The sequence below is a fragment of the Anolis sagrei genome, chromosome 10, assembly GCF_037176765.1.
Source record: "Anolis sagrei isolate rAnoSag1 chromosome 10, rAnoSag1.mat, whole genome shotgun sequence".
NCBI classification, from domain to species: Eukaryota; Metazoa; Chordata; class Lepidosauria; order Squamata; family Dactyloidae; genus Anolis; species Anolis sagrei.
Window position 1 is genome coordinate 3,224,215 of NC_090030.1, and position 71,741 is coordinate 3,295,955.

A 71,741-nucleotide genomic window follows, 5' to 3' on the forward strand; every position below is an offset into this window, starting at 1 on the left:
CAAGCCGTCTTTTGTGTAAAATGTGGTTGAAATGCCAAAGTATGGAGAATCATGTTTGGATGGCAGTTCTCAGCAGCATAGCGGGGACTATTATTATTATTTGATACATAGCAAGATCACTCTGCTGGCTGTTGTATTGGATCACACGTCGGACCCTTCCCAAGTGTCTAGGACTGTGTGATGTATCAGCAAATAAAGCGTGCAGATCCCAGTAAGGTGGCCTTTTGCAGCTGGCAGGTGGTAATTTTGTCGATGCCGATTGTTTTTAAGTGCAGGCCAAGGTCTTTAGGCACTGCACTTGGTGTGCCGATCACCACTGGGACCCCATCGACTGGTTTGTTGAGTTTTAATTATTATTTGAGTCTCTTTTTTAGAGAGAAAAAGCGGTATATCTATATATATAAATTTGTTAGGGGCATCCAACGAGGAAACAAAACTCAAAAACCCCCCAACGAAACTTAACCAAAATTCCCATGCCCATAACACAACCCACAAGGTACAAACATATCTACTCAAAATGAAAAACAACACAACAACACACTCACAAAACGGCAAAACAACAAAACTCAAAAATCCCCCAACAAAACTTAACCAAAATCCCTGTGCCCATAACACAGCCCACAAGGTACAAACATATCTACTCAAAATGAAAAACAACACAACAACACACTCACAAAACGGCAAAACAACAAAACTCAAAAATCCCCCAACGAAACTTAACTAAAATCCCCGTGCCCATAACACAACCCACAAGGTACAAACATATCTACTCAAAATGAAAAACAACACAACAACACACTCACAAAACGGCAAAACAACAAAACTCAAAAATCCCCCAACGAAACTTAACTAAAATCCCCGTGCCCATAACACAACCCACAAGGTACAAACATATCTACTCAAAATGAAAAACAACACAACAACACACTCACAAAACGGCACAACAACAAAACTCAAAAATCCCCCAACAAAACTTAACTAAAATCCCCGTGCCCATAACATAACCCACAAGAAACAAACATACCTACTCAAAATGAAAAACAACACAGCAACACACTCACAAAATGGCAAAACAACAAAACTCAAAAATCCCCCAACGAAACTTAACCAAAATCCCCGTACCCATAACACAACCCACAAGGTATAAACATATCTACTCAAAATGAAAAACAACACAACAACACACTCACAAAACGGCAAAACAACAAAACTCAAAAATCCCCCAACAAAACTTAACTAAAATCCCCGTGCCCATAACACAACCCACAAGGTACAAACATATCTACTCAAAATGAAAAACAACACAACAACACACTCACAAAACGGCAAAACAACAAAACTCAAAAATCCCCCAACAAAACTTAACCAAAATCCCCGTGCCCATAACACAACCCACAAGGTACAAACATACCTACTCAAAATGAAAAACAACACAACAACACACTCACAAAACGGCAAAACAACAAAACTCAAAAATCCCCCAACGAAACTTAACTAAAATCCCCGTGCCCATAACACAACCCACAAGGTACAAACATATCTACTCAAAATGAAAAACAACACAACAACACACTCACAAAACGGCAAAACAACAAAACTCAAAAATCCCCCAACTGAACTTAACCAAAATCCCCGTGCCCATAACACAACCCACAAGGTACAAACATATCTACTCAAAATGAAAAACAACACAACAACACACTCACAAAACGGCAAAAGAACAAAACTCAAAAATCCCCCAACGAAACTTAACCAAAATTCCCGTGCCCATAACACAACCCACAAGGTACAAACATATCTACTCAAAATGAAAAACAACACAACACACTCACAAAACGGCAAAACAACTGAGCATGCGCATTGGCGCTCAGCCGCAAGTTCCATCACGCACGCACATGGCCTTCCGGCCAACGTTCCCTCTGCGGAAACCATGCCCACTCCAAGCCCCGCCGCGCCGCTTCCCGCACACACACACACCCCTGCCGCACACACACACGCAACTCCACGCTCCATCACTCCCCCCGCCGCCGCACACACACACGCAACCCCAGGCTCCATCACTCCCCTGCCCCAATCTTACCTCCTTTTACTTCAGGCCACCTCCAAACCCCTTCCCGCCCTGTCAAAATCTAGGAAAGACAGGAAGGAAGGAAAGAAGGAAGAAAGAGAAAGGGAGGTAAAGAAACAGGGGGAAGGAAGGAAAGTTAGAGGAAGAAGAAAAGGAAAGATGGAAGGAAAGAAAAGACCGACAGCAGAAGAGAAAGAAAAAGGGGGAAGGAAGGAAAGAGATAGAGAAAGAAGAGGAGAAAGAAAGATGGGAAGGAAGGAAGGAAGGAAGGAAGGAAGGAAGGAAGGAGGGAGGGAGGGAGGGAGGGAAAGAAGGAGAGAAAGAGGGAAGATTGGCCACAGCAACACGTGGCGGGTAAAGGTTGTTATTTCTATTATTATTATGATGATGCTATTGTTCCTCTGAGACCCTTTGAGGGGGAATGGGAGAGGTGTCAGGTCCCAGAGGCAATGCATTGCATTATTGTTATTGTTATGATGGTGGTGAAATAAAAGGAAATAAAAAGAGAAAGAAGGAAGCAAACAAGGAAGGGAAGAAAGGCAAAGGAAGAAAGGGGGAGGGAATGAAGGAAAGAGAGAAGGATGAAACCAAGTAGTGAAAGAAGGAAAGAAAGAAAGAGGGAGAGAAGGAAGAAAGGAGAGAAAGGGGGAGGAAAAGGGGGAAGGAAGGAAAATAAAAAAATAAAAAAGGTAGGTACCTCTCTTTCATAATAGTCCAGATATCTACCTCAACTTTGATAAGTTTTACTATAGGCCACAGCAACGCGTGGCAGGGCACAGCTAGTAAATAATAAGCAGAGTGTCTGCTGTGGACTCATTTTGTGATGTTTCAAATAATAATAATAATACTTATATACCACTTTTTTTCTACAAATGAATAAATAAGAGTGTCTGCTGTGGACTCATCTTGTGATATTTCAAATAATAATAATAATATTTATATACCACTTTTTCTCTCTAAAATAAATAAGCAGAGTGTGCTGTGGACTCATCTTGTGATGTTTCAAATAATAATAATAATATTTATATACCACATTTCCTCTAAAAATAAATAAATAAGAGTGTCTGCTGTGGACTCATCTTGTGATGTTTTAAAAAATAATATTTATATACCACTTTTTCTCTCTAAAAATAAATAAATAAGCAGAGTGTCTGCTGTGGACTCATCTTGTGATATTTCACGTAATAATAATAATATTTACATACTGCTTTTTCTCTCTAAAAAAGAGACTCAATAATTAAAGCTCAATAATAATAATAATAAAATAAATAAAATGATGATGATGCAAATAAATTACAATAACATTAATGACAACAAAATATCCCTTAGACATTTCGTGAGTTATTTAAGCCACGAAGCAGGGGCACAATTAGAAAATGACAAATATAATAAGGTAGAGGGAATGTTATGTTAAGTCCAGGTACAATGCACAGTCATATTATTATTATTGAGTCCTCTTTAATATTGGAGAGGAATGTTGAGAGTCTGCATCCAGGAATTTTGGGAAGGCTGTATGATTTCTATCCCAGGGTGCAAGACTTCATTGTATTTTCCCACTCAGTTTAGCTCAGAGAGAGATCTGAATAATTAAGATGGCAAAAATAATATTTACTGGGTTGCTATATATTATATTTATTATAATAATATAATAATAAATATAACATAATATATTATTATAATATATATATTATATTTATTATAAATATAATAACTCTCCCTCTCTCTCTCTCTCTCTATATATATATATATATATACTGGGTTATTATATGTATTTACTGGGTTGCTATATATTATATTTATTATATTTACTATAAATATAATAACTCTCTCTCTCTCTCTATATATATATATATATATATACTGGGTTATTATATGTATTTACTGGGTTGCTATATATTATATTTATTATATTTGTTATAATATAATAATAAATATAACATAATATAATAATATGTTATTATAATATATATTTATTATATTTATTATAAATATAATAACTCTCTCTCTCTCTCTATATATATATATATACTGGGTTATTATATTTATTTACTGGGTTGCTATATATTATATTTATTATACTATTATAATAATAAATATAACATAATATAATAATATATTATTATAATATATATTTATTATATTTATTATAAATATAATAACTCTCTCTCTCTCTCTATATATATATATACTGGGTTATTATGTTTATTTACTGGGTTGCTATATATTATATTTATTATACTATTATAATAATAAATATAACATAATATAATAATATATTATTATAATATATATTTATTATAAATATAATAACTCTCTCTCTCTATATATATATATATACTGGGTTATTATATTTATTTACTGGGTTGCTATATATTATATTTATTATACTATTATAATAATAAATATAACATAATATAATAATATATTATTATAATATATATTTATTATAAATATAATAACGCTCTCTCTCTATATATATATATACTGGGTTATATTTATTTACTGGGTTGCTATGTATTATATTTATTATATTTATTATAATAATAAATATAACATAATATAATATATTATTATTATATATATTTATTATATTTATTATAAATATAATAACTCTCTATATATATACTGGGTTATTATATTTATTTACTGGGTTGCTATATATTATATTTATTATATTATAATATTATTATAATAAATTAATATAATAATATATTATTATAATATATATTTATTATAAATACAATAACACACACACTCTCTATCTATCTATACATACATACATACATACATACATATACTGGGTTATTATATTTATTTACTGGGTTGCTGTGAGTTTTCCGGGCTGTATGACCATGTTCCGGCTATTTATTTAGCTTTCAAAACATGACTGGGAGGAATAAGGAAAGAGGGAGCAATCCATCATTACAAAACAACGAACCCGTGATGTTGTTTATTCCAACTTTTGAAGGCTGCAGATGCAGTGCGGCAATTGTATATTAGTTTCCCCTCTTGCGGTATATATAGTTCATTATGCATCCTTCTATAGAAATAGATCTGGTTACAGCAGGAAGCATAGCTGAGGATGCATGTTAATTGTAATAACATGGGGCAACAAAGCTTTGAGGGTATGACTTCTGTTTTAATTGACTAATAATTAGTATTCCATAGTATAGATCTGAATGCACTGGTTCCTAATTGTATCCCAGCAAACTCAGAAGCAGAGAGAAGACCACGATTCCATTGACGTTGCTTGCAAAGGACCTTCCTCCACACGTTGCTTCTTTGTCTGTCGTGTTGGAAAAGAAAGGAAACGTTATCCGTCAGAGGTAAACAATACAGAGAATAATACATATATTTTAGTAGTGGCCCAGATCCTCCAGAGTTGCCCAAGTTTCAAGCATCAGACCAAACAAAAGCAAAGTATTTTCCCAAACAGAGCTTGGAAGCAACATGTTGCAAATAAATAAACATAATAATAATAATAATAATAATAATAATAATTGTAACAAAATTTGAAGATTTTTCTGTTCCTGGTTTGAAAAGTATATTTCCTGTTTAATTGCACAGTCCTTGCTTTGAAAGCTGCACATCACAACTGTTGAACCTGACTCAGCACACAGAAGATAGTTTTGAAAGACAGCAGATTCCAGGAGCTGCTTTTATAGACTTGTCAGCAGCTTATGATACTGTAAACCATTGCCTCCGCCTGAGAAAAATGTATAATATCACAAAGGATGACTACCTCATCCGCTTATAGGAAATCTGCCACAAAACAGGAGCTTTTTTGTTGAGTTCCAGGGTCAGAGAAGGAATTGGTGAAGACAGAAGAACGGCCTGTCTCTAGTTGTCTAGTTGTCTCTGTTTTCTAGTTTATTTTAAACACCATAGTTTCAAACCGTAAAATGGGGATTTACTCACTTCTCCAAACCACTTTGGATTTCACGTTGGTCCAGTAGATGTCATAAGACTGGGCCACGGTCGCTCTGGATCAATAGGAAAAAGGAGAGCGTCTTTGCAAAGCATTCTATCCATGCAAATGGTATTCTAAAATAAAACTCTTTCTGTCCTTTAGTTGCTCTGATGCAGAAATATTGCAATTTCCAATAATCACGCCCTTGCAGAATGTAATGACAACAACGAAAATATCTTGAGAAGAGATCCTATACTAATACACACCTGGAATCACACTGTGTCCAGTTCTGGGCACCACAACTGAAGGGAGATGTTGACTCTAAGCTGGAATGTGTCCAGAGGAGGGCGACTCAAAGGATCAAGGGTCTGGAGAACAAGCCCTATGAGGAGTGGCTTAAAGAGCTGGGCATGTTTAGCATAAAGAAGAGAAGGCTGAGAGGAGACAGGATGAGGGCCATGTATAAAGAGCTGGGGATGTTTAAGCCCCAGCTTGTGACTCAAATGATCAAAGGTCTGGAGAACAAGCCCTATGAGGAGCGGCTTAAAGAGCTGGGCATGTTTAAGTCCGAAGAAGCCGCACTCATTCTGCAGCATGAATGAAAGAGTGATATTGACAAGCTGGAAAGTGTCCAGAGAAAGAGGGTGACTCAAATGATCCAGGGTCTGGAGAACAAGCCCTATGAGGAGCAGTTTAAAGAGCTGGGGATGTTTAAGCCTGAAGAAGCCGCACTCATTCTGCAGCGTGGATGAAAGAGTGATATTGACAAGCTGGAATGTGTCCAGAGAAAGAGGGTGACTCAAATGATCCAGGGTCTGGGGAACAAGCCCTATGAGGAGCGGCTTAAAGAGCTGGGCATGTTTAGCCTGCAGAGGAAGGCTGAGAGGACACGTATAAATATGTGAGGGGAAGTCATAGGGAGGAGGGAGCAAGCTTGTTTTCTGCTTCCCTGGAGACTAGGACACAATGGAACAGTGGCTTCAAACTACAAGAGAGGAGATTCCATCTGAACATTAGGAAGAACTTCCTGACTGGGAGAGCTGTTCAGCAGTGGAACTCTCTGCCTTGGAGTGTGGTGAATGGCCATCTTTCGGGGGTGCTTTGAATGCAATTATCCTGCTTCTTGGCAAAATGGGGTTGGACTGGATGGCCCAGGAGGTCTCTTCCAACTCTAGGATTCTATAATTGCTTCCAAGTTGAAGGAGAGTTTCTCTGAATCTTTAGGTGCTCTTACTGCTTATTACAGGGAAAACCAAATGATTCCTAATCCATCTAAAATGCAAACGTGTGCTTTCACCGGGATTGTGGCGCAGCTGGCTGAATGTCAGCTGCATTAAGATCACTCTGACCAAAAGGTCATGAGTTCGAAGCCAGCCCGGGTTGGAGTGGGTTTCCAACCAATTGTGTGTAGCCTGTTGTCGACCTTTGCAACCCGAAAGACAGTTGCATCTGTCAAGTAGGAAAATTAGGCACCACCTTAAAAAGTGTGGGGAAGCTAAATTAACTGGTTTATGAGGCCATAAGTTCAGAGTAGAGCAATTGCTTTGGGAGACGGTGGTCAGGCATCTGGACAACGTGGCCTGTCCAGCGGAGTTGATGTTGGAGGACCATCGCTTCAATGCTGGTGGTCTTTGCTTCTTCCAGCATGGTGACGTTTGTCCGCTTGTCTTCACAGGAGATTTGCAGGATTTTCCGGAGGCAGCACTGATGGAATCATTCCAGGAGCTGCATGTGACATCTGTAGACAGTCACGTTTCACAGGCATATAGCAGGGTTGGGAGGACAATAGCTTTATAGACAAGCACTTAAGAATGGAAAACGGAACGTTGGTGGACAGGAAAAGACATTTAAAGATGGGCTTAAAGCCAACCTTAAAAACTCTGGCATAGGCAATGAGAACTGGGAAGCCCTGGCCCTTGAGCGCTCCAGCTGGAGGTCAGCTGTGACCAGCAGTGCTGCAGAATTCGAGGAGGCACGAGTGGAGGGTGAAAGAGAGAAACGTGCCAGAAACGTGCCCGTGGGGAAGCATGCGGGGAATGCGGAAGTGCTTCATCAGCGTCGCAGATGGACAATGAAAGCGACAGCTCCCAGAAAAAGTTAAATACCCTCTGTGTATGTCTGTATATGTTTGTATGTCAAAAATTGGCATTGAATGTTTGCCATATATGTGTACACTGTAATCCGCCCTGGGTAAAAGCTGTAAATAAATAAATAAATTCATCTTAAGATTCTAAGTAAGTATCACAGACTGATACCAGATGAGGCTGAGCAACTTGGAAGGTGCTGAACAGTCTGAGATCTGGCACCACGAGATGCAAGGAACTCCCAGTGGTGCAATGGGTTCAACCCTTGTGCCGGCAGGACTACTGATTGATAGGTCAGAGGTTCGAATCCAGGGAGAGCAGGTTGAGCTCCCTGTGTCAGCTCCAGCTCACCAAGTGGAGAAATGAGATACCCTCCCACAAGGATGGTAAACATTGGGAAAGGCTCTACTTAATTTTTGGTCAACTTGCCTTTAGGTCAGTGGTTCTCAACCTGGGGTCCCCAGATGTTTTTGACCTACAACTCCCAGAAATCCCTGCCAGTTTACCAGCTGTTAGGATTTCTGGGAGTTGAAGACCAAAAACATCTGGGGACCCCAGGTTGAGAACCACTGCTTTAGGTCATAACTGGGAAGTGAGAGAGAAAAAGACAAGAATGTAATGGACACAGGCTGTGGCGTCTAGGAATCAGCTGCATTAAATCACCACTGACCAAAAGGTCATGCGTTCGAAGTCAGCCCAGGTCAGAGTAAGCTCCCGACCATTTGTCTAGCTTGCTGTTGACCTTTGCAGCCCGAAAGACAGTTGCATCTGCCAAGTAGGAAATTTAGGTACCGCTTATGCGAGGAGGCTAACTTAACTAATTTACGACGCTATAAAAATCTCCAGCAGCGTGCAAAAGAATGAGGAAGTACTCCATCAAGGAGTCGGTGTCGCAAGTGGACTGTGAAGCGACAGCTCTCCCAGTGGCCGGAATTCGAACATACCCTCATATAGCTGGAATATTAAATTGCCTCTGTGTTTGTTTATATATGTTGTGTGTCTATGGCATTGAGTGTTTGCCATGTATGTGTGCATTGTAATCCGCCCTTGGTCCCCTGCGGGGTGAGAAGGGCGGAATATAAATACTGTAAATAAAGAAATAATAAATAAATGAACAAGCCGAATAGCGAGAGCACCTTTTGTAGCATGAACCCACACCTTCCACTAACACAGTGTTTCTCAACCTGGGGGTTGGGACCCCTGAGTGGGTCGCGAGGGGGTGTCAAAGGGGTCTCCAAAGACCATCAGAAAACACAATATTTTCTGTTGGTTATGGGGGTTCTGTGTCTGAATTCTATTGTTGGTGTCCAAATGCTCTTTGATTGTAGGTGAACTATAAATCCCAGCAACTACAACTCCAAATGCCAAGGTCTATTTCCCCCAAACTCCACCAGTGTTCACATTTGGGCATACTGAGTATTCGTGCCAAGTTTGGTTCAGATCCATCATTGTTGCTCTCTGGATGTAGGTGAACTACAACTCCAAATCTGAAGATGAATACCCACCAAACCCTTCCAGTATTTTCAGTGGGTCATAGCAGTTCTGTGTGCCAAATTTGATTCCATTCCATTGCTGATGGAGTTCAGAATGCTCTTTGAGTGTAGGTGAACTATAAATCCCAGCAACTACAACTTCCAAATGACAAAATCAATCCCCCCCTCCCCCAACCCCACCAGTATTCAAATTGGGGCATATTGGGTATTTGTGCCAAATTTGGTTCAATGAAGGAAAATACATCCTGCATATCAGATATTTACATTACGATTCATAACAGTAGCAACATTATATTATAGTTATGAAGTAGTAACACAAACAATGTTGTGGTTGGGGGTCAGCACAACATGAAAAACTGTGTTAAGGGGTCACGGCATTAGGAAGGTTGAGAACCACTGCACTAACACGTAAGCAATTTCCCAGTAAACCCATTACAAAGCCTCAATATGTAACTTACACAAAGAACACTACTTTAGGACAGTCTTTGTTCGGCGGAAACCATGTATACATCGTCTCTTTGGTTTTCAAGTTGGTGTTGGAATGAGTGACGGCACTGTCCGGCCGTCCAAAACACTGCAAAGGGGAAAAACATCCATTAAGTTATTTTATATTTGAAAACAAAGCTCAGATTCGTCACTTTTCTTGTGTTGGGCAGAAATATTGACCAGTGATTATTGCTAATTCACTGCCCATCGATAGAATTGATTCCCCCCCCCCTCCCTTTCGTTGTCCGATTTATTTCTTCTTCATGTAACTTTAAGTGTTTTGGAATCTTTGGAAGTCTAGTTTTACAATTTATTTCTTTATTTATATTTATTTCGGTTGCTTCATAGAATCATAGAATCCTAGAATCAAAGAGTTGGAAGAGACCTCCTGGGCCATCCAGTCCAACCCCATTCTGCCAAGAAGCAGGAATATTGCATTCAAAGCACCCCTGACAGATGGCCATCCAGCCTCTGTTTAAAAGCTTCCAAAGAAGGAGCCTCCACCACACTCCGGGGCAGAGAGTTCCACTGCTGAACAACTCTCCTCACAGTCAGATTCATAGAATCCTAGAGCTGGAAGAGACCTCCTGGGCCATCATCCAGTCCAACCCCATTCTGCCAAGAAGCAGGAATATCGCATTCAAAGCACCCCTGACAGATGGCCATCCAGCCCCTGCTTAGAAGCTTCCAAAGAAGGAGCCTCCACCACACTCCGGGGCAGAGAGTTCCACTGCTGAACAACTCTCACAGTCAGGAAGTTCTTCCTAATGTTCAGATGGAATCTCCTCTCTTGTAGTTTGAAGCCATTGTTCCATTGCGTCCAAGTCTCCAGGGAAGCAGAAAACAAGCTTGCTCCCTTCTCCTCCCTGTGGCTTCCTCTCACATATTTATACATGGCTATCATATCTCCTCTCAGCCTTCTCTTCTTCAGGCTAAACATGCCCAGTTCCCTAAGCCGCTCCTCATAGGGCTTGTTCTCCAGACCCTTGATCATTTTAGTCGCTCTCCTCTGGACACAGTATTCCAGCTTGTCAATATCTCTCTTGAATTGTGGTGCCCAGAATTGGACACAATATTCCAGATGTGGTCTAACCAGAGCAGAATAGAGCATGGGGAGCATGACTTCCCTAGATCTAGACACTAGGCTCCTATTGATGCAGGCCAAAATCCCATTGGCTTTTTTTGCCGCCACATCACATTCCTGGCTCATGTTTACCTTCCTGTCCACGAGGACTCCAAGATCTTTTTCACACGTACTGCTCTCGAGCCAGGCATTGTCCCTCATTCTGTATCTTTGCATTTCGTTTTTCCTGCCAAAGTGGAGTATCTTGCATTTGTCACTGTTGAACTTCATTTTGTGAGTTTTGGCCATTCATCTCTCTGATCTGTCAAGATCGTTTTGAATTCTGCTCCTGTCCTCTGGACTATTGGCTATCCCTCCCAATTTGGTGTCTACCCCGCCCTTCTCACCCCGGAGGGGACTCAGGGTGGCTTACAAAAGCAAGGCACAATTCGATGCCCGCATCACATAACAGCAATAAGATGAATAACATCAGTTAACAGAAAACAGCAATTCTAGCAATAACATCAATTAACAGAAAACAATAATTATTGTAAGGCAAAAACAACCATAAAACCAATAAAAGCAATAAAACTAATACAAACCATTTCTCCTCATGGACGGTCATCGTTACACAATCTCATAGTTCAAATTCCAATTCCACAATTGTCAGTCCTTTCAGTCCTATCCATCTGGTTTCCATATCTAGTTCTCAGATTGCCCAAAGGCCTGGGCCCACAACCACGTCTTTACCTTCCTCCTGAAGGAGAGGAGGGATGTTGATGCCCTAATTTCCCCCGGGAGTGAGTTCCACAGGTGAGGGGCCACCACTGAGAAGGCCCTGCTCCTCGTCCCCACCAGCCTCACTTGTGATAGTGGTGGGGTCAAGAGCAGGGTCTTCCCAGATGATCTCAAATTCCGGGGTGGGACGTAGAGGGAGATACGTTCGGACAGATACGCTGGACTGGAACCATAAAGGGTTTTGTAGGTCAAAACCAGCACCTTGAATTGTGCTCGGAACTGAACCAGCAGCCAGTGGAGCTGACACAACAGGGGGGTGGTGTGCTCCCTGTATGTCGCTCCGGTGAGCAATCTGGCTGCCGCTCGCTGGACCAGTTGAAGTTTCCGAACAGTCTTCAAGGGCAACCCCACATAGAGTGTGTTGCAGTAGTCTATTCGGGATGTAACCAGAGCGTGGACCACTGTGGCCAGATCAGACTTCCCAAGGTACGGGTGCAACTGGTGCACAAGTTTTAGTTGCGCAAAAGCTCTCCCGGCCACCGCCGAGACCTGAGGTTCCAGGCTCAGCGATGAGTCCAGGATCCCTCCCAAGCTGCGAACCTGCGTCTTCAGGGGGAGTGTGACCCCGTCCAGCACAGGCTGTAACCCTGTGCCCTGTTCTTTTGCCTTCTCTGCAAAGAGAGGCAAAGTATCTCTGCAAACTACAAATCCCAGGATTCGATAGCATTGGGCTAAAGTGGTGTAGGACTGCATTCATTCTACAGCATGGATACAGCCCTGTAGAGCATTAATATAGCTTAACACTCGTGAATGCAATCCTTGCACATTTATTTACATTTATTTATTTATTTATTTATTTACAGTTCTTATATTCCGCCCTTCTCACCCCGCAGGGGACTCAGGGCGGATTACAGTCAACACATATATGGCAAACATTCAATGCCAGTTTGACAAACAACGTTTAACACACAAATACACCGAGGCTATTTAACTTTTTTTTTCATCATCCATCAGCGACACCGATGAAGTTCTTCCGCATTCCACATTCCCCGGAGTCTTTTTTCTTTATGGCCTCATAAATTAGTTAAATTTAGCCTCCCACACAAGGTGGTCCCTTATTTTCCTACTTGACAGATGCAACTGTCTTTCGGGTTGCAAAGGTCGACAACGGGCTACACAATGGCTGGACACCCACTCCAGCCCGGGCTGGCTTTGAACTCATGACCTTTTGGTCAGAGTGATCTTAATGCAGCTGACACTCAGCCAGCTGCGCCACAATCCCGGTGTTGTTTACTTCGGTATGATAGATTATAGATTACTTCGGTATGATAGATTATAGAGTGGTTTTTCATCCAAATCACTCACTTCAGCACCTACATAATCCACCATCCACACCTTACTCAAGGATGATAAGAGTTGCAATCCCTCCCACATGGAAAGCATAAAGAAAGAACTAAGATGTTTGGAAACTTGGATTATAATGGCTCTTACCGCTAATAGTTGGGTGTTGTTGGGAGGAGTTTGCCAGAAACCCAATGCAGCCGGAGAAGCAAATGTCCGGGCCTCAAGCAGCACACCCCTGTATTCGGACCCTGTGATCTGAACTGGAAAAATATTATTATTATTATTATTATTATTCAAGTCATTGAATCTGAAACCATATAAGTTGTCCTTCAGAGGACATCTGGCTTCTCTGTGTAGCCTGACATTGAATGACACCGGAACAGCTTTAAAATCACAGGTCACAAAGCAAAACCCTGAATTTTTCCAAAATGGTTTTTATGCCCAGATTAAACAATACCACAAATGTGTACAGACTGACTATGCTGAATAGTAGTTTTGTGTAGATGACAGTTCAGGCAAGGATCTGGAGCAACTTCTGCTGTTATAGGTTCATTTATAACAGTGTTTCTCAACCTGGGGGTCGGGACCCCTGTGGGGGTCACAAAGGGGTGTCAGAGGGGTCGCCAAAGACCATCAGAAAACACAGTATTTTCTGTTGGTCATGGGGGTCTCTGTGTGGGAAGTTTGGCCCAATTCTATTTTCCCCAAACTCCACCAGTGTTCACATTTGGGCATATGGAGTATTCATGTAGAGTTTGGTCCAGATCCATCATTGTTTGAGTCCACAGAGCTCTCTGGATGTAGGTGAACTACAACTCCAAAACCAAAGGACACTGTCCACCAAACCCTTCCAGTACTTTCTGTTAGTCATGGGAGAACTGTGTGCCAAGTTTGGTTCAATTCCATCCTTGGTGGGGTTCAGAATGCTCTTGGATTGTAGGTGAACTATAAATCCCAGCAACTGCAACTCCCAAATGTCAAGGTCTATTTTCCCCAAACTCCACCAGTGTACATATTTGGGCATATTGAGTTTTCGTGCCAATTTTGGACAAGGTTTATTATTGTTTAAGTCCACAGTTCTCTCTATAGGTGAACTACAACTCCAAAACTCGAGGTCAATGCCCACCAAACCCTTCCAGTACGGTATTTTCTGTTGGTCATGGGAGTATTGTGTGCCAAGTTTGGTTCAGTTCCATCATTGATGGCGTTCTGAATGCTCTGTGGTTGTAGGTGAACTGTAAATTCCAGCAACTACAACTTCCAAATGACAAAATCACCCCCAACTCCAACCTCACCAGAATTCAAATGTGGGCATATTGGGTATTTGTGCCAAATTTAGTCCAGTAAATGAAAATACATCCTCCATATCGGATAGTTACATTATGATTCATAACAGGAGCAAAATGACAGTTCTGAAGTAGTAACGAAAATAACGTTATGGTTGGGGGTCACCACAACATGAGGAACTGTATTACAGGAGGCAAAATGTTTTGACCCACCCTCATATGTGTGTGTGTGGTTAGTAAATTTCATGGAAGGTCAGGAGTCACAGGAGTCAGCATTTGATTGAACAGCTGTGGACATAACAAGAACAACTTAATTTTCATCCCTAACTATACATAGGTATAGGTAAAGGTAAAGGTTTTGCCCTGACATTAAGTCTAGTTGTGTCCGACTCTGGGACTCTGGTGCTCATCTCAATTTCTAAGCTGAAGAGCCGGCGTTATCCATAGACGCCTCCAAGATCATGTAGATGGCATGACTGCATGAAGCACTGTTACCTTCCCGCCGGAGCGGTACCTATTGATCTACTCACATTTGCATGTTTTTGAACCACTAGGTTGGCAAAAGCTAGGGCTAACAGCAGGAGCTCACCCCACTCCCCAGATTTGAACTGCTGACCTTTTGGTCAGCAAGTTCAGTAGCTCAGCAGTTTAATCCACTGAACCACCACATTCTTTTACATATCCTTTATCTTATTAACATTTACTGCTAAATTTTCTAAGCATTTGCATGTTTTTGAACTGCTAGGTTGGCAGAAGCTGGGGCTGATAGTGGGAGCTCATGCCGGTCCCCGGATTCGAACCTGCAGGCGTTCAATCAGCAAGTTCAGCAGCTCAGCGCTTTAACCCACTGCACCACTGGGGATGCCTAGATATAGGTGTGGGCATATGTCTACACACACATACAGTATTGGCTGATATGTGTGTGTGTGTGTGTATGTATGTGTGTGTATATATATATATATATATATATATATTACATTACATTACATTACATTACATTACATTACCTGGTCAGTCGCAAGGCCGAACAGGGTATAGGGTTACAGCCTGTGCTAGACGGGGTCGCACTCCCCCTGAAGGCGCAGGTTCGCAGCTTGGGTGTGACCCTGGACTCATCGCTGAGCCTGGAGCCTCAGGTTTCAGCGGTGACCAGGGGAGCATTTGCACAGCTTAGGCTCGTGCGCCAGCTGCGCCCGTATCTTGGGAAGTCTGACTTGGCCACGGTGGTACACGCTTTGGTCACATCCCGCCTCGACTACTGCAACGCTCTCTACGTGGGGCTACCCTTGAAGACGGCCCGGAAGCTGCAGCTAGTCCAACGCGCGGCAGCCATGCTGTTAACCGGAGCAGGACGCAGAGAGCATACAACGCCCCTGCTGTCCCAGCTCCATTGGCTACCGATTCGCTACCGGGCCCAATTTAAGGTGTTGGTGTTATCCTACAAAGCCCTAAACGGTTCCGGCCCAAAATACCTTGCAGACCGCATCTCGGCCTATGAGCCCACGAGGGCCTTGAGATCATCCGGGGAGGCTCTTCTCTCGGTCCCGCCTGCCTCACAGGCACGCTTGGCGGGGACGAGAGAGCGGGCCTTCTCGGTGGTGGCCCCCCGGCTGTGGAACACCCTCCCTGTTGAAGTTAGACAGGCGCCCTCTTTGATGGCCTTTCGGAGGGCCCTGAAAACGTGGCTCTTCGAGCAGGCCTTCAACTGAGTGTATCTTGAACGACTCTGGAATGGACTAGGATTATGAAATTGGCTATGACCCCAGGACTTGACGAAGCGGATTTTTAGCATAAGTATATGTTTGTTTGTATTGTCTGGTCTGTATTGTCTTGACTTATTGTACACTGTTCTTTTTGTTACTGTGCACCGCCCCGAGTCGCCTTCGGGCTGAGAGGGGCGGTCAATAAATGCAAATAATAAATAAATAAATAAATAAATTACATTTCATGGAAGGACAGAGAGTCCACGTTTGATTGAACAGGTGTGGACATTTCAAGAATAACTTCATTTCATTACTAAGTATGTTGTTGTTCATTCGTTCAGTCGTCTCCGACTCTTCGTGACCTCATGGACCAGCCCACGCCAGAGCTCCCTGTCGGTCGTCGCCACCCCCAGCTCCTTCAAGGTCAGTCCAGTCACTTCAAGGATGCCATCCATCCATCTTGCCCTTGGTCGGCCCCTCTTCCTTTTCCCTTCCACTTTCCCCAGCATTACTAAGTATAACAACAACTAAAAGGCAAGGAACACTTACCATCGATCGGCTGACCATTTGAGAAAGATGGTGCGCTGACCAGGAATTCGTAAGGGGCTGGAGATGTCTGTGGTTGCGTCCCCATGTGCAAAGGCAACATGTTTCCACAGGCGGATGAAGGTGCGCCGTCTGGAAATGCATGGTGCAAACTGAGCCTGGTCCAAAGGACCAAGAATCCAAACAGAAGGGAGAGATTCCACAGAGCCATGATCCCAGGATAAGAGCTTGGAAGCGAGAATGAATCCCTTGAGTTTGGAGAAAAATCTTTGAAACGAAAGGGTGGCCTTTGCTGATTGATTGACCCGTAACAGAAGCATTCGGGATCCAACCGCCCCTCCTTGCACACATTCACATCACATGTCCTTTACGCTGGAGATTGGGGTTATTTATCTAGTTCTAACATAAGTGGACGAGATGGATTTTGGAAGGAAACCAAGCTTGCGGGACTTTCTCTGCTTTGAAGGATACCTTTTTCCAAACTGTTATCAAGCCATGGTACTGTTGCACTCCAGAACAGGAATAACCCTCTGACTTTAAACACCACACATTGAATAGGAAAAAAACAATCATTTTATTGAAGACTAGCCGTCCCCTGCCACGCGTTGCTGTGGCCCACATGGGGGTTCTGTGTGGGAGGTTTGGCCCAATTCTATTATTGGTGGAGTTCAGAATGCTCTGTGATTGTAGGTGTACTATGAATCCCAGCAGCTACAACTCCAAAATGTCAAGATTCTATTTTCCCCAAACTCCACCAGTGTTCACATTTGGGCATATTGAGTATCAGTGCCAAGTTTGGTCCAGATCCATCATTGTTTGAGTCCACAGTGATCTCTGGATGTAGGTGAACTACATCTCCAAAACCAAAGCACACTGCCCACCAAACCCTTCCAGTATTTTCTGTTGGTCATGGGAGAACTGAGTGCCAAGTTTGGTTCAATTCCATCCTTGGTGGGGTTCAGAATGCTCTTTGATTGTAGGTGAACTATAAATCCCAGCAACTACAATTCCCAAATGACAAAATCATTTTTTTGTGTGAAGGACATACATTGGGTTGTTAGGTGTCTTGTGTCCAAATTTGGTGTCAATTCGTCCAGCGGTTTTTGAGTTCTGTTAATTCCACAAACAAACATTACATTTTTATTTATATAAGATAAGTAAAAAGCAGTAAAGTAAAAAAGCACTTTAAGGAAATAGGTAAATCCAATTAGGTAAGAAGATAAGCAGGAACAAATTAGTCCAAGGTAGAGTTCCGCAACGTCCATAAAAGCAAAGTCCACACCTCTCCAATACAATCCAAAAATATCAGGAATACATTGATCCAAGGCTTGGGTAAGCAATCATGAAATATAAGAATCCAAAATCATGAACAAGAAATATCTTAGCATGAAACTTCAAAGCAAGGTTTCTATAAAACAAGGACGAGAACTTGGTGTGATTCCAAACAATGCTTCATCTGACTACATATCCCAAACATGAGACTTTTATCCCCTCATTGCTAAGTCACTAGCGGTAAGAAATTGATTACTTGAGGCTTTGTTATTGTTTTCTGTCGAAGCCTGGCATATCTCCTAAGCCTTTGCACAGCTCTCCTGTTTTGACTGAACTCTTCTCGTCTAGCTCTTGGCTCGTCATCTATTTGCTAATTAATTTCTGCAGGTGCATCCCCACACCCCTCAGGGACAGTCTCATGGGAAACAACAGGATCTCCTGGTCATTCTCTGCATCAATATCCCTAACCAAACCATTGCCATCTTGAACCTCATTAACATCATTCCCCACATCCATTTCCCACACCCTGATCCTGAAACACAATCACAGGCTGAACTCCAACAAGTACTCCCCCTGAAAAGATTTATAGTTCACCAAGAGCTCACCTGTCACCAAGGAGGCTGTCCAGACCTTGAATCGGTGTCTAGCTGCTGTGTCGGACTGGATGAGAGCTAACAAATTGAAATTGAATCCAGACAAGACAGAGGTCCTCCTGGTCAGTCGTAAGGCCGAACAGGGTATAGGGTTACAGCCTGTACTGGATGGGGTTCCACTCCCCCTGAAGTCGCAGGTTCGCAGCTTGGGAGTGATCCTGGACTCATCGCTGAGCCTGGAACCCCAGGTCTCAGCGGTGGCCAGGAGAGCTTTTGCACAACTAAAACTTGTGCACCAGTTGCGCCCATACCTCGGGAAGTCTGATCTGGCCACGGTGGTCCATGCTCTTGTCACATCCCGAATAGACTACTGTAACGCACTCTACGTGGGGTTGCCCTTGAAGACTGTTCGGAAACTTCAACTAGTCCAACGAGCGGCAGCCAGATTGCGCACCGGAGCGACATACAGGGAGCCTACCACCCCCCTGTTGTGTCAGCTCCACTGGCTGCCGATTCAGTTCCGAGCACAATTCAAGGTGCTGGTTTTGACCTACAAAACCCTGTACGGTTCCGGTCCAGTGTATCTGTCTGAACGTATCTCCCTTTACGTCCCACCCCGGACTTTGAGATCATCTGGGGAGGCCCTGCTCTCGACCCCACCACTCTCACAAGTGAGGCTGGTGGGGACGAGGAGCAGGGCTTTCTCAGTGGTGGCTCCTCACCTGTGGAACTCACTCCCGGGGGAAATCAGGGCAGCACCATCCCTCCTCGCCTTCAGGAGGAGGGTGAAGACGTGGTTGTGGGACCAGGCCTTTGGGCACCTTGGCAATTAAATCAGACAATCAGGCGAGCAAGGACCAACAGGATTGATGAAATGGAACGAAAATTAGATCTATGAGCGAAATGCTGACCATGTAAAAGGAGAAACTGGGTTTGTATTTGTTTTTATTGATTTTATTGATTTTATGATAATTAATGCATGCACTTTTGTGAATTATATTATGATATGATGTAAGTTTATGTATGATTGTTTTATGATGCAGGCATCGAAGGGTGCCTTTGCTTCTGTAAGGCCGCTCTGAGTCCCCTTCGGGGTAAGAAGGGCGGGGTAAAAGAACCCCAAATAAATAAATAAATAAATAAGAGACTTCAAGCAAAAAAATTGATTTATTTTTTATTAAAATATTTTTGGAGGTCCAGAGTTGTGAAATGGCAAAGCATTCGAGTTGCCAGAATGGACCTAGCAGCAACTGTATCCTACAAACTTGATCAATTCTAAACGTATCAATTGGGTGATTTTGTGTAACTTGTATCTTTTGTACACCGCGTACTGTGTCAGTTCCTTATATGATAGGTATAAACTGTTTCTAATATATGCATCAAAATGTAAATTGAAGGCAACCATCCCTCTATGCCAGTGGTTCTCAACGTTCCTAATGCCACAACTCCTTGATACAGTTCCTTATGTTGTGGTGACCCCCAAACATAAAATTATTTTCGTTACTACTTCATAATTGTAATTTTGCTCCCATTATGAATCGTCATGTAAATATCTGATATGAAGGATGTATTTCCATTCACTGGACCAAATTTGGCACAAATACCCGATACACCCAATTTGAATACTGGTGGGGTAGAGGGGGCTAAAATGATTTTGTCATTTGCTAGTTGTAGTTGCTAGGATTTATAGTTCACCTGCAATCAAAGAGCATTCTGAACTCCACCAACAATGGAATTGAACCAAACTTGGCACACAGAACTCCCATGACCAACAGAAAATACTGGAAGGGTTTGGTGGGCATTGACCTTGAGTTTGGGAGTTGTAGTTCACCTACATCAAGAGCGCACTGTGGACTCAAACAATGATAGTTCTGGACCAAACTTGGCATGAATACTCAATATACCCAGTTAGGAACACTGGTGGAGTTTTGGGGAAATAGACCTTGACATTTGGGAGTTGTAGTTGTTGGGATTTATAGTTCACCTACAATCAAAGAGCATTCTGAACCCCACCAATGATAGCATTGGGCCAAACACCCCCATGACCAACAGACAATTCTGGAGAGATATGGGATGAACTGACAGTGATTTAGGGGAGATGTAGTTCACCTACATCCACAGAGCTCTGTAAACCCAAATGACTATGCCAAAGGGATTCCTAAGACCATCAGAAATGTGTTTTCTGATGGTCTTTGGTGACCCCTATGAAAACCCCTTGCGACCCCCCCCCCCCAGGGATCCTGACCCCCAGGTTGAGAAACACTGCTCTATGCCAAGGGCGAGATGGATGGATGGTATCCTTGAAGTAACTGGCTTGACTCCGAAGGAGCTGGGGGTGGTGATGGCCGACAAGGAGCTCAGGGGTGGGCTGGTCCATGAAGTCACAAAGAGTCTGAAACAACTGAACAAATAAATAACAACAATCCCTCTATGACCCAGTTTGCATAATCCACTGGGAAAGGGGACGGTGGCCAAGATCCCTCCAGCTATTTCCCAGCACATATAACTATCAAAACCATTGTGTATATATGCAAATAGATCAGGCATGGGCAAACTTTGGCCCTCCAGGTGTTTGGACTTCAATTCCCACAATTCCCAACAACCTCTGACTGACAGGTTAGAGGTTCGAATCCAGGGAGAGTGTGTCTGAGCTCCCTCTGTCAGCTCCAGCTCCCTATGAAGGGATATGACAGAACCCACCCACAAGGATGAGTTTTTTTTTGTCGTGTCAGGAGCAACTTGAGAAACTGCAAGTCGCTTCTGGTGTGAGAGAATTGGCCGTCTGCAAGGACGTTGCCCAGGGGACGCCCGGATGATTTGATGTTTTTATCATCCTTGGGAGGCTTCTCTCATGTCCCCGCATGAGGAGCTGGAGCTAATAGAGGGAGCTCATCTGCCTCTCCCCAGATTCGAACCTGTGACCTGTCGGTCTTCAGTCCTGCTGGCACAGGGGTTGAACCCACTGCGACACCCGGGGCTCTTACAAGGATGGTAAAACATCAAAACATCCAGGATCCCCTGGCAAAGTCCTTGCAGACGGCCAGTTCTCTCACACCAGAAGACGTGGGAAAAAAACCCTAGATTTACTTTCATTGAAGCAAAATGAGTAAAAAATGCAAAAGTAATTCAGCAAAGGGAGTGGAGAGAGAAATGCAGAATTTTGCCTTCTTGGGAAGCAAAAACATACTACAGGGTTAGTCAAAATGAATAGGCCAATATTATTGCCTTAAACCATCTTATTGGCCTATTCATTTTGACTAACCCTGTATTTTGATATCCTCTTAACTGTATTTCCCCTTGAGCATACATGAATTTGAGTCTCCAAACCTCAGTGGATACGGAGAGCCCACTGTATACCTTTTGTGAGGAACTGAAGCGGTAATAAAAAAAGGAACCTGCCCTCATTTTGCAAGAAAATCCACCATGAAAGAACGAGATTTAGCATGGAAATTGATTGGAGCAGAAAGCCAGATTTCCTGTCACAAGCAGCAGAAGATAACGTTATGATTTTCCAAATTAAGCAGCAACACGTCATGTTTTGCAACAATTCGACAGAAAAAGCAGTTCAATGCATGGCAACGTTAGGAATTAATTAATGCATTTACTAATTTAGCACCAAAACATATTGGAAGAGCTGTGCATCCAGCTGGGAAGCAGACTGCATTGGATAATACAGAACGTTGGATGAGCAAAGGTTGGATAAGCGAGACTCTACTGTAATGGCCAATATGGTAATTGCTTCCTAGATGTTTTGAGGAATTTACTTCTATATAAATACCTGTCTGACCGCATCTCGGCCTATGAGCCCACGAGGACTTTGAGATCGTCTGGGGAGGCCCTTCTCTCGATCCCGCCTGCCTCACAGGCACGCCTGGCGGGGACGAGGGACAGGGCCTTCTCGGTGGTGGCCCCCCGGTTGTGGAACACCCTCCCTGTAGACATCAGACAGGCGCCCTCCCTTATGACATTCCGCAAGAGACTAAAGACGTGGTTGTTTGAGAAGGCGTTTGACTAAGTGCTACAACAATTGGCAATGACGATTGGAATGGAACATGGATAACGAGATTGGATTGTGATTCTATGATGAGACGTCGCGAATGATTTAGTGTAATTGGATTATTGATAGTGATGTTGTTATTGTTGTTTATGATATTGCCTATATTGTAATTTGTTTTTATATGTTGTACACCACCGTGAGTCGCCCTAGGGCTGAGAACGGCGGTCTACAAGTGCAGTAAATAAATAAATAAATAGATTAATTGACTGAAAGGAAGTTCTAGTCCAGGTGTGGGCCAACTTGGGCCCTCCCTCCAGTTGTTTTGGACTTCAACTCCCATAATTCCTAACAGCCTCAACCCCTTTGCTTTTCTCCCTAAGCCTGGTTGGCTGTGCACAACCGATGTGCCACCAAGTGCCACTGCTTGTCTCCTTTAAGAGCCTTGGGGCCGCTGCTCTGTTGGCAGAACAGCCGTTGCCTTGGTGATGATTGTGACCCAACACTTGAGTCACAGAAGCCGGGCAGTCAATGGCTTAATGTGGGAACCAGGCGGACGTCCTTAGGAAGAGAAAGGACCCGGAGGAGAGGTAATGACGTTGTCAGAGCAGAGGGAAGGGTTGGCACCCATTGAGCACTCCTTGATGAACCAATTGGGCACCCCACTTTGGAGGTTGGCAGCTTGTATCTTGATTGGCATCTATGGCGGAGAGGGTCCTGGGAACGGGACAAAGTAAATGCAAAGGAAACAGCCTTTCATGCATGACATTCTAGACATTACTTCTGCAAATGCACACCTGAAAATGCCTCAAAGCATCCATGGGTGAATTATGCAGAGGTGCATTTGCAAGCACAGATACCAACCAGGCAGTTTGGCGGACAACTGCCACACACTTATATTTATTTCTTTATTTACTTTGCTTCTATACCGCAGTTCTCAGCCCAGAGGCGACTCACCGCAGTTCACAACACACAAAAAACAGCAAAAATTCAGTGCACTAATATAAAAACAGTTAACGACCTAATGTAATACACAGTTAATACACAATTACTATAATAACCATTCACTAGCGTCTCATCACTAAAAACACGATCCACTTAGCATGCAAAAGGCCCTCGTTCAACCTGTGGCATCTTAGAAATGTTTACTTTTTTCCAATTAGTATCCCAACAGCATCAGGAATCGCACTGGAGCATTGCAACACAACCACATAACCTGGGAGTCACTCTGGACCGTGCTCTGACCTACAAGAAGCACTGCCTGAATATCAAGCAAAAAAGTGAGCACTAGAAACGATATCATACGAAAGCTGACTGGCACAGCCTGGGGATCACAACCAGACACAGTGAAGGCATCTGCCCTTGCGCTTTACTACTCTGCTGCTGAGTATGCATGCCCAGTGTGGAACACATCTCACCACGCTAAAACAATAGATGTGGCTCTTAATAAGATGCCACAGGATATCTATGCCCTACACCACTGGAGAAATTACACTGTTTTGCTGCTATTCACACACCCCTAATAACTAGGGTATGATCCTTCATCCCATGATGATGATCATGATGATCCATGCTGAGCTCCCTCTCTCTTCCATTCCCTCTTCGCTGAGTACGCATGCCCAGTGTGGAACACATCTCACCATGCTAAAACAGTGGATGTGGCTCTGAATGAGACATGCCGCATTATCACGGGGTGCCTGCGCCGTACACCACTGGAGAAATTACACTGTCTAGCTGGTATTGCACCACCTGACACCCACTGGGAACTTGCAACCAATAGTGAAAGGACCAAGGCAGTGACATCTCCAGCCCACTCCCTGTTTAGGTATCAGCAACACTCCAATGACCTAAATCATGAAATAGTTTTCTAAGATCTACAGAGACACTCACTGGAACACCCCAGCAAGCAAGAGTCCAAAAGTGGCAGGTTCAAACCCAGAACCTCAATCCGTTTCAGGAAAATAGGCCTTGACATTTGGGAGTTGTAGTTGCTGGGAGTTTTGTTCACCTATAATCAGAGAGTATTCTGAACTCCATTGCATGGAGTGTTGCTACCTTCCTACAGAAGTAGCTCCTATTGATCTACTCACATTTGCATGTTTTTGAACTGCTACATGGGCAGAAACTGGGGCTAACAGCAGGAGATCGTCCTGCTCCCAGGATTCAAACCACCAGCCACCAACCTTTCGGTCAGCAAGTTCAACAGCTCAGTGGTTTAACCCGCTGTGCTAACAGGGACCAATTCCAAATATATTTTTTGGGAGAGTAGATGTTTTTGGGCCACTGAAATAACACTTCTGAAGATCTGCAATATATTTTATGCATTGGTATAATCTTTGTTCCTAACAATTCAAAGAGATAACGAGGTATATCAGTCTAACAACTGAGAAACCCAATTTGCTTCACACGAATACTAGTAAATATATACCATTAAATAGAAGATTAACTATAATGAGTTGTTAGCTCTTCTCAAGAAGATCATCCTTTACAAAAAGGCTATGATCTTCCAAGTGGTAGTGAATACCAATTAATACCAATTAATCTCCAAAAGGTCACGCTTCCAAAAGGCTATGGAGATTCTGGTTTGAACCATACTTGGCACACAGAACTCCCACGACCAACAGAAAAATACTGCAAGAGTTTGGTGGGCATTGACTTTGAGTTTGGGAGTTGTAGTTCACCTCTATCCAGAGAGCACTGTGGACTCAAACAATGATGGATTTGGACCAAACTTGGCAAGAAGACTCAATATGCCCAAATGTGAACATTGGTGGAGTTTGGGGAAAATAGACATTGGCATTTGGGAGTTGTAGTTGCTGGGATTTATAGTTCACCTACAATCAAAGATCATTTTGAACCCCACCAACAGAATTGGTCCAAACTTCCCACACAGAGACCCCCACGACCAACAGATTTGACACGAATTGACAGTGATTTAGGGGAGATGTAGTTCACCTTCCTCCGGAGAGCACTGTGAACCCAAACAACTATGCCAAAGGGATTCCTAAGAGTATCAGAAATATGTGTCACTCCCCTGAAACCCCTTTGCATCCCCCCCCAAGCAAACAGACAAGACACAGAATTTGCAAGCTTGGTATTGTATTAAATGTCCTTTGACCAGTCTCTGTCCCCTTGGAGTGCCTCTGGTGTTGCCGCAAGGAGGTCCTCCATTGTGCATGTGGCAGGGCTCAGGTTGCATTGCAGCACGCGGTCAGTGGTTTGCTCTTCTCTACACTCGCATGTCGTGGATTCCACTTTGTGGCCCCATTTCTTGAGGTTGGTCCTGCATCTCGTGGTGCCAGAGCGCAGTCTGTTCAGCACCTTCCAAGTCGCCCAGTCTTCTGTGTGCCCAGGGGGGAGTCTCTCATTTGGTATCAGCCACTGGTTGAGCTTCTGGGTTTGAGCCTGCCACTTTTGGACTCTCGCTTGCTGGGGTGTTTCAGCAAGTGTCTCTGTAGATCTTAGAAAACTATTTCTAGATTTAAGTCGTTGACTTACTGGCTGATACCCAAACGGGGGATGAGCTGGAGATGTCTCAGCCTTGGTCCTTTCACTATTGGCTGCTACTTCCCGGCGGATGTCAGGTGGTGCAATACCAGCTAAACAGTGTAGTTTCCCCAGTGGTGTAGGGTGCAGACACCCCGTGATAATGCGGCATGTCTCATTCAGAGCCACATCCACTGTTTTAGCGTGGTGAGATGTGTTCCACACTGGGCATGCATACTCAGCAGCAGAGTAGCACAACACAAGGGCAGATGTCTTCACTGTATCTGGTTGTGATCCCCAGGTTGTGCCAGTCAGCTTTCGTATGATATTGTTTCTAGCACCCACTTTTTGCTTGATGTTCAGGCAGTGCTTCTTGTAGGTCAGAGCACGGTCCAGAGTGACTCCCAGGTATTTGGGTGCGCTGCAATGCTCCAGTGGGATTCCTTCCCAGGTAATCCTCAGAGCTCAGGATGCTTGTGTGTTCTTAAGGTGAAAGGCACATGTCTGTGTTTTAGATGGATTAGGGATCAGCTGGGTTTCCCTGTCATAGGCAGTAAGAGCACCTAGAGCTTCGGAGAGCTTCTGTTCTGCCATCTCAAAGCTCCCTACTTGAGCGGTGATGGCATAATCGTCATCATAGATGTAACTCTTTGTCCCTTCTGGCAGTCGCTGTTTGTTGGTGTGAACATTACACATTGATGGAGCAAGCTGGTTTTCCCTGTAATAGGCAGTAAGAGCACCTAGAGCTTTGGAGAGCTTCTGTTCTACCATCTCAAAGCTCCCTGCTTGGATGGTGATGGCACGATCATCAGCATAGATGAAAAGGTGTTCACTTAGTTATACAATGCTTACCTCCTTTGCGAGTTCTCCTTTGTGGAGCGAAAAGGGGGGGGGTATAAATTAATAACAATCATAATCATAATTATCATCATGATCACAATAATTATCATCACAAAAATCATAATTATCATCACAATAATTTGAATAATTATTCTTATTGCCTGATGTGTTTTTATTCCAAGTGTGTGTGTGTATTTTCACGTAATGTATGACATAATGTAAAATAAACCACGTGTAGTTCATGTTTGATCAGCCCACACATTGCCTTGCCAGGGAAAGATAATATGCCACGCAGGTAAACAGTAGTTTACTCTTCTTAATTCAGAGCAACATATGTACAATATGATCAGTTGCACCAACTCACATATAATGCCCTTGTATGAGAGATTTCAAATAGTCTTTCTTTGTCCATGTGGATAAACCCCTCCACCAGCTCACGAAGCAAGAGTGTGCTCCAAGCTCTGTCTCTCTCTTCATAGCTGAAGCCTGAATGTTGGGGTTCAGCCTGAGTTTGAACTTGAACCTGATTCTCTGTTTGTTCCTCCTGATGCTAATGAAAGTATATTTACTGATGCTAGTGGAAATGTACCTTTTGATGCCAATGCTCCTGAAATTAGTGAGGAAGAATCTGCTGTAGGTTTGGAAAATGCCAATGTTCCTGAAATTAGTGAGGAAGGAACTTCTGTAGATTTGGAAAATGAAAGTACCCGTGTTCCTGAGAATGTTTCAGAGGGAGACCTTGAACTTTCCCTCCCTTCTGCACCTGTTAACTGTAATGACAACAGAAGGGGCCAAATTTGGGAAGACAGAAGTAAATCACTCAGTTTGCGTCGATCCTCCCGAATTTAAGAATTAAAAACATTGGCTTCAAAAAAGAAGGGCGGTTCACGGAACCAATTCTTGAGTTTTAATTGCCTTGACGCCAGGCTGACTGTCTCAGTTCAGGCATCGTTTCAGAATTGATGAAGACCTTGGCAGTTCTCCCGGTTCCCTGGCCATAGTTTGGGAAGATTTCTAGGATATCAAGTACGGTTAGTGGATTGCTAACAGGTTCCAGTATTTCCCAGTGAGGCTTTTGGTTTTGCTTTGTCCATTTAAATTCATGTTTGCTGATTTTGCTGTGGCTTTTGACTTGCATTTTTCCTTTATTTTGTAACCATTTTTCTTCAATAAAAAAGGATTGTTTTTCACAGCCAAGTGTGGTGGAGAGTTATCTTAGGGCCTCGTTCCCTGCTCTGGATTGCAACACTGAACAACAATGTAACAGTATCTAAAAGTCCCAGGCTCATCTTAACCAAAGTATATCTGTACATCTAAATTACTCAGCAGTCATACTTCCCCAATTTTTCAGATGCCATGTAATGTATTTTCCCCTCTTTCTAAGAGTGTGAACAATGAACGTGGACAATGAAGACCAAGATGTGGAAGAGACGAACGAAGACCAAGATGTGGAAGAGACGAACGAAGACCAAGATGTGGAAGAGACGGACGAAGATCTGGAGTCCCTCAAGGAGAGAGCGCTCCTCATTGTCGACAATGTGATCAAAGGGGCAACGGACACCATTATAGACCAGAAAAAGAAAGAAGAAGGTGCGGTAAGACAGGCTTTGTTGTGTTTCCGAACCCTTTTTGGTGGCCGTGCCATCTATTTACATGATGGGTCTCTCTTTTCAGCCGCAAGAGCCAAATACAAAATACCCAACATCCAATGGGTGGAGTGCAAAGACTTCACGATAGGAAAAGGGCTGCTGCAGATCGAGGAATATATGAGAGTAAGGTATCTTTCCTTATCAATTGGTATAATCAAAGTCAAAATAGAAGTCGGAATCGAGCAATCTTAGTCTGTCCCACCATGGCTTGAATACACAGGCATGCAAACATAAATAAATAAAGTCTAAGTTGGGTTGCTGTGAGTTTTCCGGGCTGTCTGGCCATGTTCCAGAAGCATTCTCTCCTGACATTTCGCCTGCATCTGTGGCAGGGATCCTCAGAGGTTGAGAGCTATGGCCATGTTCCAGAACCATTCTCTCCTGATGTTTCTTTCGCCTGCGTCTATGGCAGGCATCCTCAGAGGTTGAGAGGTATGGCCGTGCTCCAGAAGCATTCTCTCCTGATGTTTCGCCTGCATCTGTGGCAGGCACCCTCAGAGATTGAGAGTTATGGTCATGTTCCAGAAGCATTCTTTCCTGACATTTCTTTCACCTGCATCTATGGCAGGGATCCTCAGAGGTTGAGAGGTATGGTCATGTTCCAGAAGCATTCTCTCCTGATGTTTCGCCTGCATCTATGGCGGGCATCCTCAGAGATTGAGAGTTATGGCCATGTTCCAGAAGTATTTTCTCCTGATGTTTCACCTGCATCTGTGGCAGGCACCCTCAGAGATTGAGAGCTATGGCCATGTTCCAGAAGCATTCTCTCCTAACGTTTCACCTGCATCTGTGGCAGGCGCCCTCAGAGATTAAGAGCTATGGCCATGTTCCAGAAGCATTCTCTCCTGACGTTTTGCCTGCATCTGTGGCAGGCACCCTCAGAGATTGAGAGCTATGGCCATGTTCCTGAAGCATTCTCTCCTGACATTTCTTTCACCTGCATCTATGGCGGGCATCCTCAGAGGTTGAGAGGTATGGCCGTGTTCTAGAAGCATTCTCTCCTGACGTTTCGCCTGCATCTGTGGCAGGCACCCTCGGAGATTGAGAACTATGGCCATGTTCCTGAAGCATTCTCTCCTGACGTTTCGCCTGCATCTGTGGCAGGCACCCTCAGAGATTGAGAGTTATGGCCATGTACCAGAAGCATTCTCTCCTGACGTTTTGTCTGCATCTGTGGCAGGCACCCTCAGAGATTGAGAGCTATGGCCATGTTCCAGAAGCATTCTCTCCTGACATTTCTTTTGCCTACATCTATGGCAGGCATCCTCAGAGGTTGAGAGGTATGGTCATGTTCCAGAAGCATTCTCTCCTGACATTTCGCCTGCATCTATGGCAGGCATCCTCACAGGTTGTGATGTCTGTTGGAAACTAGAGAAGTTACTCTATTCTATTCTAGACGCATGCACAACGTTCTTCAAAATGTAAAAGTGAGCTTCAGATTCATATTTTTTTGAGAAACTGCAAGTCACTTCTGGTGTGAGAGAATTGGCTGTCTGCAAGGACTTTACCTAGGGGATGCCCAGATATTTTGATGTTTCCCCATCTTTGTGGGAGGCTTCTCTCATGTCCCCGCATGAGGAGATGGAGCTGACAGAGGGAGCTCATCCTCACTCTCCCCGGATTCGAACCTGTGACCTGTCGGTCTTCAGTCCTGCTGGCGCAAGGGTTTAACCCACTGCGCCACTGGGGGCTCAAGATGCACATTAATGCTTAAGATGCACATTAAGCAGAAGCGAACGTTATGATTGAACTTGGGTCCCATTTATATGTATGATGTCTTGTTGCATGAATGCAACTATTCCAAACATCTCAAATATGCAATGCTTCTGCTTGCAAGAATTGGCAAGATTTGGCCCGCTGCTTTCCAAATGCCATCTCCTGCTTCAAAAGAATCTGAATTGCTTGTTTTGAAAAGGACGGTACATAAAATACACATACAGAGGTGTCTCCGGGTTATATTTTAGAATAGAATAGAATGAGGAGTATTAGGTCTGTCCCAGAAGCATTCTCTCCTGACATTTCACCCACATCTATGGCAGGCAAACTCAGAGGTTGTGAGGTCTGTTACAAACTAGGCAAGTGGGGTTTGTATATACACCTGTGGAATGATGTCTAGGGTGGGAGAAAGAACTCTTGTCTGTTGGAGACAAATGTGATTAGCATTGAATGGCCTTGCAGCTTCAAAGCCTGGCTGCTTCCTTCCTGGGAAACAGTCAGGGCCAGGTAACACCTCACAACAAAGTAGCAAGTGGGGTTTATATATCTGTGGAATAATGTCCTGAATGGGAGAAAGAATTCTTGTCTGCTTGAGGAAAGCATGAAGGTTACAATTGGCCAACTTGATTAGCATTGAGTAGCCTTGCAGCTTCAAAGCCTGGCTGCTCCCTGCTTGGGAAACTGTCAGGGCCAGCTAACACTTTCCAACAAAGTGGCAAGTGGGGTTTATGAATCTGTGGAATAATATCCAGAGTATTTTGTATTTTGTCTATTTGTTTGTTTTGTTCTATTCGAAATGTAATACAATTGACTAGTTGCCCTGACACGACAAATAAATAAATATCCAGAGTGGGAGAAAGAACTCTTGTCTGTTGGAGGCAAGGGTAAATGTTGCAGTTGGCCACCTTGATTAGCGTTGAATGGCCTTGCAGCTTCAAAGCCTGGGAAAGTCAGGGCCAGCTAACACTTTCCAACAAAGTGGCAAGTGGGGTTTATATATCTGTGGAATAATGTCCAGAGTGGGAGAAAGAACTCTTGTCCATTGGAGGCAAGTGTGAATGTTGCAATTGGCCACCTTGATTAGCGTTGAATGGCCTTGCAGCTTCAAAGCCTGGCTGCTTCCTGCCTGGGGGAATCCTTTGTTGGGAGGTGTTAGCTGGCCCTGATGGTTTCTTGTCTGGTTGTCCCTGGTTTTCTGAGCGTCGTTCTTTATTGACTGCCCTGATGTTAGAGCTTTTCAGTACTGTTCATTCCACAGACGTGGGAGCTCCACGAAAGCTGGCTGCACTGGACCAACTATCTCAGCGAGGAAGAGCTCCAGTACAGCATTCGGTACCACTACCGGGTGCGGTGGAGCATCCCCACGTGCCGCAAGCCCATCCCGAGAGCCACGGCCTGCGTGTACTTCATCCTCGAGATTTCCAAAGTCAGGCCCGACGTAAGTGTTGCGCTTCTCACGGTCACATCCCTTCCTTTATTTAAGGCACACCACTGAAGGGGGGTTGCCCGTTTAACGACGCCTTGTTTTCCTTTTGCAACAGACGTTACCCATCGAAGTATACTTCATGGTGGAGACAAACAAGCTTATTCACAGGTATGTTCTAGGTAACACAACGCTCTGAATCAACTCCTCTCTATCAGGAGATAAAAGCTTCTGATTCTAGCAGAACCACCTAGCATCAATGTTCTGCCTGCCCCAAATGTTTCACTGTTGACCTCCTATTAGCCGGCACAAACTTGCAAATGAATTGTCCAGAGGAGGGCGACTAAAATGATCAAGGGGCTGGAGAACAAGCCCTATGAGGAGCGGCTTAAGGAGCTGGGCTTGTTTAGCCTGAAGAAGAGAAGGCTGAGAGGAGATATGATAGCCATGTATAAATATGTGAGAGGAAGCCACAGGGAAGAGGGAGCAGATCAGGGGTCTGGAGAACAAGCCCTATGAGGAGCGGCTTAAGGAGCTGGGCATGTTTAGCCTGAAGAAGAGAAGGCTGAGAGGAGACATGATAGCCATGTATAAATATGTGAGAGGAAGCCACAGGGAGGAGGAGGGAGCAAGCTTGTGTTCTGCTTCCCTGGAGACTAGGACGCAAGGGAACAATGGCTTCAAACTACAAGAGAGGAGATTCCATCTGAACACGAGGAAGAACTTCCTGACTGTGAGAGCCGTTCAGCAGTGAAACTCTCTGCCCCGGAGTGTGGTGGAGGCTCCTTCTTTGGAAACTTTTAAACAGAGGCTGGATGGCCATCTGTCAGGGGTGATTTGAATGCAATATTCCTGCTTCTTGGCAGAATGGGGGTGGACTGGATGGCCCACGAGGTCTCTTCCAACTCTTTGATTCTAGGATTCTATGAATATTCTACTACATTATTTTGTCAAGCTGTATTGAAGACATTGCACAGCTAAAGTCTGGTTCAACAATAATATCTCAGTGCCAATATAGCCCACATTATTATTGGAGAGTACTTGGAGGCCATCTAAAACAAGTTTTCCCAGTACGGGGCAGTGAGAGCATGTAAAGTTTTGGAGAACATTTCAAAGCTCCCTGCTTGAGTGGTGATGGCATGATCGTCAGCATAGATGAGGGCTAAATGAAAAATAATGCCTCCGCCTTCTTTACTTGGGTTTGGATGGGAATATTTTAATAAATCCAACGCAGAAGTAATCCTTGGAATGCGCTCTTTAACTACCACTATTCACCTATCCACATCATCACCAGACAATTGGATACATTTCTGCCAACGATGAGCACGTTTTTGGAAGCCATCACGGAAGAAGTCGACACTCTGTTTCTGCAACCAGCATCTCACAGTTCCCTCAACGTCTTCATCAGAAGCATAAGAGAATGCAAGCTGTTCCCACAGATCTTCTTCCATAATCGAGAACAGATGGAAATCAGAAGGTGCTAAATTTGGACTGTATGGAGGATGACATACGGTGGTGAGATCCAGTCTCTGAAGTCTGTGCACTTCAATTTCAGGTGTCAGTATCCTGGGGACCCATCGTGCACAGATCTTCCGATAGCCAAGCAAAGCAATAATGTGACCCACATGTTCTTGTGAAATTCCGATTATGCTTGAAATTTCTCTCTGAGTGATACGACGATAATCCTGAATCAATCTGTGAACCTTTTGCTTGTGAAACTTGGTGGTTGCTGTCACAGAACGTCCAACTCTTTGTTTGCCATGCAAGTCAGACGTTCCCACCTCAACATCTTTAAACTTACTCGCCCAATGACACACAGTACTCACATCAACACAATCATCATCAACAGCTTGCATTCTCTGAGGAATCCCCTTTGGGGTGACACCTTCTGCTGTCAAGAATTCAATGACTGTGCATTACTTAAGTCGCATTGACCAACCGTCTGTGCAAGGTTCAATACTTTGCACTTTAGCAACACAACTATTCAATGCTAAGGCTTCCCACCAAAATGGAACTGTAGAGGAGAGTCTATTGAACAAGCCAGTACCTGCCGCATACCAGTACTGTCATCTATTGAGGAGTTACGAAGGTGGAGGCATTACTTTTCATTCAACCCTCGTATGAAATTCTCTGTCCCTTCTGGCAGTGGCTATTAAATGTTAAACATCGATGGAGCAAGCACGCTCCCCTGACACCAGCCGTTCTTCTGTTTTCGCCATCTGCTTCTCTGACCCTGGAACTCAACAAAAAAGCTCCTGTTTCTGGTGCGAGAGAATCAGCCCTCTACAAAGACATTGCCCAGGGGACACCCGGATGTGTTAATATCCTGCGAGGAAGCTTCTTTCATGTATTCTCGTTTCTGACATGACACGACGATCTAAAACAGGTCCTATTAGACACTAGGGCAGTGTTTCTCAACCTGGGGGTCGGAACCCCTGAGGGGGTCACGAAGGTGTGTCAGAGGGGTCGCCAAAGACCATCAGAAAATACTCCCAAAAGTCAAGGTCTATTTTCCCCAGGCTCCACCAGTGTTCACATTTGAGCATATTGAGTATTTGTGCCAAGCTTGGTCCAGATCCACCATTGCGTGAGTTCACAGTGCTCTCCGGATATAGGTGAACTGCAACTCCCAAACTCAAGGTCAATACCCACCAAACCCTTCCAGTGTTTTCCATTGGTCATGGGAGCTCTGTTTGGCAGATTAGGTTCAAATCCATTGCTGGTGCAGTTCAGAATCCTCTTTGATTATAGGTGAACTATAAATCCCAGCAACTGCAACTCCCAAATGGCAAAATCAATCCTCCCCCAACCCCACTAGCATTTACATGTGGTTGCATTGGGTATTTGTGCCCAGTTTGGTCCAGTGAATGAAAATACATCTTGCATATCTGATATTTACATTATGATTTATGACAGTAGTAAAATGACTGTTATGAAGTAGCAACAAAAACAATATTATGTTTGGGGGTCACCACAACATGAGGGGCTGTATTAAGGGGTCACGGCATTAGGAAGGTTGAGAAACACTGCACTAGGGTATTAGGTTTTATACCTAAACTATAGTTCTGAATATTTTGAATTCCACGAAATACTGATTTCCTCTGTTGTTTGTCCTTTACAGGCCGGGAGAGTCTCGATTTAAAGAAAAGTGGCTCAAAGATGTAATCGAGAGCAAAATCGGCCTGATGGAGACAATCTACTTTTAGTATCGTTCGAACTGTTGTTGGTTAAAAGCTTGTGCGTATTTTCCTGTTTCTTTCCCTTTTTCTTTTTGGAAATAAAAGTTTTATTTCTCTGCAAGCAAATGGATGTTGTTTGATTTGTGGATAGTAAGATGAAACATGACACGGAGGTTGTTTTGTTTTCTATCTGGCCCAGATCTAGTGTCTGCTTCACTTGCAGAAGGACGGTTACTATCCTGTGATCTAACAGCAAAGCTACATCTTTGCAAGACCAAACGGGGAAACAGTGCCATCCTGTCCTAAATGGCAGAAAGCGGTGTCTTGGGTGGACCATCCTTGAAATAACTCATGCACTTTCAATCGCAGACTGCCCAGAGCATGTAAACCACACCACATACAATAAAGATGTGCTATTTATTTCTTTATTTAAAGCATTTATATTCCGCCCTTCTCACCCCGAAAGAGACTCAGGACGGAGCACAACATAAAACGGCAAACATTCAATGCCGAAACATATTAGACCATACACATACAAAAGCATTAAAATCACATATCTCGACATTAAAATCCACTAGTCAAAACTGTCTCAACAACCATATCGAAGTTTAGAGAGAAATTTGATTCTAAACGTGGCTGTGGGACTGAGCCTTTGGGACTGCAATGAGGCAGCGATAGGAACCCTTAGTATGCCAACCATAGAATTCTAGAATCAAAGAGTTGGAAGAGACCTCATGGGCCATCATCCAGCCCAACCCCATTCTGCCAAGAAGCAGGAATATTGCATTCAAAGCACCCCTGACAGATGGCCATCCAGCCTCTGCTTAAAAGCCTCCAAAGAAGGAGCCTCCACCACACTCCGGGGCAGAGAGTTCCACTGCTGAATGGCTCTCACAGTCAGGAAGTTCTTCCTCATGTTCAGATGGAATCTCCTCTCTTGTAGTTTGAAGCCACTGTTTCATGTCCTAGTCTCCAGGGAAACAGAAAACAAGCTTGCTCCCTCCTCCCTGTCTCTTCCTCTCACATATTTATATATGGCTATCATCACATCTCCTCTCATCCTTCTCTTCTTCAGGCTAAACATGTCCAGCTCCTTAAGCCGCTCCTCATAGGGCTTGTTCTCCAGACCCTTGATCATTTGAGTCGCCCTCCTCTGAACACATTCCAGCTTGTCAATATCTCTCTTGAATGGTGGTGCCCAGAATCGGACACAATATTCCCGGTAAAGTGGTCTAACCAAGGCGGAATAGAGCATGGGGAGCAGGACTTCCCTGGATCTAGACACTAGGCTCCTCTTGATGCAGGCCAAAATCCCATTGGCTTTTTTTACCACCACATCACATTCCTGGCTCATGTTCATCTTCCTGTCCATGAGGACTCCAAGATCTTTTTCACACGTACTGCTCTCGAGCCAGGCGTCACCCATTCTGTATCTTTGCATTTCGTTTTTTTTTCCAAAGTGGAGTATCTTGCATTTGTCCCTGTTGAACTTCATTTTGTTAGTTTTGGCCATTCATCTCTCTAATCTGTCAGATGTTAAACAACATGGGGGACAATACTGAGCCATGCGGGACCCCACAGAACAATGGCTGTGGGGCCGAGCAGGAGTACCCCAGCAACACCTTCTGGGTACGACCCTCCAGGAAGGACCAGAGCCAATGCAGAACAGGACCCCCAAGACCCATCCCTGTGAGGCGCCCCAGAAGGATACCATGGTCTAGGGTATCGAAGGCTACTGAGAGGTCCAGGAGAACCAACAGGGACACACTTCTCCCCCAATTGTCCCCAAAGATTTCCAAAATATGTTTTATTGGTCATGGAGTTCTGTGTGCCAAAATAGTCGTGTCAGGAGTGTCTCCTGGCGTGAGAGAATTGGCCGTCTGCAAGGACATTGCCCAGGGGACGCCTGGATGATGATGATTATTATTATTATTAATACCTCACTTTTTCTCTCCATAAAAGAGACACATTGCTTATAGCAGAGAAGGCTGATGTCAGAACCCAGAAGCCTTAAAGAGCCAGACTCAGGAGTATGTCCAAAAGAAAGAGTTTATTGAATCAAACAAAAGGACTCAGAGACACTTACTTCAGTGTCTCTGGTCAAAACTCAAAAGTAGCTGCAAAGATTAGCTCAAAAAATCAATTTAGGAAATAATCTGGATTAAACAGAGATATAACGCGGATTAAACAGAGATATAACCCGGATTAAACTGAGTAGTGTCCAAAATCACCCAAAATAGAGCAGCAGATAAAGGGTAAGCAAACTAAGGTCCGTGAAGCAAAGCCGTTGTCCAGAAGCAGTCCAAAATCGAAGAAATCCCAGTTGAAAGTTCCAAAGTCCAAGAGGCAGCGTCGTCGTCAAAAACAGTCCAAAGTCAAGGAGAGGGGAAATCCGCACTAACGAGAATCCAAGCCAGCCAGTACACAGAGTAAACAGCAACCTGCAGATCCAGGACCCAAGCCCAACACGAAAGCGGCAGCGACAAGGCCCAAGGCACAAAGCCAACACTTTGCCTACTGCCAAGTTCCATCACTCCAATGCCTTCATTTATCCTACAACTCATCATCCGATGATGAGCTGCCCTCCACCCCATCCTCATCACTCTTAGATGGCTTAGCCTCCACAGCTGAACGCCAATGCCCATCCCTCCAACTCTTCCACCTTTTGTCAAGACTTAGGTCTCCCTACAATTCCACAGTATCACCAGATTGCCAATCCCCGCCACCAGAAAACCCTCAAAAGTGTCACTGGACATTGGTTGCGTACACACATCCCAAATCTCCTGAACCTTGGTCCAATCCAGTGGTTCCTCTTCATCCCCAGTTACTCCCAGACCCATCATTTCCAGAAAAACCCATGAAATCCTCTTCCTCTGTGGGAGCAGTAAGTATGTCCCGGATCTTCTATCTCTGGCGCCCCTCGTCTGACTCCTGCTCTTGAGTAACCCTTTTAATGCCTCTATTCCCATCTGTATCTCCTTCCTCCTCCTCCTCACTCATTTTACTCTCGGAGAAACCTTCAAAGGATTCTTCATCAGTGGGTGACTTAAGTATCTCCCGAATTGTCTTCCTTCATCTAACACCTGGGCGCCTCGTTTCTCTCCTCTACCACTCCTACTACCAGTTGCAGCATTGCCAACAGACTCTACTACAACAGCTGATGGGAACTGTAGTTCGGTCATGTATACGGCTACAGTTATCCATTGCTGCTATGGAGAAATAAGCCCAAAATATGCATAAAGAGTCAATGATATTTTGCCTTCAACCATAATACATCTGCCATAGACATGACGTACTGCTTATTGCATGCATGTGTATATTCCAGAGGATGAATTTCCCATAAATCAATTGGTAAACTTAAAGATTGGTACCAAAATAACAGAATAATAATATTCAGGCGTACATGGAATCAGCAATTTATTTAAACGCTCTCAGAAATAATACAAATATTTAGACCTATGCATAGAGGCGGTACTTAAGATGTACCAGACAAAACCCACTCCATTTATATATATACACATCCTGCCATGGGAAGAAGGGGCATTTCCTGTGGCATCTTCGTAAGCTTTTTGTGCTGCGGGTCTACTACACAATGGTCCAAGGTCTTGCCTAAAATATGGCTGACTTTGAGTAAACAACAGGTTAGAAACCCTCCTGTTTCCGACCCAAATGCTGGTTGCCTTCCAGCCACAGAAATTCTATTTACGAAACCAAACACAATAGGACGTTCTTCAAGCTCTTCTCTCTCTGTTGGTAAGATGGGGTCACATTCTTCCATATCCTTCAATATACAATATTTTAAAAATTAAGAAACAAAATCTGTCTTACTTACAATGGTTTAAAGTTGTTTTTGTGGCATTAAAATAAAGAAACAATTTAAAACAACCGAAATTTTTACATCTATTTTGGGAAGTAATCAGCATGAGGCGGCATCCTCTTGCGAAGGATGTTTTGGTCTCATTTGCAAGTGTAGCTTTAGACGCACAATCTATTGGCGCCATTTTTTAGTTCTTGCGTCCAGTTAATTGTTTTTTTTGTTTCATACTGTGGGTTTAAATAAAAATACAAACAAGTTTAATCAAATCTCAGATTTGGTTGTTGTTTACAGAATTTTATTTATTTATTAAAATAAAATGCTGTTTTCCAAGATTACCGAAAGGCGGCAGGATCAGGTTCCTAACAACGTGTCGGCGTAAGTCTGCAGGACTGCTATCCTTTCTGAGTTTCTGACTTGACGTTTATGTTCCTTAATGTCCTCCAAGGCATTGCAAATGACGCCGGAAAGGGCTGTTTGTCTGATATCCATAACCTTGCAGAGACACGCATTTGCAAATCACTATGGAGAGGCGATACAAAGCAGCAAGCTGTTCATTTCTCGTCCTTGCCCTTGGTTTTCCGGTAGACCATCTCCCGGAAGCTGGCCAGGATCTTGTTCTCCCTCTTGCGCCGCTCCTCCTGGTTGAAAGACGCCAGGGCCCGTTTCTCGTCAGCGCTGTAAATCTGGTTCTCTTTGCGCAGACGCACGGCTTCCATTCGCCGGTGCCTGGAGAGAGGGAGAAGCAAGTTCTCTGTTAAAGTAAAGGTACAGGTTTTCCCCTGATATTAAGTCTAGTCGTGTCCAACTCTGGGGGTTGGTGCTCATCTGCATTTCTAAGCCATAGAGCCGGCGTTGTCCACAGATGCCTCCAAGGTCATGTGGCCGGCATGACTGCATGGCGCCCTGCTACCTTCCCACTGGAGCGATATCTATTGATTAACTCACACTAGTATGTCTTCAAACTACTAGGTTACTAGAAGCTTGGTCTAACAGAAGGATCTCACCCTGCTCCCTGGATTTGAACCGCCAACCTTTCGGTCAGCAAGTTCAGCAGCTCAGCGGTTTAACCCACTGCGCAACCAGGGGGCTTCTAGCTCTCTGTTACTCATAGAATCAAAGAGTTGGAAGAGACCTCATGGGCCATCCAGTCCAACCCCCTGCCAAGAAGCAGGAATATTTCATTCTGTATGGCTATTCCTCTGCTTGGATTTCTGCAACCAATAAATAATTTCATATACCACATTCCAAGTCCCAGGTTTCATTATCTGACTCTTGCAGGAAAAGCAACTTGTTCCCCTACCACGTCATTAATTCCATGTGTGCCTGATGTTGTTATGCATTGAGATGGGTCAACTCACTCTTGAAACCATGGATGAGAGCTATAAAATACTGGCTGCATATACATTTTCAAGAGGATCTCAAAATCTATATTCCCTCTCTGTTATCAGGTCATTTTATTTCAGAATGGTATTCTTTGAGTCTCAAAAAGACTGAAGCCATTGGCCTATGTTTACCAATGTGGAAGACTGAAGGTCAATCAAGAGCAGACTTGATTCTTGACTTTCATAATCTGACTCTTGCAGCAAAGACAACTTGTTCCCCTACCACGTCATTAATTCCATGCAAGTGGGATGTTATTATGGCAGCTTATCTTATCTTGTTTTGATTCACCCCATCCAGAGGAGAGCTTTGGCGACTGCAAGATGTAATGCAGGGGTCCTCATTAAGGTCCAGGGGCCAAATACGGCCCTCCAAGGTCATTTACCTGGCCCTCACTCAGGATCAACTTAAGTCTGAAACTACTTGAAAGCACACAACAACAACAACAATCCTGTCTCATCAGCCAAAAGCAGGCTCACACTTCCCATTAAAATACTAATAAGTTTATATTTGTTAAAATTGTTCTTCATTTCAATTATTGTATTGTTTTTAAGTGTCTTTTGCACTACAAATAAGATACGTGCAGTGTGCATAGGAATTCATTCATTTTTTTTTCAAATTATAATTTGGTCCTCCAACAGTTTGAGGGACTGTGACCTGGCCCTTAAAAAGTCTGAGGATCCCTGATGTAATGTGTTGCCATCTTCAGCTCTTTTGGATGGGAGATATAAAAATGCGGAACGTTCCCAAAGGGTTTGTTCTTGTGACTTGGTTTCTGTTGAAACCTTTCAGCCTTCTTTGTTTGTGTGCCCTAAATATGATAATCTATGGACGAATTCCAGGAATGCCAAGATGTTATAAAATTCTGTATCTTCTGAACAACTCTGATACGTTTTTTTTGTGAGACTGTTGCAAATTTTATTCTTGAGATTAGTAACTCTTAATTATGCTTTTTTTTAATCAGCGATTTTGTGGTTGTATAGAGACCGCTGTGTGTGTGTGTGATAAGAAATAATGCTCCCCAGCATTGCCCAACCAATCAGCAGAACAGGACTAGTAGGACAAATTCACCTGCCATTGTTTGCATCACAAACCTCTCTCTTTCTCCTTCACCAAGGCAAATCCCCACAAATCGCTTACCTGCTGCCACTCATTACATAGCCGGACTTCTCAAACGATGCAATCTCTTCGCTGGTGAGGCCAATCTCTCCTCTTCTAGGGATGCGTTTCCCTGCTTTGACATACTCTGCCATGGCAGCACCTTCACCGGGGAGCAGAGCATGGCCGTAGCTTCAAGAGATAAGGATATATAGACATATGCAATGTCAACCAACAACAGCCAAGACAAATGCAGTCTTCTGAATCAAAATACATCCCATTTAGAACTAAACAATCCATGAGGCTACACACTTGCAAAACGTGTTGGCTTAATTAGGTTTAAATAAAAGACAACGTTTTTAAGGTTTAGTTATAAACCTAGAAACCTCATTTTTATTTATTTTTATGTATATTGTGTATTTATTAATATCCCTCATTATTATTATTATTATTACCTGGGATTCCTACTTATTATTATGAATTTATTTATATCCTACATGTAAATTATTATTATTATGATTATTATTATTAGGTATTTGGATTTATCACACATTTATATTATTTTCATTTATATATACCCCACATTTATATTATTATGCATTCATATACATCCCACATTTATATTGCTATTATTATTAAGTTTTATCCCACATTTATATTATTTATTTATATGTATATATCCCACATTTATATTGTTATTATTATTTAGTTTTATCGCACATGTATATTATTATGGATATAGTTGTAGCAGACATTTATATTGCTGTTGTTGTTGTTATTATTATTATTATTATTATTATTATTATGTATTTAGTTTTATCTCACATTTATATTTATTTATATCTATATATCCCACATTTATATTGTTAATATTATTTTGTTTTATCACACTTGTATATTATTATGTATATAGTTGTAGCACACATTTATATTGCTGTTGTTATTATTATTATTATGTATTTAGTTTTATCTCACATATATATATATATATATACCACATTTATATTATTATTTACTTTTATTGCACATGTATATTATGTATATAGTTGTAGTACACATTTATATTGCTGTTGTTGTTATTATTATTATTATGTATTTAGTTTTATCCCACATTTATATTATTTATTTATATGTATATATCCCACATTTATACTGTTATTATTTAGTTTTATCACACATGTATATTATGTATATAGTTGTAGCACACATTTATATTGTTGTTGTTATTATTGTTATTATTATTTAGTTTTATCGCAAATGTATATTATTATGTATATAGTTGTAGCACATTTATATTGCTGTTGTTATTATTATGTATTTAGTTTTATCTCACATTTATATTATTTATTTATATATATATATATCCCACGTTTATATTGTTATTATTACTTAGTTTTATCGCACTTGTATATTATTATGGATATAGTTGTAGGACACATTTATATTGCTGTTGTTGTTATTATTATTATTATTATTATTATGTATTTAGTTTTATCTCACATTTATATTATTTATTTATATATATATATCCCACATTTATATTGTTAATATTATTTAGTTTTATCACACTTGTATATTATTATGTATATAGTTGTAGCACACATTTATACTGCTATTATTATTATTATTATTATTTATCACACATTTATATTATTATGATGCATTCATTCATATTAATATGTGCAGGGGACACAACCAAAGACAAAAGCAGGAGCCGTTTCTATTCACGTCTGCATCAGTTTATGCTAAAACACTGGACAATTGAGAGGAATTGAATTTTATTTTACATCTTTTTAACTCAGTCCAGAGACACTCCGTGTATCTTTCTTACTTGGGTCACAAAAATCTCACACTCTTGCCACGAAGCCAAAAGTACAGAGATTTTGTATACAGAAGACAGCAAGGAAAAAAAGATGGAAGGTGTTCTGTACATTTCAATGTTCCTAGGAAGAGCAGTGGCACGTTTGGCGTTTACATGAGAGAATGTTCAATTACAAGTGCATTACAAAAAACTACAGGAAACTTACTTCAAGGGCCGGTCATCCTGGGAAGCGTGGGTAATAGGAGCTTCTGGACCAATGAAATCCACTGCGTCTGTATTCTCTGCAAGAGGGCAAGAAACAGGAAGGGAAGTACAGAGGGTCAGAGTGATATAGTGGTTTAAGCCCTGGATTACAGCTCTGGAGACTGGGTTCAAATCCCTGCTTGGCCACAGAAACCCATTGGGTGGCCCTTGGGCAAGTGACACTCTCTCAGCTTCAGAAGACGGCCAAGGCAAGCTATGTAAATTGATTTCTGCCAGGCCTATGATCACTTACTTGACCTTTCGATCCACAGCTCGTCCCCCGGGATCGTCTCACTGTCGGAATCTTCACTGCTTGAGTCGCTGGAGTCCTTCCGGCTCCTCTTGCTCTTTTTCTTCTTAGATTTCTTTCTGGTGAGACATAAGAACTAATTTATAAAAACCTGGGATACAATATATTATATTATAATATATTGTATATACATATAATATTTATAATATTATAATGTAATGCAATATAATACGACTAATAATATAATTATAAATTTATATTACATGTAATATTACTAATAATATTACAATATAATGGTATAGCACAATATAGTAATATATAGTAGTGATATTGTACTATGCTAATAATATAATATATTGTATGTATGTATGTATGTATGTATGTATGTATATATCTTGTAAGCCGCTCTGGGTCCCCTTCAGGGTGAAAAGAGTGGCATATGATATTATAATTATATATTTTATATTACATGTAATATTACTAATAATATTACAATATAATGGTGTAGCACAATATAGTAATATATAATACTGATATTGTACTATGCTAATAATAATATAATATATTGTATGTATGTATGTATGTATGTATGTATATATATATCTTGTAAGCCGCTCTGGGTCCCCTTCAGGTTGAGAAGGTTGGCATATAAATGTTGAAAATAAATAAATAAATAAGGCAATGCAGAAAGACAAGAACATTAAAATATCTCTCTCTCACTTTCTGTGCTTCTTTTTCTTCTTCTTGGCTCTTTTCTTTTCCTCGTCACCTGAAATGTGAAGTTTCAGAAAAAAAAAACAAAAAACTGAGCAGAGGAAAGGCATGACATACTCAAGAGCAACAGAGATGGTTAGTCACAATAATAAAAATTATTATTATTATTACTACTACTGCTGCTACGAGGGTTGAATGAAAAGTAATGCCTCCACCTTCGTAACTCCTCAACAGATGGCAGTACTGGTAATAGGCAGGTACTGGCTTGTTCAGTAGACTCTCCTCTACAGTTCCATTTTGGAAGGAAGCCTTAGCATTGAACGGATGTGTTGTTAAAGTGTGAAGTATGGAACCCTGCGCAGACAGTCGGTCAATGCGACTTAAGCAACGTGCAGTCATTGAATTCTTGACAGCAGAAAGTGTCACCCCAAAGGAGATTCATCAGAGAATGCAAGCTGTTTATGGTGATTGTGTTGATGTGAGTACTGTGCGTTGTTGGGCGAGAAACTTTAAAGATGTTGATTATTGTTATTATAGTTGTTGTTGCTATTTAATACTTGCCTCTCATTTTGGCTTGAGGCAGGATGTTGCATAGTTAAATACATCTATAAACTACATATAAAAAATTATTATTGTGTTGCTGTTGTTGTTGTTTAATAACCGCCTCTCCTTTTGGCTTGAGGCGGGATATGGCATAGTTAAATAAATCTAAGCAAATCTATAAAACTACATATAATAAACTAGCAGTCCCCTGCCACGCGTTGCTGTGGCTCAGTCTGGTGATCTGGAAAATAAAGTAATGAGAAAGTGTTGGTTTCTAATATATGTAATATATAGGGGGGGGGGGGAGGTCACCAGGGGTGTCAGAAGGGTCACCAAAGACCACCAGAAAACACAGTATTTTCTGTTGGTCATGGGGGTTTTGTGTGGGATGTTTGGCCCAATTCATTTTTGGTGGGGTTCGGAATGCTCCTTGATTGTAGGTGAACAATAAATCCCAGTAACTACAACTCCCAAATATCAAGGTCTATTTCCCCCAACTTAATCTGTGTTTATATTTGGACATTTTGAGCATTCATGCCAAGTTTGGTCCAGATCCATCATTGTTTGAGTCCACAGGGCTCTCTAGCTGTAGGTGAACTACAACTCCAAAACTCAAGGTCAACGCACATCAAACCCTTCTAGTATTTTCTGTGGTCATGGGAGTCCTGTGTGCCACGTTTGGTTCAATTCCATCATTGGTGGGGTTCAGAATGCTCTTGAATTGTTGGTGAACTATAAATCCCAGCAACTACAACTTCCAAATGACAAAATCATATTTTTTTGAGTGATGGTCACTCCTTGTGTTGTGAGACATTTTGGTGCCAAATTTGGTGTGATTTTGTTCATTGGTTCTTTTGTTTTTAAGGTACTCATTACAAAAGAGCATTTTTATATATATAGATTACGGTTGTTATTTAGTATCTGCCTCTCCTTTTGGCTTGAGGAGGGGCATGGCATAGTTAATTACATCTATAAAACTACATATTACAATAAATTATTATTATTATTATTATTATTATTATTATTATTATTATTTGAAACACAACAAGATGAGTCCACAGCAAACAAGATCACTCTGCTGGCTGTTGTACTGGATCACAGCGGACACTTCCCAAGTTGTTGTTATTGTTGTTTTTGTTATTGTTGTTGTTGTTGTTGTTATTATTATTATTATTATTATTATTATTATTATTATTATTATTTACTCGTCTCTCCTTTTGGCTTGAGGCAGAGCACAACACAGTTAAATACATCTCTAAAACTAATTATTAAAATATAGTCAAAATGCAACCATAAGAACATATAATAAAACATCCACATATTAAAATACCTAAGACAAATGTTAAAATATAATAAATACAGAAGGTTTTTTAAAAGCCATAGTTTAAATGGACTGGGTATCTCTGCTGGAAGAGATTGGTCTTCAGTTGTGTTTTAAATTCTGAAAGCCCATTCAGCTCTTTGGATCTCTTCTGGCAGGACATTCCATGGTCTTGGAACATTAGGCCTACACATGAGGTTCACACATACGTGAAGCAGCTTTTCGCTTCTTTTTCTTCTTCTTTTTCTTTTTCTTCTTCTCCTCCTCTGGAAAGATATGGCAAAGAACAAGTTTTAACATGGAGCAAAAGGATGGGAGTCATCACTTGAAAACAATTTGCCTATAGATGCTAAAGAAATGGAGGAATGTCCCCAAGTCAGAAACAAATAAACTGAATTACTATAAGAAATATGCAATATAATATAAATAATAAAACTTTATTTGTATCCCACCACCATCTCCCTAAAGGGACTCAGGGTGGCTCACAAAAGCAATATACAAATATAACAAGATACAAAAGATACAAGTCAATAATCATGTGGCCAGCATGACTGCATGGAGCGCCGTTAACTTCCTGCAGAAGCGATACCTATTTATCTACTCACATTTGCATGTTTTTGAACTGCTAGGTTGGCAGAAGCTGGGGCTAACAGCAGGAGATCATCCTGCTCCCAGGATTCGAACCACCAACCTTTTGGTCAGCAGGTTCAGCAGCTCAGCAGTTTAACCTGTTGCGCCACTGGGGATTGATTCCAAATATATTTTATGGGAGAGTAGATGTTTTTGGGCAACTGAAATAACACTTCTGAAGATCTGCGATATATTTTATGCATTGGCATAATCTGTGTTCCTGACAGTTCAAAGAGATAACGAGGTATATCAGTCTAACAACTGAGAAACCCAATTTGCCTCGCATGAATACTATTTATTTATATTTATTTCATATCAAAAGTATTGCATGAATACTAGTGAATATATACCACTAAAGTTTATATTCACTCAAATGAGTTTTTAGCTCTTCTCAGGAAGATCATACTTTACAAAACGGTTATGCTTTTCCAAATGGTAGTGAATGCCAATTAATCTCCAAAAGGTCACGCTTCCAAAAGGCTATGGAGATTCTGGTTTCCCTAAAAGGTTACAGGTGACTTTCCAAAAGGTTATGATCTCAAAAACTACTGCAAATAATCTTATTTTCCTGAACTAAGGAAGTCTGTACCTGATACTGAGACAATTCAGTTCTGTGGAAATACTACCAATATAAATCCCAAACAACGGATCGAGTCAGAATACCTTCGGAGCTGGAATCCGAGGAGCTACTCTTCTTCGAAGTCCCATCTTCATCTTCCGCAGGGGTATGTTCATCAGAACTACAGCAAAGGCAGAACACAAACAGTCTTAATGTTCTGAGAATACAACACATGTAGTATACGTTTGGGAAACTTTTTCAAGTGGCCAAAATCAAAGATATGTTTATGCTTAGCATAACACAAATTCCAGGGTCTAAAGTCTCATAGTTGGCCAAAACAGGTGCGCAACCTTGTCCACGTCTAATAACACTATGTAATAACATCTGAAATTTTTTTTGTTCCTGGTTTGAAAGTATCATTTCCTCTTCAATTGTGCAGGATATACTTTGAAAGTAGTTATTCTACTCCAGAAACTTTGCTGTGTTGAATTGATTGAGACTCATTGAAATATTTATTGAAAAACTATAGAAAAATGCGCTGTAGGATATCCCACAAAAACAAAGTTTGTGCGGTTTAATACACTTTTCCCATGTTTTTATGATAGACCCAATGAGATAAAGGACATTTATAGCCCAGGAACAAAAATTGTGTATATAGTGTAATTTGCACTCTTTGGAAACCAACTTCCTCCATATTTAGGATGGAGAATCGGATAAAGAATCCAGAGAAGCAGATACAGGATAAGGAAGCAGAGAATATATATTCTATATCGCAGCAAAGAGATTGGCAAAAGGAAGCAAAAACAAAGTTAAAACTAAAATTATTTACTCTGGTTCAGGAACTTTTGGCGACAGTCCCCAAACTTCAGGCGCTCCCAATTCACCTATCCGTTCCCTTTCATTTAATCGCCTGCAAGAGAAAAAATAATGAAAATTCAGAACACGATTTCCCTGCATAAACATTCAATACAGGGAACAGAGATGAGCAACAAACAGCAGTTGTTTAATTTGGGATGGGGAGCCTTTAAAAGAGGGAAACCCTTCAGTTCCATAACTTTTTATCCTGCTGGGAGGGGATGATGGAAGTTGTAGACTGGGATCATTGAGGGCAAAGAGTTATTTTTTTCCAGCCCTCATTTTAAATGTTTTGTACAGGTATGATTAATAATATTAATAATATTTGGGTTACTTTATTATGCAAAATGTAGGGCTCAAGGGCTCATTGTGGAAAGTTATATTCTACACTTCAGGGATTAGTCCAATTTGGTGACTTGAAACACGTCAACAAAAGGATGTTGCTGACTTGATTTTGAAAGGAATATGGTTTTTTTTTAAAAAAAAAAAAACCAAGATTATGGCAACAAGAATGATTGACAACTGGAAAATAGAGGGAGAAACCGTGGAGGCCGTGACAGACTTTGTATTTCTAGGTGCAAAGATTACTGCAGATGCAGACTGTGGCCAGGAAATCAGAAGACGCTTACTTCTTGGGAGGAGAGCAATGTCCAGTCTCGATAAAATAGTGAAGAGTAGAGACATCAGACTGGCAACCAAGATCCATTGCCTAGTCAAAGCCATGGTATTCCCCATAGTAGTCACCTACGGATGTGAGAGCTGGACCTTAGGGAAGGCTGAGCGAAGGAAGATCGATGCTTTTGAGCTGTGGTGTTGGAGGAAAGTTCTGAGAGTGCCTTGGACTGCGAGAAGATCCAACCAGTCCATCCTCCAGGAAAGAAAGCCCGACTAAAGCTCACTGGAGGGAAAGATACTAGAGACAAAGTGGAAGTCCTTTGGCCACATCATGAGGAGAAAGGTAAGCCTAGAGAAGACAATTATGCTGGGGAAAGTGGAAGGCAAAAGGAAAAGGGGCCGACCAAGGGCAAGATGGATGGATGGCATCCTTGAAGTGACTGGGCTGACCTTGAGGGAGCTGGGGGTGGTAACGGCCGACAGAGAGCTCTGGTGTGGGCTGGTCCATGAGGTCACGAAGAGTCGGAGACGACTGAACGAATGAACAACAACAACAATGGTTTTATAAAATATACTTTCATGTTTTTATTGATGTCATTTATTGCATATATTTTATGTTCACATGTTTTTGACTTTGTTGTATCCTGCCTCAACTTATCAGGAGAGATGGGCCATAAATAAAATGTATTATTATTATTATTATTACTACTTTACACTATAATAATATAATACACCGGAGCCCCCGGTGGCGCAGTGGGTTAAACCCTTGTGCTGGCAGGACTGAAGACAGACAGGTCACAGGTTCGAATCCGGGGAAAGGCGGGTGAGCTCCCTCTATCAGCTCCAGCTCCTTATGCGGGGACATGAGAGAAGCCTCCCACAAGGATGATAAAAACATCAAATCATCTGGGCGTCCCCTGGTCAACGTCCTTGCAGACGGCCAATTCTCTCACACCAGAAGCGACTTGCAGTTTCTCAAGTTGCTTCTGACACGACCAAAAAACCCCCAAAAAAACCCCACTATAATACTAATAATAATTAAATCTGATAAAAGTCAGCAAAGGTTTGGAGAACTGCCAAAATGGCAGAATTACCCACATTTCTGACATTTAATGACTGAGACTTTTTTTTTTTATAAATGAAGGTTTTTTAAAAAGCTTGTCTCATGATGTTTTGTATGGATGTTGTTCACCGCTTTGAGTCGCCTGAGGGCTGAGAAAAGCGGTATATAAATAAACAAACAAATAAATAAAAGTAAATATCAGCCATTGGTTGAGGTTCTGGGTTTGAGCCTGCCACTTTTGGACTCTCACTTGCTGGGGCGTTCCAGCGAGTGTCTCTGTAGATCTTAGAAAACAATCGAGATGATCTGCTTTGAACTGGGTTATCTGAGGCCCCTTCCACACAGCACAATGTAATCCACATTGAGCTGGATGGTATGGCAATGTGGACTCGGATAACCCAGTACAAAGCGGATATTGTGGGATTTTTTTTTTGCCTTGATATCTGCACTGCCAGATAACCCAGTTCACACCAGATAATCTGGATGGCATATGGCAGCATAGAAGGGGCCCCGGTTCCAGGCAGATCCTGTGGATGATCCACTTTGATAATCTGGATTATAGGTAGTGTAGAAGGGGCCTGAGTCTGACAGGACTGAGTCTGGGCACCACAATTCAAGAGAGATATTGACAAGCAGAAATGTGTCCAGAGGAGAGCGACTAAAATGATAAAAGGTCTGGAGAACAAGCCCTATGAGGAGCGGCTTAAGGAGCTGGGCATGTTTAGCCTGAAGAAGAGAAGGTTGAGAGGAGATATGATGAGGGCCATGTTTAAATATATGAGAGGAAGCCTCAGGGAGGAGGGAGCAGATCAAGGGTCTGGAGAACAAGCCCTATGAGGAGCGGCTTAAGGAGCTGGGCATGTTTAGCCTGAAGAAGAGAAGGCTGAGAGGAGATATGATAGCCATGTATAAATATGTGAGAGGAAGCCACAGGGAGGAGGGAGCAGATCAAGGGTCTGGAGAACAAGCCCTATGAGGAGCGGCTTAAGGAGCTGGGCATGTTTAGCCTGAAGAAGAGAAGGCTGAGAGGAGATATGATAGCCATGTACAAATATGTGAGAGGAAGCCACAGGGAGGAGGAGGGAGCAAGCTTGTTTTCTGCTTCCTTGGAGACTAGGACGCAATGGAACAATGGCTTCAAACTGCAAGAAAGGAGATTCCATCTGAACATGAGGAAGAACTTCCTGACTGGGAGAGCCGTTCAGCAGTGGAACTCTCTGCCCCAGAGGGAGTGTGGTGGAGGCTCCTTCTTTGGAAGCTTTTAAACAGAGGCTGGATGGCCATCTGTCAGGGGTGATTTGAATGCAATATTCCTGCTTCTTGGCAGAATGGGGTTGGACTGGATGAAGGCCCATGATGTCTCTTCCAACTCTTTGATTCTAGGATTCTATGATTCTATGAAAATTTTTACTGAGCACCTATATAGGGTCTGGAGAACAAGCCCTGTGAGGAGCGGCTTAAAGAGCTGGGCATGTTTAGCCTGAAGAAGAGAAGGCTGAGAGGAGATATGATGATAGCCATGTATAAATATGTGAGAGGAAGCCACAGGGAGGAGGAGGGAGCAAGCTTCCTTTCTGCTTCCCTGGAGACTAGGACGCAATGGAACAATGGCTTCAAACTACAAGAGAGGAGATTCCATCTGGACATGAGGAAGAACTTCCTGACTGGGAGCGCCGTTCAGCAGTGGAACTCTCTGCCCCGGAGTGTGGTGGAGGCTCCTTCTTTGGAAGCTTTTAAACAGAGGCTGTATGACCATCTGTCAGGGGTGATTTGAATGCAATATTCCTGCTTCGTGGCAGAATGGGGTTGGACTGGATGATAACCCAGGAGGTCTCTTCCCACTCTAGGATGCTAGGATTCTTTGATTCTAGGATGCGGCCTAATCCCCCCCGGAAGGCCTGCCCGGACTGGCCTCTGCCGCAGCGCCTCCTCCTGCTCCTTGCCGGCCTCTCCGTGCCACAAGCCCCGCGGAGGGAGGCCAGGCCTCGGCCGGGACCTCGACCGGGACCGCGACCTCGACCTCCGGGCTCGGCTGCTGCGCGGCGGCGAGGAAGGGCTCCGCGAGCGGGACACCGGCGCCATCGCCACGCTCCCCACACACAGGCCGCACTCGCTTCCGGGTCTCGACGCCACCAAAACAAACAGAGGCCCCGCCCACCAGGACGGAGACGTCACTTCCGGTGGAGTGGCTGGCTAGCGTCTTAAAGGGCCACCACCCACAACTATTGTAGCACAGAGAAGGAACAATGAACAAGATTTGGACTCACTGCGTTATTGTTGTTGTTCTATTATTATTATTAATAATAATAATAATTATGTACTATTATTGTAGTGTTATGCCTGTGTTATTAATACTTCTGTATTATTACTACTGTATTACTTGGACAGATACTGGTCAATGGACATTTAATCAACTACCAAACTCACAAATTTTGTATTCTGTATTTTGTCTGTTTGTTTGCTTTGTTCTTGTTAGAAATGTAATATAATGTACTGGTTGCCCTGACACGACAAATAAAAATAAATACTACTGTATTATTATTACTTCTGTTTTATCATTATTGTAATTACTGTATTATTAGTACTTCTGTATCATTGCTATTATTTCTGTATTGTTGCTATTGTAGTATTACTGTGTTATTATTACTTCTGTATTATTGCTATTACTTTATTATTACTGTGTTATTATTACTTCTGTATTACTGCTATTACTGCATTATTACTATATTATTATTACTTCTATATTATTATATATTGCGATTTGAATGCAATATTCCTGCTTCTTGGCAGAATAGGGTTGGACTGGATGGCCCATGAGGTCTCTTCCAACTCTTTGATTCTATGATTCTATGATTCTAATATATACTGTATTATTGCTATTACTTCTGTATTGCTGCTATTGTAGTGTTATTACTGTATTATTATTACTTCTATATTTTGCTATTATTGCATTATTGTTGCTTCTGTATTTTTGCTATTGTACTGTTATTACTGTATTATTAGTACTTCTGTATTATTATTGTAGTGTTAATATTGTATTATTAGTACTTCTGTATTATTGCTATTACTGTATTATTAGTACTTCTGTATTATTACTATTGTAGTGTTACTGCTATTGTAGTTATTGTATTATTATTTCTTCTGTATTATCACTATTACTGCATTATTACTATATTATTATTACTATATTATTATTTCTTCTGTATTATTGCTATTACTGTATTATTACTGTATTATTAGTTGTTCTGTATTATTGCTATTGCAGTGTTATTAATGTATTATTAGTACTTCTGCGTTATTACTATTGTAGTATTATTACTGTATTATTAGGAATTCTGTATTATTGTTATTGTATTGTTATGGTTGGGGAATCTGAGCTGTTAGGCTCCAAAATAACCCTCAGTTAGGGCAATGCCACCAAAATATAGCAGAGTACCAGGAGTAAATTCCATAGCCAGCAGAAACTTACGTGTGATGAGCAGGAAGAGCCTCTTAACCTTTAGGAAGGCAGAAGGATTGCAGAGACAATGTTTAGTTTCAAGATATTTATTAAATAAAAAGAAATACATTCTTGACAGAAAAGTCTTGGAGTAAACTAACTTGCTAAATCTCATCTTCTAAAGAAGGCAAAAAGTAATTCATTCAATGCAGCTACGTCCCTCCAAAACTGGCAGGAAGACACGTATCTACCCTGCTCTATGCAGGCGATGCATTGATACTATCCAGAACTCAAGTAGGCCTGAAAAGAGCCTTGAGAGCCCTAACAAAATATTGTAATGAAGAACAGCTTCATCTTAATAATAATAAAAAAACAAATTATGGTGTTTGCGAAACGACCCAAGCATCATACCTGGAGACTAGACGGACACAATATTGAACAGGTCTCAAGCTTTAAATACCTGGGAGTATTCTATCACTGCACTGGAAACAAGAAAGTACATGTGGATTACGTAGCAGACGCAGTGCAAAAGAGCTCATATGCTATCCTAAAGTTTCTCAAAACAGGAGGAGGCCACTTTGGAACACCCTCCCCAAAGACATTAGACTAGCACCCACGTTGGTAGTCTTTAGGAAGAACTTGAAGACCTGGCTATTCCGATGTGCCTTTCCTGAATAGGATAACCTCCAGCACTACGTCCCAGAAGCACTATTAGAGCTTAAGACTCTCTGCACATTGCACTTGCCCAGAATCCCAACATATCACCTCTTACACCCAGCACTTTTTTAACCTGTACCCTTCATTGGCCCGACCCTGGTTTTATTGTGTAATAGTGTAATGTTTTGTTGTTGTTATTGCTTATGTTTTTAATTTGCTTGCATTGTATTGTTATTGTCTGTTGTTGTTGTTTGAGGCCTTGGCCTTTGTAAGCCGCATCGAGTCCTTCGGGAGATGCTAGCAGGGTACAAATAAAGTTTAATAATAATAATAATACATACATACATACCAGCAGCACTTAAGCTCTTTGAGGCAAAACCAATAGCACAAATGATGTATGGAGCCCAACTCGGTCCCTTCTCAAACTATGCCCCTCTGGCGCAGGTACAATCAAAATTCCTAAGATGAGCGATGCAGATCCCCAGATGTGTCTCAAACGCCACCCTGCGACTAGAGACAGGCCTCGTGAGAGTGGGGGCGAGAGTGTGGACAGCCACCCTCAATTACCGGCTGCATCTGTCTCTCTCAACATGTGGCCTTGCTCCGTTAACTCTGAGAGATGAATTTCAGTCTACATGGAATAAGGCAGTGGCCATCAAAATCACAACTCTAGGCTTCTCTCAAGGACAACTGCTAGGTGTGGGATGGGACCAATCCAAGGCTCTTATGAGACAACGGATCCTGGATAGAGAGCGACAATGAGCCTGCTCTCCAGCATTCACCATTAGCGAAGGTAACAGATATCTCCTCGCTCCCAGGGCTTACTTAGCAAACCTGGAGGGGTTTCACTTTGGCAAGATGCCATGCCCTTCCATCGGCAGTACTGGAGGGGAGGTACAGGAAGACCCCTGCCCAGGAGAGACTTTGCCTGTGTGAGTCTGGCTACATTGAAACAACTGAACATGTGCTCCTCCAATGTGTGTTCTATAGAGACATTAGAGCTAATTTCATCACTCCGTGGCTTTTAAAACATCCAGGGCACACTGAAAGATATTACACCTCCCTGTTGTTCTCGGACTCTTGCTCTGCAACAACCTACAGTGTTGCCAAGTTCTGTGCAGCAGCAATTAACATGAGACGGCTGATGACCGACTCCACCAGGCAACTTCCTGCCGGGAATATAGTTAGAATGATTTGCAATAACTGAAATGCTGTAAATGCTCCCCTCTCATCCCTTTTTAGAGCTTCCCAGTTGTCTGATATTTGCATTAGCCGCCCCACTATTTTAGATTCATACATGCACTTTAAACTGTAAGTTTAGTCTGCTTTTTAATCTGTCTCTTTTATAACATGCTTTTAAACTGCTTTTTATCTGACCTACTTGGGAACTACGATTCCCTTCCTTGGGCTCTTGTGCCCCATTCTGTTCTGTGCTGATCAAAGACCGTAATAAATCATTCATTGATTGATAGATAATGCAGCTACATTTTGCCTACAGAGAGGCAAAATGCGTCCTCGCTGGAAGAAAGACAAAAGAGGAGGTCACATGGCGGAGACTGCCTAGCCTTCCTGGGGCAATTTAAACTTAAAAGGCAGTTGCTGAATTCCATTACTGTGCCATCAAAGTGGGGAGGAGGCAGTGGCCAGCAGTAAAGACAAGGCCCTTTGAAAATATGCACAGGAATGTGGGGAAAGGAATCCCTGAGCTTGGCCCTGTTTCTAGGCCAGCTACTCATTAAGGACTAGAAACTTGATGCAACAAAGACTTTTGAAACCCAACAATTAGTACTTCTGCAATATCACTGTATTATTGTTGTGGTGATCAACTTCTGCTCGTTCACTCTTCTCTTTCCTATCTCTAGAGTTCAGCCCAGGTGTCACACAAATCTTCCTCCCCCGCAGCCTCCAATGGGTGCGTTCCTTATTGCTGTCCGTGCGGCAAAGGGGGGCGGTCCTTAACGTTCCGGGAGGCCGTCCCTTTGTGAGGCAGCTTCCGAAAGCGGGAAGCGCGAGGATGGAGCCCGGCGCCATGAAGGAGGCGGGAAGCGAGGCTCCCGGTGAGAGGAAACCCTTCCCTAGATTAGTTTGGATGCAGCTACACTTTAGAATGAACCCAGTTTGATACCGCTTTAACTTCTAGGGCTTAATCCTACGGGGTCCTGGGATTGGTAGCCTGGCTAGGCCCCTGCATTCTTTGGAAAGGACCCTGCGAAACTCTGGCCCCGTCTGCACTGCCATATAAAATCCAGATTATCTGCTTTGAACTGGATTATATAGCAGTGTAAACTTTGATAATCCAGTTCAAAGCAGATAATGTGGATTCTTTGCTTTGATCAGGATTATATGGCAGTGTAGACTCAGATAATCCAGTTCAAAGCACATAATGTGGATTCTTTGCTTTGATCAGGATTATATGGCAGTTTAGACTCAGATAATCCAGTTCAAAGTGGATCATGTGGATTCTTTCCTTTGATAATCTGGATTATCAAAGCAAAGAAAGGGCCTTGCTCATTCTGGATCTACACTGCCACATAATCGAGCATCTGATCCCAGATTATTAATTTCCTTTAACTGCCTTTAATTATGGATCTATTCTGCTATATCGTCCAGATTTTATCAAAGCAGACTATCTGCTTTGAAGTGGATGATAAAGAGTCTACACAGCCCTATAATCCAGATTATCAAATCAGATAATCTGGGATCAGAAACTGGAATATGTGGCAATGTAGATGGGGCCTCATTCTTAACTTCGTACAAATGTTTAGGCCCCTTCTGCACAGCCATATGAAATCCATATTATCTGCTTTGAACTGGATTATATTGCAGTGTAGACTTGGAGATTATCTGCTTTCATAATCTTAGATTATATGCCAATGTAGAAAGGGTCTTATTCCTATTGTAAGAGTTAACTTTTACCAGTTCTGCACTGCACACACATTTAAATGTGTTGTGAAGGGGTGGTTTCAATGGGCAGGTTACACTATATGTGCCTTATTTATTTTTTGCTTCCCAAATGTTTGTTAAACTTGAAGCAAACAGGTCAATTCAAACTAAATCAATATCTCCAAAGAAGGAGATTCTGGCTTGCTGGTAACAGCCTGCATAATGGATTGGATCCTTGGAGATAGGTTGCAACCTGACCAAGAAATGTTGTGTTTTGATCTAACGTTATCATGGGTTTGGGGCAGGTGTGTTCACTTTTCAGCTGGAAAAGATGCAGTTTGCACGAAGATGATGAGATGCATGAGATGACATGTCTGTACTTTAGGCAACTATGGGCTGCCTTGATTTGAAATGAGCTGTTGCTTTTATCGATTCCGACCTACAGAGAGTCGATCGCAAATTTTTCCTGGCAAAACTTGATCAGGGAAAAAAGAAACGCTTTGCCATTGCTTTCCTCTGGATGTGACAAGGTTTCTGCGTCCAACTCTGGTCTCCACGGTGCTTAAACAACAACACATCTTAGGCCCCATCTACACTGAAATATAATCCAGTTTCTGAATCTAGACTATCTGTTTTGAACTACATTATAGGGCAGTGTTGACCCAGCCTTTGAAGGACAGTATTGTGCATGTTAGGATACCATCCTCTTGGAACAATAGTAAGTAAAATAAAAGGAACTAGCGGTGGAGTCAAACAGTGTGGGGAAATCAGATCTGATATTTTTCTCTTTAAAGGGGATACAAATAAAAAAGGAATACTGGAACTATGTGTCCCAATAGACAAGTATTTCCGGTATTTCTGATGGTAGAGAAAGTACAAGCAAGTGCGGTCTTGCTTTTGTTATTCCCCCCCCCCCCCACCCTCCAGTTCTGTAGGCTGGATCTACAGAACTATATAATTCAGATCATCAGTCAAATAATCCAGTTTATCTGATTTGAACGGGGTTATATGAGGGCCCTTCCACACAGCCTATATTCCTGGAATATCAAGGCAGAAAATCCCATAGTATCTGCTTTGAACTGGGTTATTTGAGTCCATACTCAGACAATGTGGGATTTTCTGCCTTGATATTCTGGGATATAGGGTTGTGTGTAAGCGCACTGAGTTTGGACTCAGATAAGGCTAATAGAGGAGTTGTGGACCAAAACATTGGAGGATCAGTGAAAGCTCAGTGGATGGCATTAGATGAGTCATATTCTGGTGTTGTTGAAGGCTTTCATGGCTGGAATCACTGGGTTGCTGTATGTTTTCTAGGCTGTATAACCATGTTCCAGAAGCAGGAGATAATGATTCTGGAATATGGCCTTACAGCCCGGAAAACTCACAGCAACCCAGTCATATTCTTCTTGAATAATTCATAAAGTTTTGGGGATAATACAAGGTGGAAAAAAAGTGCTACCTACACCTCATGCTCTGCTATTGGAAGGCCAATGCAAGCTTCCTAAAAAGTTCTTGCAGTGTGTATTCGAGGTGTTGATTGTGTTTGAGTTGTTGATGCTCTTTCAGGGAAAGCAGGGAAAGTACAAGAGCAATTGCTGCCATTTCAGATGAATGGGCGTTAATGGGCTGCTGTTTCCATGTGAAAGGGAAATGGCAATTGCTGCCTTTTCAGGCGGATAGGTCTTTAGCTGCCCAACTCTAACAGAGGGATTTATTTTTAATGGCTCTGTGAGATCGCACCTTATAAACCCAGGGCAGAATAGTTTTAGAGTGATGCTGCAGAGTGATTTTAAAAGGTGAGAAGTCCTTTACGTCAAAATATGTTTGGTCAAAATGCCATCTTGAGGCCAAGCTGGTGCAATTTAGGAACTAAATCAGCAGCTTTGTGGACAAAAGGTTAATCTTAGAGATACTAAGGAACTGTGGGAGTTGAAGTCCAAAACACTTGGAGGGCCAAGTTGGCCCATGCCTGCTCTAGAGCAAAAACATAGAAGGAATGGCTTGTATTCCAGTGTGGTTTTGGTTCAGTGGCACCCATTGATAGGGCAGGTAACAAATAGTCTTGTTGTTTGTTTGTTTATTTATTTGCAACATTTATATGCCACCCTTCTCACCCCGAAGGGGACTTAGAGCAGCTTACAAGTTTTATGTACATACAATATATTATTAGCATTGCACAATATTACTATACAATATTACTATATTGTAATATAGTAAGGACCTTGAGATCGTCTGGGGAGGCCCTTCTCTTGATCCCGCCTGCATCACAGGCACGGCTGGCGGGGACGAGGGAGAGGGCCTTCTCGGTGGTGGCCCCCTGGCTGTGGAACACTCTCCTGGCACACATCAGACAGGCGCCCTCCCTCATGTCCTTTCGAAAAAGCCTTAAGACCTGGCTGTTCGAGAGGGCATTTAATTAAGTGCTAAGCAACTACATTACGGTAATGAGAACTGGAATGGTACAAGGAAAATGAGACTGGCTATGATTCTACTAAGAGACGAAGCGGATTTTTATGTAGTTTGTATTTGTTGTATAGTCATATGTTGTTGATACTGGCCTCTGTAACTGTCTTTTTATGTTTTTTTTTATGTGTACTGTACACCGCCATGAGTCGCCCGTAAGGGCTGAGAATGGCGGTCAATAAGTGCATCTAATAATAAAATTGTACTATACCACTATACTGCAATATTACATGTAATATGAATATGTAATATGAAATTTAAAATTATTATATTGTATTATTATTAGTATTATATCATATTACAATACTATCAATAATATATGTGTATACAATATATTATATTAGCATAGCACAATATTAGTACTATATATTACTATACCACTATAATGCAGTATTATTAGTTATATTACACATAATATGTGAAACATAAAATTATTATATTGTATTATATTGTATATTATCAATAAAATATATGTATACAATATATTATTTTATTAGCACAGAACAATATTAGTATTATATATTACTATTTTGTTCTATACCACGATACTGCAATATTATTAGTTATATTACACGTAATATGAAATATAAAACTATTATATTGTATTATATTGTATTATCATTAAAATATATGTATACAATATATTATTTTATTAGCACAGCACAAAATTAGTATTATATATTACTATAGTGTTCTATACCATGATACTGCAATATTATTAGTAATATTGCATGTAATATAAATTACAAAATTATTATATTGTATTATTATTAGTATTATATTGTATTGCATTATAATATTATCAATATTATAGGAGCCCCTGGTGGCGCAGTGGGTTAAACCCCTGTGCCGTTAGGACTGAAGACCGACAGGTTGCAGGTTCAAATCCGGGGAGAGGCGGATGAGCTCCCTCTATCAGCTCTAGCTCCTCATGCAAAGGGGACATGAGAGAAGCCTCCCACAAGGATGATCAAAACATCCAGGCGTCCCCTGGGCAACATCCTTGCAGACGGCCAATTCTCTCACACCAGAAGCGACTTGCGGTTTTTCAAGTTGCTCCTGACACAAAAAAAAAAATTAATATTATATGTTTATACAATATAATATATTATTAGCACAGCACAATATTAGTGTTATATATTACTATATTGTACTACACCACTATACTGTAATATTATTAGTAATATTACATGTAATATAAAATATAAAATTATTATATTGTATTATTGTTAGTATTATATTGTATTGCATTATAATATTATCAGTAATATATGTGTATACAATATATTATCAACACAGCACAATATTAGTGTTATGTATTACTATGTTGTACTATACCACTATATTGTAATATTATTAGTAATATTACATGTAATATAAATTACAGAATTATTATGTTGTCATTATTTGTATTATATTGTATTGCATTATACTATTATCAATAATATATGTGTATACAATATATTATTAACAACACAATATTAGTGTTATGTATTACTATGTTGTACTATGCCACTATACTGTAATATTATTAGTAATATTACATGTAATATAAATTACAGAATTATTATGTTGTCATTATTTGTATTATATTGTATTGCATTATAATATCAATAATATATGTGTATACAATATATTATTATATATTACTATATTGTACTATACCACTATACTATAATATTATTAGTAATATTACATGTAATATAAATTACAGAATTATTATATTGTCATTATTTGTATTATATTGTATTGCATTATAATATTATCAATAATATATGTGTATACAATATATTATTATATATTACTATATTGTACTATACCACTATACTGCAATATTATTAGTAATATTACATGTAGTATAAAATACAAAATTATTATATAGTAGTATTGTTAGTATTATATTGTATTGCATTATAATATTATCAATAATATATGTGTATACAATATATTATTAGCACAGCACAATATTATATATTACTATATTGTACTATACCACTATGCTGCAATATTATTAGTAATGTTGTCATTGTTTTGTGTTATTATTGTGTATTGGAGAGGGTGCTTCCAGTCCTTTCCCGGGGCCTGGCTGCACGTGGCTCGCCTTTCCAGCTGCCGGGTGGTTCATCTAAGGCGGAAAAGCCCGAACCCGGCAGCCGGAAAACCCCGAAGCGCATTCGTTTGCTTGAGCGGCTTCCGAATTCTTCCGAGCATTGATGTTCCGGAAATACCCGAGCGCCTTCGTTGTTCCGTTTCACCCTCTGCCCCCTCCGGAGGCTTTCCGGAGGTTGCCGAGCGGCGTCCCGGAAAGTGCCGAGCGCGGGTATGTCCTCTTCCCATGCCATCCATGGGAGGCCGAGTGTTTCCGGAGATTGCCGAGCGGCGTCCGAGCGTGCGAAAGGACGCGGCGGCGTCGGGCCTGGTCGTTTTCGGGCGGAAAGGAAGGAAGAAAGGGAGGCAAGCGAGAGGTAGGGCGGGCCGGCCTCGGAAGGGGGGCTCCGGGGGCCCCTTCCCCGCCTCCCTTTGTTCCAGGAGCCCCCCACCCCCTCCCCTTTTGTGACCCCAGCTGTCAATCAAGCCCCTCCTCCCGCCCCCTTTCCTCCATGTTTTCCTCTTTCTGTCAAAAACCCCAGAACTCTTAAGTATGGGACTCTTCCCACTTTAAGGCCCTTCTACACTGCCATATAATCCAGATTATCCACCTTGAACTCCAATTATAATACTGTGTAGACTCATATAATCCAGTGCAAGGCAAATAATCTGGATTATAGGGCAGTGAAGACTCGGGTCAAAGCGGGGAATATGGGTTATATGGTAGAGAAGGCTCAGATCATCCAGTTGAAAGTGGATAATCTGGATTATATGGCAGTGTGGACTCATATCGTCCAGTTCAAGGCATATAATCTGGATTATATGGTAGAGAAGGCTCAGATTATCCAGTTCAATGTGGATAATCTGGATTATATGGTAGAGAAGGCTCAGATTATCCAGTTCAATGTGGCTCAGATCATCCAGTTGAAAGTGGATAATCTGGATTATATGGCAGTGTAGACTCATATTGTCCAGTTCAAGGCATATAATCTGGATTATATGGCAGTGTAGACTCATATTGTCCAGTTCAAAGTGGATAATCTGGATGATATGGCAGTTTAGACTTTCATCATCCAGTTCAAGGCGGATAATCTGGATTATATGGCAGTGTGGACTCATATCGTCCAGTTCAAGGTGGATAATCTGGGTTATATGGTAGTGTGGGCTCATATCGTCCAGTTCAATGTGCATAATCTGGATTATATGGCAGTTTAGACTCTCGTCATCCACTTCAAGGCGGATAATCTGGATGATATGGCAGTTTAGACTCATCATCCACTTCAAGATGGATAATTTGGTTTATATGGCAGTGTAGTCTCATATCGTCGAGTTCAAGGCATATAATCTGGATTATATGGCAGTGTAGACTCATATTGTCCAGTTCAAAGTGGATAATCTGGATGATATGGCAGTTTAGACTTTCATCATCCAGTTCAAGGCGGATAATCTGGATTATATGGCAGTGTAGACTCATATTGTCCAGTTCAAGGCATATAATCTGGATTATATGGCAGTGCGGACTCATATTGTCCAGTTCAAAGTGGATAATCTGGATGATATGGCAGTTTAGACTTTCATCATCCAGTTCAAGGCGGATAATCTGGATTATATGGCAGTGTAGACTCGTATCGTCCAGTTTAAAGTGGATAATCTGGGTTATATGGCACTGTAGATTCATATTGTCCAGTTGTTGTTGCTGCTGCTGTTGTTATATGGATTATATCACTGTTGCTGTGAGTTTTCCGGACTGTCTGGCCATGTCGCAGAAGCATTCTCTCCTGATGTTTCATCCACAACTATGGCAGGCAACCTCAGAGGTTGTGAGGTCTATTGGAAACTAGGGAAACGGGATTTATATATCTGTGGAATGATGTCCTGGGTGGGAGAAAGAACTCTTGTCTGCTTGAGGCAGGTGTGAATATTGCAGTTGGTCACCTTCATTAGCATTGAATGGCCTTGCAGCTGCAAAGTCAATCAGTGAGGGTATCTGCATAGAAGTCTGTCCAAAATGGGGCAAGTAGGGTGTGTGTGTGTGTGTATGTGTGTGTGTGTGTGTGTGTATATATATATATATACATATACATATATATATGTTGAATGTTTTGAAAAACTCTAAATTCAGGGCAGTAAATAACGAGCAACACTCAAAAAGCAGGGGGGTTCCAGACAAGAATAAATCAGGGCCAGCTAATACTTTCAAACAAAGGATTCCCCTAGGCAGCAATCAGCCAGGCTTTAAAGCTGCAAGGCCAGTTGCAACATTCACACTTGCCTCAAGCAGACAAGAGTCCTTTCTCCCACCTTGGACTTGATTCCACAAATATATAAACCCCACTTGCCCTTCTCCACAAATAACCTGCTTTTCCTTTATCTCACCTGAGTTTTTAATCAGTTTTTAATTAGTTTTCTTTTAATCATTACATGTAACTCGCCCATTGTCACTGCGATTGTGTTTATTGTAATTTTATATCGTTATGCATTCATATATTTTATGTAATCATGATGTTGTTGTTTATTGTTGCGTTTTTGGTTTTATTGCTGCAATTTGTTGTTTGGGCTTAACCTCATGTAAGCTGCCTCGAGTCCCCATCGGGGAGATGGTGGTGGGGTATAAATAAAGATTATTATTATTATTAGTTTTTATTCTCAGAAGAAGGCAACAACAGGCCTCCTCTGAACCAATCTTGCCAAGAAGACCTTGTGATTTAAGTCTTCAAGAATCTATATATATAAAAATGCTCTGGTCATAATGAGTACCTTAAAAACGAAAGAACTAATGAATGAAATCACACCAAATTTGGCAACAAAACATCTCACAACACAAGGAGTGACCATCACTCAAAAAATTATGATTTTGTCATTTGGGAGTTGTAGATGCTGGGATTTATAGTTTAGCTACAATCAAAGAGCATTCTGAACTCCACCAATGATGGAATTGAACCAAACTTGGCACACAGGACTCCCTTGGCCAACAGAAAACACTGGAAGGGTTTGGTGGGCATTGACCTTGAGTTTGGGAGTTGTAGTTCACCTACATCCAGAGAGCACTGTGGACTCAAACAATGATGGATTGGGACCAAACTTGGCACGACCACTCAATATGCCCAAATATGAACACAGATGGAGTTTGGGGGAAATAGACTTTGACATTTGGGAGTTGTAGTTACTGGGATTTATAGTTCACCTACAATCAAAGAGCATTCTGAACCCCACGAACGACAGAATTGGGGCAAACTTCCCACACAGAACCCCCCTGACCAACAGAAAATACTTAAGGCCATGAAGTCCAACTCCCTTCATCAGGGCAAGAAAATGTAATCAAAGTCCTCCTGATAAAGAGCCATCCAGCCATCAATATAGATAGATAGATAGATAGATAGATAGATATTATTCACACACACAGATATAGTATCATAGATTTGAAAGGGACCCCTAAAGAATGACAATTATATGCTGCATGTTCCAGAGTGGGCAAACCAGACACTCTTCACATCAACACTGACAAAGAAACAGCAAGAAATACTGTTTACCCACAAGTATCAAGAAACTACATATATTACAAACCAACACTTACTAATTACTTTATTTTCCAGATCAACAGACTGGGCCACAGCAACGCCTGGCAGGGGACAGCTAGTATTGTATAAAGTAGATGGTCAAGAACGGTGACCTTGATTAAGGAAAATTGTTGGAAGTCAATACCTTTATGATACCCACGAGAAACTATCAAATTGTTTGTTAATATGCAGCTAATAAGCAAGATAATCTGACTCAAATTAAGTTAGGTAACATTCTAATTGAAGAGCACATCCTAGTTCAACTCTGTCACTCCTTCCCAACTACTACTAAGGAGGCTGTTCAGGTCCTGAACCGGTGCTTGGCCGCTGTGTCGGACTGGATGAGGACTAACGAATTGAGATTGAATCCAGACAAGACAGAGGTCCTACTGGTCAGTCGAAAGGCCGAACAGGGCATAGGGTTACAGCCTGTGTTAGACGGGGTTACACTCCCCCGGAAGACGCAGGTTCGCAGCTTGGGTGTGATCCTGGGTTCATCGCTGAACCTGGATCTCCAGATTTCGGCAGTGAGCAGGGGAGTATTTGCACAATTAAAACTTGTGCGCCAGCTGCGCCCGTACCTTAGGAAGTCTGACTTGGCCACGGTAGTCCACGCTCTGGTTACATCCCATATAGATTACTGCAACGCGCTCTACGTGGGGTTGCCTTTGAAGACGGCCCGGAAGCTTCAAATTTATTTATTATTTATTTAGAGTTTTTATAGCCCGGTCTTCTCAACCTCCGAGGAGGGACTCAGGCCGGCTAACAAAATGGGATTCAATACAATAAGAAAAGCATTATAAATCATCAATATAAAATACATTAAATACAATTCATACAAGTTACAGCAAAAATCAGTTCATCAGAATGAATCACAAATTCATCACCATCCGCCAGAAAGGTCAGCAGTTATTGACTCTGTCATCATTCTGCAAATGCAGTATCCCAAAGCCATGTCTTTACCAGTTTTCTAAACGTCAGGAGGGAAGAGGCAGATCTAATCTCCATCAGGAGGAAGTTCCAAAGCTGAGGGGCCACCACCGAGAAGGCCCTGTCCCTCGTCCCCACCAAACACGATTGCGAAGGCGGTGGGACCGAGAGCAGGGCCCCTCCAGCGTGCGGCAGCCAGGTTGCTAACAGGAGCGGGGCTCAGGGAGCATACAACTCCTCTGTTGAATCAGCTCCACTGGCTGCCAGTCTGCTACCGGGCTCAATCCAAAGTGCTGGCTTTAGCCTATAAAGCCCTAAATGGTTCTGGCCCAGTCTATCTATCTCTCTCTACGAACCCGCCAGGAACTTAAGATCGCCTGCTCTCGATCCCGCCTGCTTCACAGGCACGTCTGGCGGGGACGAGAGACAGGGCCTTCTCTGTGGTGGCTCCCCAGCTGTGGAACTCCCTCCCCAGGGATATTAGAACTCCCTCCCACCTGACTTTCTGAAAAAGAGTAAAAACTTGGCTCTTTGAGCAAGCATTCGGAACCCCAGAGTAAACAGACAAACTAGAGTTGGAAATTGACCCAGGAACGGCCAAGACAATGTAACGGATGAAGATTTGAACGAGAGGACATCGTTTCTTTTTAAATTGTTTATTATGCACTGTCGTTTATGTTTAATTGCACTTGATGTTTTTGCTTTATCAATGTATGTAATTTGTTTCGGCATCGAATTGTGCCGACTGTGTATACTGCCCTGAGTCACCTTTGGGCTGAAATGGGCGGGATAGAAATAATGTAAATAATGTAAATAAATAAATGCAAGTTCTGTCCTAGGAAAACAAATTGAACCTGCTTCTTTGTCGTTCTAGGTATGGAGACCAGAAAGCTAATTACCGCTACGGACAACCAGTATTCTGGTATGCTCTTAAAGGCTTTGGATGAGCAACGTGGCCACGGACTTTTCTGTGACGTTACTGTCATTGTGGAGGACCGGAAATTCCGAGCCCATCGAAATGTCCTCTCCGCCTCAAGCACTTACTTCCAGCAGCTCTTCTCGGTGGCCGGGCAAGTGGTGGAGCTGAACTTTGTTAGGGCAGAGATCTTTGCAGAAATTCTCAACTACATCTACAGTTCCAAAATAGTCAGAGTGAGGTCGGACTTGCTCGACGAGTTGATCAAATCAGGGCAGTTGCTGGGAGTCAAGTTTTTGGCCGATCTGGGGGCCCCTCTGCAGCAAGTGAAGAACATGTCGGGCGGGATGGGGCCCGGCACGTCGGAAATCCCCAACCCGGACGCAAACAGCCTCGAAACGCTAAACTCTCCAGCCCAGCCCGGGACGCGGGATCTCATTGATGAGAAACCTGTGATAATGGAAACGTTTTCGTTGTGCGACAAGGAGTGCGACAACACGAAGATCACCATTAGCGATTCCGATGACGACGACGACGTCATTTTCTGTTCGGAGCTCGTAGCACCAAAGGAGCCCAAAGGGGCAACCCAAGGCCAGCCTTGCGCAAACTCAGTGGGGGCTTCTGAGCAAACAAACTGTGGGAGCAGCACCTCCCCTCAATCCGTGGCAGACTCCTCCGCCGTTCAGACAAACCCAACCGAAGGCCAAGCACCGACTGAGGCGCCTGCCCCTTCTGCTCTGAACGCTGCGGCACCTCACATCCTGACGTTGAATCCGTCGCAGATGGGTGCTTCGCCGGATGTTAGCTCGTCGCACGAAATAGAGGTGTCTCCTATCCCTGAGGAGAATCAGCCGCCATGCCATAACGATTCTTTGACAGACATGGAAACCAATGCCGTTGACGAGGAGGAAGAGGACGACGAGGATGTGGAAGACGACGACGACATCCTCGGCGCGTCCAGCCCGGGTTCGGCGAGCAGTAGCTCTTTGGTCCAGCAGCCCACTACTACTCCCAAGCCTACTATTGCTGCTGCTTCTACTACTATTACTACTACTGATGTTACCACTGCTGCTGTTGTGTCTACAACCGACAACGCGGGGCTTCAGAAGACGCAAGCGATCGCCCTGCTGCAGAAGCCGGTCCCTCAACCGAACGAGTTCAACATCAAGATTTCGAACGTTATCTCTGCGAGCAAAAAGGATGCTCCGGCGGGCGTTGCGCCGAAGCATATCACCGAAGGCCAGAAGACGATCACGTTGGACACGGCGACGGAGATCGAAGGCTTGTCGACGGGTTGCAAGGTGTACGCGAATATCGGCGAAGATACTTACGACGTTGTCATTCCGGTGAAACACGAGGCCGATGGGGAGGTCCGGCTGGACGACGTTCCCAGGACGTCGGGGGATGATTCCGCCGACCGGAAGCGGCTGAAGGTCAAGCACGACGACCATTATGAACTTATCATGGACGGGAAAGTCTATTACATCTGTATCGTGTGCCGGAGGTCCTACGTTTGCCTGACGAGTTTGCGGAGACACTTTAACGTCCATTCCTGGGAGAAGAAATACCCCTGCCGCTACTGCGAGAAGGTTTTCCCTCTGGCCGAGTACCGCACCAAGCACGAGATCCACCACACCGGAGAGAGAAGGTACCAGTGCTTGGCGTGCGGTCAGTGCTTCATCAACTATCAGGTCATGGCGACACACCTGCGTTCCGTGCACAGCCAGGATCCTTCGGGGGAGTCCAAGCTGTACCGCCTGCACCCGTGCCGCTCTCTGCAGATCAGAAATTATGCATATATTTCAGGTAGTTCTAGCAATAGCATACCGATGGCGAATGACAATGCTCTCGTTTACCCCGTTGCTCCTGCAAAAGATGCTTCTCAGGAACCAGCCCCGAACCCTCCGGCAAAGCCAATGACGTGGGACGATATCTTTGTTCCCCAGGCGAACGAGTCTCTCTTTAAACAAAACCCATCCGACGGTAGTACTGAGTTTGAGTTCGTGATACCCGAATCGTATTGAAATGATCTGAAATGGAAATGTGGGATTTTTTTTTATATATATATACATATATATAAAAAAGATAAAGTTAAAAAATATCCCTGCAAAAATGGGCTGCTCGAGAAAAAAAGTTGTAGAACATCTCATGTTATGTAAACAAAGTCTGTGTATTTTATACCTAGCCAGCAAAAGGTAGTATTTTGAAAGTAGAATCCCTGTGATGTTTTGGGTGACCTTGTGAAAGATGCTTGGACGGAGCGGGAAACACCTTTAGTTGAGGGCAGGCAACGTTGTTTAGGAAATTACACGCTCAGAGCACTTAGCTCATTGGTGTCCATCCAGGTCAGGAACGTTCCCAACCACAGCAAAATGTACAATAATGGGAATATTACCACTTGAACCACTTACTATGTATTCCCTTCTTCCATATTAGCACTTTAACGCAGAAAGTCCTTTCATCATTAATGCTGGAGACTACAAAAGGGCGGTCGAGATAGGTTTTTTGAAATAGAAAACAATACGGTCTTTGTGTTGTCGAAGGTTTTATAGCCAGAGTCATTGGGTTGCAGTGAGTATTCCAGGCTGCCTGGCCATATTCCAGAAGCATTCTCTCCTGACATTTCGCCCACACCTATGGCAGGCATCCTCAGAGGTTGTGAGGTCTGTTGGAAACTAGGCAAGTGGGGTTTATATCCCTGTGGAATGATGTCCAGGGTGGGAGAAAGAACTCCTGTCTGCTTGAGGCGAGTGTGAATGTTGCCATTGGCTACCTTGATTAGTATTGAATGGCCTTGCAACTGCAAAGTCAGTCAGTGAGGGTATCTGCGTAGAGGTCTGTTCAAAATGAGGCAAGGAGGGTGTATATATATCTGTGGAATGATGTCCAAGGTGGGAGAAAGAATTCTTGGCTGTTGCAGGCAAGTGTGAATGTTGTAATTAACCATCTTGTTTAGCATCAAGTAGCCTTGCAGCTTCCAAGCCTGGCTGGTTGCTGCCTGGTGGGAATCCTTTGCTGGGAGGTGCTAGCTGGACTTGATTGTTTCTTGTCTGGAATTCCCTGTTTGTTAAAAAAAAACTCTAAAATTTGGACAGTAAATAAAGAACAACACTCAAAGCAGGGAAATTCCAGACAAGAATCAATCAGGGCCAGCTAACACCTCCCAACAAAGGAGTCCCCCAGGCAGCAACCAGACAGGCTTTGAAGCTGCAATGCCATTTAATGCTAATCAAGGTGACCAGCTGGAACATTCACACTTGCCTCAAGCAGACAACAGTTCTTTTGCCTGCCTTGAATATTCCAGATATATACACCCAACTAGCTTAGTTTCCAACAGACCTCCTTGATTAGCACTGAATGGCCTTTGAGCTTCAAAGCCTGGCTGATTACTGCCTGGGGGAATACTTTGTTGGGAGGTGTTAGCTGGCCCTGATTTCTTTTTGTCTGGAATTCCCCCATTTTTTAAAGTATTGCTCTTCATTTAATGTCCTGATTTTGTCTGTTGGAGGCAAGTGTGAATATTGCAATTAATCACCTTGATTAGCATTGAAAAACCTAAACTCTAAAATCAGGATATTAAATAAAGAACAACACTCTAAAAACAAGGGAATTCCAGGCATGAAACCATCAGGGCCAGCTAACACCTCCCAACAAAGTATTCCCCCAGGCAGTAATCAGCCAGGCTTTGAAGCTCCAAGGCCATTCAGTGCTAATCAAGGAGGTCTGTTGCAGCATTCACACTTGCCTCAAGCAGACAAGAATTCTTCATCCCACCCTGTACATTATTCCACAGATAGATAGATAGATAGATAGATAGATAGATAGATACTCAACTTGCCTTGATTCCAACAGACCTCTATTCAGATGCCCTCACAGATTGACTTTGAAGCTGCAATGCCATTCAATGCTAATCAAGGTGGCCAATTGCAGCATTCACACTTTCCTCAAACAGAAAAGAGTTCTTTCTCCCACCCTACGTATTCTTCCACAGATACATAAACCCCACTTGCCTAGTTTCCAACAGACCTCACAACCTCTGGGGATGCCTGCCATAGATGTGGGCGAAACATCAGGAGAGAATGCTTCTGGAACATGGGCTATACAGCCCAGAAAACTCACCGCAACCCAGTGTGGTCTTTACCTCTGAAGGTAGCTTAGCTCAGTGCGGCTCCAACAGCATTACCCATGAATCCCATTATTATTATTTTTTTGGAGTTGCATCCTAATTCCATTATTTTTCTGCCAAGACGCTCCAGGTGAATGTTACCCATCCTGGAGAAGGAGTGAGATCCTCCGAAGGGGAGAAATCGGAGTGTTATTTATATTTGGTAACGAAAGTTATCCGGTGGCTGGACCATCTTTTGACGTTCTGTCAGTCGAAAGTCCAAGTGACACTGATGGAAGAACGACCTGTATGCAAGGTTTTTTTTTCTTTCTGATACTGAGGAATTATCTTGGGCCTTCTTTCTACTGAAAAATACGTACTTTGACTTTTTGGATTAAGTTGCTGTTTTGCCTTTTTTGTGACAGAGGCAGTTGTGCAGGTTCTTAAGGACGTAGAAGCTGCTTCCCAAAGCTGCACCGCAAATGACGCTTTTGCTTCCAGAACCTATTTACAGTTTTGCAGGAGTCAAGTCCATACCCTTGGGACATCTTTTGATAGGCTTTATATGGCGTCCACGTTACGATTTCAGGCCTTCGGTGGCCTGCTTCCCTTGCAGATTGGTACACATGTTATGCAGTGTTTGGGTGAAAGCAGGAGCAAGAAATACTCACCCTGAACATCCAGCCATCATGTAGTCTTGTTCCTTCGTCAGCAAGTGTCAGTTATAATATGGGATCATGATTAGATCTGGATAATCACCATCAGTGGCATGTAATTACGTTTTCTTTCCATATTTTGGGAATTTTGTTTTGTTTGCATTGATATTTTTCCCAAGTAAACCTCTGTTTCATATTGAAAACAATACTTTTTTTAGTCTCTCTGTTCCAAAGCCAAGGTTTGGTTGGAGTACACGACTGACC

The 71,741-nt window shown here is 42.4% G+C and overlaps 4 protein-coding genes across 6 annotated transcripts; 2 read left to right on the plus strand and 2 right to left on the minus strand.

Moving 5' to 3' along the window:
- Positions 1–5,201: 5,201 nt before the first annotated feature.
- Positions 5,202–16,862, minus strand: LOC132762849 (putative defense protein 1). Its single transcript, XM_067471722.1, has 5 exons — positions 16,725–16,862; positions 13,334–13,446; positions 10,014–10,129; positions 5,987–6,051; positions 5,202–5,354 (listed from the first exon to the last, which is right to left on the minus strand). The coding sequence occupies exons 1-5, from the start codon at positions 16,822–16,824 to the stop codon at positions 5,260–5,262; spliced, it is 489 nt and encodes a 162-aa protein (XP_067327823.1). The 5' UTR covers positions 16,825–16,862; the 3' UTR covers positions 5,202–5,259.
- Positions 16,863–22,979: 6,117 nt separating this feature from the next.
- Positions 22,980–34,989, plus strand: AKAP14 (A-kinase anchoring protein 14). 2 transcript variants are annotated; one of them, XM_060756519.2, is made up of 6 exons: positions 22,980–23,170; positions 28,291–28,496; positions 28,581–28,683; positions 31,530–31,709; positions 31,813–31,865; positions 34,816–34,989. In XM_060756519.2, the coding sequence occupies exons 2-6, from the start codon at positions 28,301–28,303 to the stop codon at positions 34,857–34,859; spliced, it is 576 nt and encodes a 191-aa protein (XP_060612502.2). In that variant the 5' UTR covers positions 22,980–23,170; positions 28,291–28,300; the 3' UTR covers positions 34,860–34,989. The 2 variants fall into 2 exon arrangements, with proteins under 2 accessions (XP_060612502.2, XP_060612501.2); XM_060756518.2 differs by having other exon boundaries at positions 28,581–28,678.
- A 3,288-nt stretch (positions 34,990–38,277) lies between these two features.
- Positions 38,278–51,928, minus strand: NKAP (NFKB activating protein). The gene is made up of 9 exons (XM_067471506.1): positions 51,696–51,928; positions 48,080–48,160; positions 47,355–47,431; positions 46,271–46,327; positions 44,204–44,252; positions 43,487–43,602; positions 43,196–43,271; positions 41,211–41,360; positions 38,278–39,416 (listed from the first exon to the last, which is right to left on the minus strand). The coding sequence occupies exons 1-9, from the start codon at positions 51,863–51,865 to the stop codon at positions 39,242–39,244; spliced, it is 951 nt and encodes a 316-aa protein (XP_067327607.1). The 5' UTR covers positions 51,866–51,928; the 3' UTR covers positions 38,278–39,241.
- A 3,910-nt stretch (positions 51,929–55,838) lies between these two features.
- ZBTB33 (zinc finger and BTB domain containing 33) lies at positions 55,839–70,386 on the plus strand. Of its 2 annotated transcripts, none has more exons than XM_060756037.2 (2): positions 55,839–55,936; positions 66,675–70,386. In XM_060756037.2, the coding sequence occupies exons 1-2, from the start codon at positions 55,894–55,896 to the stop codon at positions 68,738–68,740; spliced, it is 2,109 nt and encodes a 702-aa protein (XP_060612020.1). In that variant the 5' UTR covers positions 55,839–55,893; the 3' UTR covers positions 68,741–70,386. The 2 variants fall into 2 exon arrangements, with proteins under 2 accessions (XP_060612020.1, XP_060612021.1); XM_060756038.2 differs by lacking the exon at positions 55,839–55,936 and adding an exon at positions 61,580–61,690.
- The last annotated feature ends 1,355 nt before the right edge of the window (positions 70,387–71,741 follow it).

What these genes read in the sequence shown, in the direction of transcription:
- LOC132762849 (XM_067471722.1), bottom strand. Translation starts at nt 16,824, where the DNA reads ATGTTGCCTTTGCACATGGGGACGCAACCACAGACATCTCCAGCCCCT. An exon ending in AAATGGTCAGCCGATCGATG is followed by an intron (nt 13,447 to 16,724) that starts GTAAGTGTTCCT and finishes ATATTTTTCCAG; the next exon opens with TTCAGATCACAGGGTCCGAA. An exon ending in ACAACACCCAACTATTAGCG is followed by an intron (nt 10,130 to 13,333) that starts GTAAGAGCCATT and finishes TCCCCTTTGCAG; the next exon opens with TGTTTTGGACGGCCGGACAG.
- AKAP14 (XM_060756518.2), top strand. Translation starts at nt 28,301, where the DNA reads ATGAACGTGGACAATGAAGACCAAGATGTGGAAGAGACGAACGAAGAC. An exon ending in TTTCCAAAGTCAGGCCCGAC is followed by an intron (nt 31,710 to 31,812) that starts GTAAGTGTTGCG and finishes CTTTTGCAACAG; the next exon opens with ACGTTACCCATCGAAGTATA. An exon ending in ACAAACAAGCTTATTCACAG is followed by an intron (nt 31,866 to 34,815) that starts GTATGTTCTAGG and finishes TGTCCTTTACAG; the next exon opens with GCCGGGAGAGTCTCGATTTA.
- NKAP (XM_067471506.1), bottom strand. Translation starts at nt 51,865, where the DNA reads ATGGCGCCGGTGTCCCGCTCGCGGAGCCCTTCCTCGCCGCCGCGCAGC. An exon ending in GAGGAGGCGCTGCGGCAGAG is followed by an intron (nt 48,161 to 51,695) that starts GCCAGTCCGGGC and finishes TTTCTCTTGCAG; the next exon opens with GCGATTAAATGAAAGGGAAC. An exon ending in GCTGTGGATCGAAAGGTCAA is followed by an intron (nt 43,272 to 43,486) that starts GTAAGTGATCAT and finishes GCCCTCTTGCAG; the next exon opens with AGAATACAGACGCAGTGGAT.
- ZBTB33 (XM_060756037.2), top strand. Translation starts at nt 55,894, where the DNA reads ATGGAGCCCGGCGCCATGAAGGAGGCGGGAAGCGAGGCTCCCG. An exon ending in GGCGGGAAGCGAGGCTCCCG is followed by an intron (nt 55,937 to 66,674) that starts GTGAGAGGAAAC and finishes TTGTCGTTCTAG; the next exon opens with GTATGGAGACCAGAAAGCTA.